This window comes from Schistocerca nitens, chromosome 8, assembly GCF_023898315.1.
Source record: "Schistocerca nitens isolate TAMUIC-IGC-003100 chromosome 8, iqSchNite1.1, whole genome shotgun sequence".
NCBI classification, from domain to species: Eukaryota; Metazoa; Arthropoda; class Insecta; order Orthoptera; family Acrididae; genus Schistocerca; species Schistocerca nitens.
In genome coordinates, this window is record NC_064621.1 from 574,627,902 (window position 1) to 574,688,849 (window position 60,948).

The following is a 60,948-nucleotide window of genomic DNA, read 5'->3' on the forward strand; positions in this document are numbered from 1 at the left end:
TACCTCTGCAAACTCTTCAAAATCTCGTGCAATGGTTTACTGCATTTAATGCTGCACAATAACTGCGTTGAACATCGAAACAAAATTAAGTCATTTATGGGGGGAAGGTACCAGTCAAGAAGATGTGTAAAAATCAAATTTTTGGGCCAAATAGTTTTTGTGAAATCGAATGATAAGTGTGTCAAGGCAGTCGGAACACCATGTGTCTGCACAGGCGAGCAGTGCAGTGATGACAAAATCGCGCACAGTGCTCAATGCGGGGAGCACGTCTCTGTAGCAGCGAAAGGGTTAACGCGCCTTGTGCAACTGGCAACGCCGCAATCTCCCGCGTCTGGGGGGGAATGCGCGAGCCGCCAAGATAAAGGAATTGAACTATAGTCCATAAGGTGGCTCTGTTGTATTGTCCCATGACAGAACGTGCTATGAATCAAATATCGACCCATTTATTACTGAGTGCTCTTCTGAGACTTATGGTACAATACGGTGGAGCAGTACCGGTACAGCTTCGCAGAACTCAGTGACCTGCACCTTGTGTATGAGGAAGTACTCTGCCATGCTCTAGCCGCTGAAAGGCTATACAGGGAACGATTTCCTAAGAGGCGTCATCCGTCACGACGAGTGTTTATTTCTCTTGATCGACGAATGCGGGACACTGGCTCATTGGAAAGAACCAACGAGGGACCTGGCAACATCAGGACCATTCGCACACCCGGTTTGGAAGAGGAGGTGCTGGAATTTGTTGCAGCGGACACCACTACAGGCACTCGTATTGGGCGTGAAATGGGCGCTGCACATCCTAGAGTGTGGCGAGTACTCCACGAACAACAGTCACACCCATATCACCCGTAACGAATGCGTGCACTGCTTGTGACCGACTCTTCAGCAAGGGCCGCACTGTGCCAGTGGTTGCTCCGAAAATCGACTGATCGACCAGATTTCCTCCCGATTGTGCTGTTTCCTGTCGAGGCCTCTAAATCCTCAGGCTGTAGAGAATCAGCCGGCCGCGGTGGTCTAGCGGTTCTAGGCGCTCAGTCCGGAACCGCTCGACTGCTACGGTCGCAGGTTCGAATCCTGCCTCGGGCATGGATGTGTGTGATGTCCTTAGGTTTAAGTAGTTCTAAGTTCTAGGGGACTGATGACCACAGTAGCTAAGTCCCATAGTGCTCAGAGCCATTTGAACCATTTTTGTAGAGAATCACACCACCAGCAATCTCACTGGGCCATGCCTTCTACCTGGCCGTCTAAATGGCCACCTCTACTTATGTTGGTGCACAGAGTTCTACCTGAGTTGTTGGAGAACGTATCCTTGGCTGTTCCTGAGGGGATATGGATACAACATAACGACGCACCACCTCACGTCGTTGTGGATGTCAAAAATCATCCCGGTGCTGCATTTTCTTGTCACTGGACTGGAAAAGGAGGTCCTAATCCATGGCGTGCCAGGTCACCTGACTGAATTCCCATAATTATTTCCTATCAGGATATCTAAAGTCACTTATGTCAGACACCCCAGTGGATACAAAGATGGAATTAGTTGCCAGAATTGTAGCTGCCTGTGATGTTTTTCGAAAGAGACCAGGGATACACGTCAGGGTGCGTCAGAATATTGTTCGTCGATGTCCTGCTTGAATTGTGGTTGATGACCGTTGGTTTCAGCACATTTTGTACGATAAATTTCAAATCGCACGTTCATTGTATCAATGGTGGCATTTGCAGTTAACTGTAACTAATGTAAATAAAAAGGTACACAATAATATGACTTAATTCCTAATATCTCCTTAAGATGGCTTCCCGGACCCCGGGTTCACTATCCTAAATTGTTCAGTGGAGCTCACTCTATGCCCTGGAAAAGTTTTTCACTCTCTTACGGAAACACCTGTAAATGGGAGTCGCATACAGGGGCAAGCAGTAAATTTGAAAACGTATGTGTCATTTCTGAGTCTGTAACGAGCCATCAAATTGGGCATGTCTTAGATTGCGTAATACCAAGCCCGATGGTCAGTTGTTGTGTACTTCTTACGTTTAGTATTTGCCTTTAATTACTGTCGTCATCCGTCACTCATGAGGCGAACTTACTTACCTTCTAGGTTGGCCGTGAAAACCGCAGTTTGTCTTTGGCCTAGCCAATCGGCCACCACTTCATCTTCGGTCCACGTATTCGTATCCCATCTGCTCACAACGAGCCATCTCAGCCGTGGTCTTCGACTCTGGATGTTACGTCTGATGTCTTCTTACACCAACTGCTTGGTGATGTGCCCTTCTCGACTCATTCCGTACCTATACCAGTTCTGTCTCCTCTCATTAATCGCAGACATGATGTCCTACCATTTGTACAGTTCTTGTAATTCACGGGTTTTCCTTTTTCTCCACTCATCTCAGTCCTTCACTACTCCAAAAACCTGTCTCATAAAAGCGCGAGCCAACTTTGACCCGTTTCCTGCCTGGATTCTTGCCGTTATTTCCTGGTCTATATCGTTCCTTTCACTGAGTGCTGCACTAAGTTATATGAACTGTTTTACCCCTTTAATGATTTTTGCCAGCCATATACTCATATAATGCTCTGTCATCCTCCTCCCTATTCAGTACAAGTGCGGCGGCACGGTTCCTCTCTGGGATTAAAGCAGCACCTACCTGTGACCTCGTCGCAGCAGATCGCCGGCAGGAAAGCCGAGCAGAGACTTACCGTACTGTGACTCGCACCAAGCTGTATAAAACGTAATTATTCTAAAAATCCGGAAGAGATCTTAAATTTGAATGAAAGCTGGAAATACTGGCAAACTGCTGATTTATTCTGAAGCTGAGAATTACAAGTTCACTGCCAAGCCCTTGCTGATTCTAACACAGTCATGCACAAACCCTTTCATTCACGTTAGCAAGTTACGGTAACGTATTTCCGTAATCTGAACAGCTACTGAGCACAGATTGTTCATAAACGAAAACGCTCGTTACACTATTAAGTTTATCGGTGTCTAATTCACTCAAGTTTTTGGTCACTGATCTGCTCAATAAGCCACGTGGAATTACTGTCTTTTCTCATCCATAAAATTACTTATAAAATCCGTACTTTCTAAGAAACGCACCGGAATATATATGCCTTCACCTTAAAGCACATTTGAAGCATGTAGCACAACTAAAGCCGGCAAACTATAGGTTCCTTATGGGCTCATACTACACACTATCGTACCATTGAAAGACTAGGATCCACCTACTTCAGACTGCTGTAAGCATTCTGTATCTCCAAGAGAAAAGATGCGCGAAGAATACTCCGTTCTAATTGGTCAGTTTTTCTTAAGGCCAGTAGAAGAAATATGATTCTTCCGCGTTAGTCCGCGCTTTTCATGATTAACCAATCAACAAATAACACGCGTTCGAACTGTACTTTTTCCCGAAATAAATATTTAACATTCAGATATATTATTTGTACTTTACGTTATTAGCTATTTTAAATAGCACTGGAATTAACTTTACTTTTACCATAAACTTACTTTACATATTATGATACAAAATTCCCCGTCGTCTGAATTAACACTGTCGTAAAAATTTCTCACGCTAGTTCGTACAGCGTTTGTCAGTATAACAATGATCTTCATATATACTTTAGACCACATTCACGCATCATTCACACGACCAAAAACATACACAAAACTGTACAAACATAAAGAAACAGAAAAACCTTCAGCAAATAAACTGAACAGTTCACAAAAAACATTCTCTTTAGTGTTTCTTGAATGTCTCTGTCCGCTACTGTACTCTGGTGGCTGAAAATTAGAACTATGTACTCGACTGAACCTGTGTCAGACCTTCTGTCACTGTGCATGCATGATTCATTCTCCTGATACACAGGCCCCAGACAGGAGCGAAGATTATGAAGTTTTTTCCAAAAATTTCAGAATTATACAAAATTATCGATCCTGGCTTCAAATTTTAAATCTTTCTAAAACTCTCATTACAAATTCCTTACTCCAGACTTTGCAGTCTACGACTAATCTAACCTAACTTTTTAATTTATTTATGGAAAATAATTTCTTACTTGACAAAATTGATAAAAATTTTCAAAAGAAATTTAGAGGATTTTAATAACTTTTTCGTGAGAGTCTTTTGAAGTTACCTTTTTTTCGCTTTTTTATTCAAAGGCACTGCGATTTGTGTCCTTCCATTTAATAACGATATTTTACCTACCTTAGCACAAGCACATCACAATATTCGTCACTCACATTTCCCAGGTTTTCGACTATGGCACCTTTGCACTGTAGCATCCATAACATTTCTCCATTCTCCCCACATCTGTCCTTCCATGGTTCACATGCAACTTTGTCCCTGAAACCTTACTTCTGTCCAAGAATGCTTTCTTTACATACATCATAATACACTATCATTTATTATTGCAAGAAATTACTTACAAATTTTATATTTCATTTAACCTGATTTCAAATGAAAGTGCATTAACAGAGTATTGCTTTGTTTAATTATCAAGACCTAATAAGGTTTTTTAACTGGTTGCTATTCAAGGCACATCTTAAACACTTTGTTTCCTTTAACTCAACTGGAGAAAATTTGATTGTGAAAAACACATTTCACACAAAACAATTATTTAGAAACATTTTATAACAGAAAGTTACCACTTTTATGCAGTGTCTCTTTGCATCACTTCTTCTCCATATTTTTTTACCACTAATGAACAGAACTAAAAAAATTTATTTACAGTAATAATAATAATAATAATAATAATAATAATAATAATAATAATACAATAATAATTTTGTAACACCCCACCCATCACTTACCTGGTTTTGGCGTGTGTTCACCCCAGCTAATTGACTAACAGATCAACAGAGAGTGCAAAACTGCCGCAATATCGGATAACGCAAAGAAAGTAATAAGGCCCTGTGAATCCTGATTGAACTGCGGTGGCAGTGTTGACATTAATGGATTCAGAATTGATCCCTTTTAATTAAAAAGGGGTGCACATTGATGTTATATGCAGCTATTGAACACCAGATGCAAATGTTGAACATAAAATTAATTAAAAAAGTGACTTCGGATTTCAACTACTTGATTGAAAACAGATGCAGTCGATTATCACAAATTTATTTTAACTCACGACCTTCAATCATCACATTACATGACTCTCCTACCAGGCAGTGGTAATAAATTGCGTTTGCGTGGAGTAAAGCTCGATAACTCAAAAGTAATTCCTATCGACTGACCCAGGCGTAATGCGAAGTGCGGTGAAGAATTCTACAGTACACGGTCCATGAAACCCTCGTGGAAACTTTGCTGACGTGATACAACAAATTAATCAGTGGCCGGAGCGGGCGCAATATCACCGAATACAGCGTGGCGGAGCGGCGTCGTTGTGTGAAGTCGGCCAACCTCGTGGTGCTGCAAGGATGCGCTCGTCTATTCACTGCTAGCTATCTTGCTCAGTACATAGCTGCACCAAAACTTTCTATATCCAAGCTCAATCGTTCAATTTGCTAAGTCCAAAACTGCAGAGATGCTCACTCTTTCTCAGGCAAGCTGAGTAAAGAACGCCACGTCCGCACTCTAGGCAAGCTGGGAACGGAAGACCTATACTGAGACTTCTGTCAGTCCGCTCTTCGCCTCGCTTTCCCCTCCAGCAAAATCACTTACGCCAATTGCAACGCAAGTCGCGTTAAATACGCGTCGCTTCCCAGCGCCGACCAATGCCTGCTCGGGGAAGTGAACAAATTCCCACCAAATATCCCTTCCTCTCAACTTCTTCTATTTAGCTCCCCCCAGACCACCCATTAAGGTTAGCGTCTGCACAAACACCAAGTTTTCCGGAATTCTGACTCCCATGACAGTACTTCAAATTCCTTGGTCCTACGTTCCCATCGGAAGCTGGCGTATTTCATGCTGTCGCTCTTCATCTGATTTACTTCAGGCTCTGCGGACCGTGAATTCAGCGTGAAGTTGCTATAGTCACGAACACGCATATTTTGACCTCTGTTGACCGCTCCACCATAGGTTTGCGTGGCTTTGTTGCATGTTTCACAGAAAACGGGATGACGGACATTTATCAACAGGCGCACAAGTTCTCCGTCTGTTTCCCGGTACACCAGCTTGGAGTTGGGGTCAACCCCCCCCCCCCCCTCACGGTCACTCATCGTAAGGCGGCTGGAGGCCGCGCTGCGTTACCACTTTCTCAGAGCTTGAGCCGCCCTAAGCTGCCTATTGTCGCTTTACTTCGCAGTTCCCCAGCCGGCCACGGTCACTCTAAATGCTTCCCTGGGGTAAACTAACGTCCAGTAAATCGACTCGTTTTCACAAAGTTTTCATGTCGTGTGAATTACTTTAAAACCATCACCCGACATTAATTATTCCAATACGTCCATGCTATACCCTCTACAAGATGCATTGTGCCTTGTGAGTCATTTTTTTCAGACCTACTGTTCGCTCAACGTGAGTTAGGTGATCTTTAATGACTTCATGTAAGGGGCATAGTTCTTGCCATCTTACAATTTACTATAATGTCCACATTCATTCACATTACTTTCTTCTTCTTCTTTCTTCGTTTGGGTCATCTAAGGACCACGCACTAATTTGAGTGCTTCCTTCCTTGTTGTTCTTTTTTCTTCTCCCAGTATTCTTTCATCTATTCACTGTGTCCTTTTTCTCTCCTTGGACCATTTTGACGCTGTCTTCTTCCCCCTCTTGCCTTGAAATCCTTCCATTTTTACACTTTCCTCTAGAACATCTGTCTTTCTGTTGCATTATTTTTACTTACATTGGTTCTTTCCAATTCTTTCCTAACGTCTTAAATCCAGGTTATTGCTGAATCCATGTCCAAAGATATTTTAAAATCCATTTGGTTAACCTGTTGCTGTTCATTCTGTGTAAGTGTTCTAAAAGTAGCAGTCGGCTCTTTTGTAGCGTTTCATTTATGTTTTCTATGTTGTGAAAAAAACGTATTCATTACTGTTTAATTTCCATACCTCTGTATTTTTTGTGGCCCTATTATTTTACGAATGATTTTTTCTTTCTTTTGTGTAATTTGTATTTTTGTCGTGGCGTATCTGCAAATTTTTAGACAGACACCTTTTGTTGCAGACATTCGTAGTTATTCCATAATCTCTCTCCATTTTATGTACTCATTCTTCTACAGAGAATTTTTCTAAGCCTTTTCTTGGACAATTTTTCCCAAATATTTAAATTTATTTACCCTCTTTATATATCAATATCTGTTGCTAAGGAGGCTGGAGCATTTTTTAAATATTTGTCATATTTTTTTTTCTACAGATATTCTTAAACCTGCTTTGTTGTTTATTTCTCCTGAGAGATTGATTTGTATTTCAGCACTTGTTAGGTTTTCAGAAACACTGCCAAAATCATTCGCAAATGCTAACAGTGTATTTAATACCTTTGTTTTTAGTTCCCAGTCTGATTGGCGACAGCTTCTGTTCTTTTAGTGTTTGTGTCCATTCCCTTACTACTTTCTCTGGCACTCACTTAAAGAGGAGTAGGGATAGGACTGGCCTTACAACTGTTTTTATGTTGAATGCCTTCGATATTTCACCCCAAAACTTTACTTTTTATTTGGTGTCTGTGAGCATTTCACGAACACGGTTTGATAATTTAGATTTGATGCCAAATTCTCTGGTCACTTTATCTAGAGTTTCCCTATCAACCGACTCAAATGCCTTTTTAAAATCTAGAAATGTTACAACATTATCTTTGGAATTTGTAAGTCTGTGACGAATTATGGGCGTTAGGTTGAAAATCTGTTCTGAGCTAGATCTGTCCTTTCTAAATCCACTCTGATATTCTTCCAAATGGCTATCAAGTGTTGCTTTTACCTTTTTTAGTAGTATCGTTGAAAATATTTTACAACCCACTGGTAACAAAGATATATCTGTGTCCTTATATATATTTTGCTGATCACATTTCTTGTGCAAGGGATGGATGAGAGCCACTTTCCAGTCTTCTGGTATCTTTTCAGATTCCCATATTTCGTCAAACATGAGCGTTTAATAAGTTCAGCTGTAATAGAGTCTTCTCCACTGGCTCTGTTGTTTTTCATGGTACTTATTACTTCAGCTGTAGGTGGTGGATCTGCTTCTGTATTTTCATGGAGATCTGGAAATTCTAGCTTACAGTTTGCTGCTTCACAGTTCAATAATTTTTCAAAGTACATTCTTAGTATTTCACAATTCTGGCTGTTGCTTAGGCGTACTTTACTATTCACACTTGTGAAGCAAATACTTGGAGCTTGGTAGCCCTTTAGATGACTTTTAAACATCTCATAGAAATTGTGGAAGTTATTTTTTACAAAGTTGTTTTGTATGTCAAGAAGTTGTGATCTCTCAAAAGATCTTTTAGCACTCTTTATTATTCTTGCTCTTTCTTTCCTTTGCACTCTAAATTCATCAAGGAGTTCAGGATTCCGAGAACATTTCCATTTCTTACTCTGTTTTGTTCTTTCTGTAACTGATTCTTCACAGATTTCATTCCACCAGACTTTCTTCTTCATTTTTGTTGTTCCAAATACAGTTTTCGCTGTCATGTTGATTTCTTTCGATAATTCTTCCCATTTTCCTGATTTAGTTACTTTAATTTCTTCCTGAAAATATTTTATTACCTCTTTGGTGATGTTGAGACTGTCTGCATTATATTTAATTAATTTTTGCTGTCGCTTTTGGTTTTTATTGGGGAGAATATTCAGTTTAAGTTTAGTCAAGTAATGATCAGAATCAAATTCCCTATATCTTGCTACTTTTAGATTTATTATTTCTTTAAAATTTCCATAAAAAATATCCACGTGATCTAACTGGAACTCCCCCAACATTGCATTCGGAGAGATCCATGTTTTTGCCTTTGTTGGTAATTTCTTGAAGAAATTTAACATTATCTCAAACTGAAATGTTCTACAAAGACTGATTAGTCTTGTGCCATTTTTGTTTGTTCTTTTATTGGTTCGATAATATCCTACTAATTTTCGGAACGATTTTTCCCTTCCTATTTGTACATTAAAATCCCCCAACTGTGTAACAACATTTGATTTTGGAATTTTTGATATTTCTTCCCCTAAAAGTTCCCAGAATGCCGTTACTTTACTCGGATTTTTCTTATTGTCGTCATTGACTGGTGCATGAAAATTAACAATGCTATACTGTTTATTTTTGCATTTAACTATGAGAAGAGACATTCTCTCTGAAGTGGATTTGAATGATGTAAATTCTTATGAACACAGAAAGCAGTACCATGTATTGTCAAGCCATTCATGATTTTTATTCCTGGTTTACCCTTAATAATTCTGTGGTTTTTGTTTTCTGTAACGTTTTCATCCAAAACTCTTGTTTCTTGAACTGCTAAAATTTGCATTTCATGCTTATCTAAGAATTTCAAGTTCTTTTGTTTACCAATTTTTAGTAATGAGATTACTTTCAAGGTGCCTGCAAAGACTTTCTTTTCAAAGTTGAGTATGGAAGGAAACCAAGGATGCTCCAACTCATCCTCAATGCAGATGTTGCGACTCCCCAGAACTCTAGGTCCTGATGCATTGCATAAAGCAATGGTGTATTCCTTTCTCGAGTTATCAACTTGGTTAGTGTTTTCTTCTGGCAGACTTTCCATTCTGCAATGGAAATGGTACACTGTACATGATAGGAAATAAATTCCAAAGTAAGATCGGATTGTTAGTCCGAAATGATTATTTTTCATGATTTTCTCCATTAGGTTCCTCCTATCTCTCTGCCATTGGGAGTTATGATTCTTCTTCCACCTTTGAGACTGTTTACCAGGCTTCAAAAAATGGTTCAAATGGCTCTGAGCACTATGGGACTTAACATCTATGGTCATCAGTCCCCTAGAACTTAGAACTACTTAAACCTAACTAACCTAAGGACATCACACAACACCCAGCCATCACGAGGCAGAGAAAATCCCTGACCCCGCCGGGAATCGAACCCGGGAACCTGGGCGTGGGAAGCGAGAACGCTACCGCACGACCACGAGATGCGGGCTACCAGGCTTCACCTTTAACACTAGACAGGGGTCCTCACAGGGTACTATCATCCAAAGCCAGATCAACACAGTTTTTTTATGAGGTCTTACTCCCCCCCCCCCCCCCCCCCCCCTCGCCTCCTCCTTCCTCATCACTTGGGAGGTGAGGCACTGGTCTTGGTACCAGGAGTGGTGGAGTTCATATTCCTTTCATAATAAATGTTTTTCAGCTTTATCCAAGTATATTTTTCGTCACATTTGTCAGATTTTCTTTATCTATGTGACTACTGTATATCAGTTTTCTTCTTTGCAACACGTCTTTTCCTTACCAGTACACTTTAGGGTTCATCATGAAAATTTCCTTTATTATCTGCACTTGTCTCATCCAGTTGCTTTCATTTCCCTATATTAACATAATTATGTTGTAGCTTCATTCCATTACAATTTGACCCCTATTTCTCCCACCATAAAACTTAATTCCTCATAAGACACTATAAAGCCGTCTGAAGCTCTCAAACACTTTACCTTCATGGGTAGAGAAGAGAATTAAAGATGATAGTATCGGCTCATAATGACAGAAGAGGAAGATTAACAATACGAAAAGAAACTGAAGTAGCACTGTCAGTAACTCGAGCACCTGGTGTTCGTCAAACACCTAGCATTACATAGGTAGCAATGATCTCTGAAGCCTCGAAGTTTAGCTCATATCTAACACTTGACTAATTTATCTTTTCAAGCAGATAACATTTCTTAAGCCCAATTGTTTCATCTCCTCAGTGTCCAACCCCACATCAGCCCCATACTAATTGTAGCCCTCTAAATCCTCCATCCTTCTACAATATCTATGTGGTATACTGGCTACTTCTTCTTTGGTCAAATTATTTTCCCAAAAAAATGTTACCACTACATGTTTCCCATTTATTACAAAAATTAATATATTTCCATCAAAATTAAATCTCCCTTTGAATTGTTTAAAGAAATATACGGCCATTAGCATATTTATACATATATCAGAAATTATAAGGAAGTCATGAGGTACTTGCATACCAATTATTTTTACTGGCAACAGAACATAATGTTTAATAGGTTTTCTAAAACGGTTCAATGGCTCTAAGCACTATGGGACTTAAGAGCTGTGTTCATCAGTCCCCTAAACTTAGAACTACTTAAACCTAACTAACCTAAGGACATCACACAAATCCATGCCCGAGGCAGGATTCGAACCGGCGACCGTAGCAGCCGCGTAGTTCTGGACTGAAGCGTCTAGAACTGTGGCCGTCATAGGTTTTTTAACTTCTCCTGTAGCTACAATTGTCTGCACCCCCCATTACTGGCATTATTACAAGTTCATTTCTATTGGCAACGATTCTAACCAACTTTTATTCACAGCATATAAATCACTGCCACCATCTGTCTAAACATTGTACTTTTTTGTTACACACTTGCAGACTAATTGCTGTCTGACTCATCAACTTCCTATCAGAACCCTCCTGCAACAAATCGTTCTCAACCTCTCTTCTATCGAAACCTTCCTTGTTTCCAGAAATTACATAGATATTTGCAGAATTACCCACAACACTTTTCTCCCACCTACTAACTATTCTGTCCACATACGACAGCTCAAAAAATTTTTCCGGCGTTTCGCCATTCTCCCTTTCCTCTCTCTCTCCTCCTTTTTTCCACAATTAGTTGGCTCACCCACATTTTGGTCACCATTTTCCTGCCTCTTCCATAGAACGTCACAAACGTCATCATTTATAGACTCTAGAATTTCTTGTACACTACATCACTATTCTCCTGTAATCCTGCAACTTCTGTACTTTCTCCTTCCCCAGAACATGACTCGACTTCAACTTGGTTGCTAAAGACTTCCTGGCAATCAGATTGTGCCACATATTCCGGTAATTTATCACCCATGTCGTCTGCAATTGTTTTTTTGTTTATGTGTGTCCAAAAAAAAAAGTCCCCAAAACCTCCGTTAAATGTACAGATTTTTATGTAGCTCGTTCCGTCTGTTGTTACTACCTTCTTCTGCTCCTCACTTATAATCCCTGTCTGTTTAGTTCTAGGCGGCCGGAGTGGCCGTGCGGTTCTAGGCGCTACAGTCTGGAGCCGAGCGACCGCTACGGTCGCAAGTTCGAGTCATGCCTCGGGCATGGATGTGTGTGATGTCCTTAGGTTAGTTAGGTGGAATTAGTTCTAAGTTCTAGGCGACTGATGACCTCAGAAGTTAAGTCGCATAGTGCTCAGAGCCATCGGAACCATTTGTTTAGTTCCAGCATGTACAAAGGGTTTTGCTAGCGGGTTCAAACTTCTACTTCCTGTCTTGTAAACGCTAATCCTTTCACAGACGGCATTTAGTTTCATGGATTCTGTGATTCTGTACCATTTATCACGTTTACCCCCATTTGCTGTCGCCTTGGCACAACATCATCCTCTCGTACCGTAGAATACGATCGATAATTGTGCACCTTCTCCCCATTATTTCGCCTATTATTTGCTGGATAGCGCCACCTCCTGGTACACGCTAAATCTGTTATCGTTTACATTCTGTCGCGGTTCTGCATCATTCGCTGGTCTAACATTACGATTCGCATGCTCCTCATGCAACAACTTCTCAACTCTCTCCAAATAACTTATAACTGCCATCTGGTTTCTGTACAAATTGTAAGTAGCCTTTCGTTCCCTGTATTTGACCCCTGACACCTTCAGAAATTCAAAGAGAGTATTCCAGACAACATTGTCAAAAGCTTTCTCTAGGCCTACAAATGCTAGAAATGTAGGTTTGCCTTTTTTTACTCCATCTTCTTAGATAAGTCGTAGGGTCAGTATTGCCTCACGTGTTCCAACATTTCTAAGGAATCCAAACTGTTCTTCCCGGAGGTTGGCTTCTACCAGTTTTTCCATTCGTCTGTAAAGTATTCATATTAGTATTTTGCAGTCGTAACTTACTAAAATAATAGTTCGGTAATTTTCACACCTGTCAATGCCTGCTTTCTTTGGGATTGAAATTATTATCTTAAAGTCTGAGGGTATTTTGCCTGTCTCATACATCTTACTCACCAGATGGTACAGTTTTGTCAGGGTTGGCTCTCCCAAGACTGTCAGTAGTTCTAATGGAATATTGTCCATTCCCGCGGCCTTGTTTCGACGTAGGTATTTCAGTGATTTGTCGAACTCTTCACGCATTATCGTATCTCCCATTTCATCTTCATGTACGTCTTGCTCCATTTGCATAATATTGCCCTCAAGTACATCGCCCTCTGTATACTCCTTCGACCTTTCTGCGTTCCCTTCTTTGTTTAAAACTGGTTTTCCATCTGAGCTCTTGATATTCATACAAGTGATTCTCTTTTCTCCAAAGGTCTCTTTAATTTTGCTGTAGGCAGTATCTATTTCACCCTAGTGATATATGCGTCTTCATCGTTACCTTTGTCCTCTAGCCACCCCTGCTTAGCCATTTAGAACTTCCTGTCGATCAATTTCGAAATGATATTAAAAGAAGCTACTAATTAGCTCTTTCCGTCTAATAGAGCTCATTACTTGCTCATTTTACAATCCATTCCAAACTGTCGAAAATCCTTTCTTAAACTACTTTTGTTGAGTAATAAACAGATGTACCGACCATCTCCCATTAAACTTTCTACTAAAGTATAGTTTACTGATACTTATGACATGATTATAGCTCAAGCAACGAAGTAAATCCACAATCAGCGCTAGTCTCATACTAAACTGAGCATTATTCTGATATTTCCTTCCCTGCTTCCAGTTTTGGATCTTCATTTAATTAAATTATCTTGAAAAAATTGCCATTCAATTTTGAATTGACTGCAAAATTTAAAATAATTCGTACTATTTAATAGCTATACTATTTTCAGTAATTTGTACACTTTCTGCCGTATAATTACTAAATTCAGCTGTTACATTCAATAACAAAACAACAAAATATAATTCCTTAATTATAAAAATATTTCTCTAGATACTGCCTTTTCTACTGGTCAAGTTAGACAATCGTGCGACGGAGCGTACGTTTGATTGGTGCTCAGTGCTTTTAAAATATCCACAGTACGGACGTAGCTGCTTCATGTACTCCAAAGACGTAGTTAACAAGTCTCGTGTAAACACTGCGACTTCAGCTGCACCTGACTCCACAGTGCATAGGTGTGATTTGCAAGTGTTTACTTAATTGTCTATACGACACGTCGGATCTTCGGCCTGCGCTATATAAAGTGAGGCACTGTCGGTGAAAGGCACATTTACTGATCCATCAGCCGTAAGTATCTCAATATATCAATGTACAGGCGACCATTAACCAATTACCTCTGTAGAAAATCATTATGGGCTGAGTTGTGTACAAACTGCCATGCACCTACTTCTTTAAGTCTCATGTAACTTAAACCCTCGTAATAACTATCTGATTAAAAGCTTCCGGACATCTGTCAGCGGTCATCAATATAGGGTGTGTCTGCCCTTCGCCTTGACGGCTTGTCTCTCCTGGGGACCCTTTCAATGACATATCTGAGTGAAACTTCCTCGCAGGTTTAAACTGTGCCCCAGTCTGAGACTCTGACTTGCGACCTTTGCCTTTCGTTTATACTGACCAATCCAAACACTACTCACGACTCGTCCTCACAGTTCCAATTTTGAAAGTATGTCACCTCCTACGTCCCGAACTTGACAGATGTTCTCCTATGCACCTTACGGGACCAGCACTACTTCCAGAAAGGATCTTGTGGAGACACGGTTTACCCGCAACCTCGGTGATTGTTTCTAGAATGAATGTAAGAATGTAGGAGATGAAGTACTGGGGGACGAGGAACTGGTATGACAAATTATGAATCGCACTTGTATATCTCAGTCGGTAGAGCACATGCCAGCGGAAGGCAAACGTGCAAGTGCGAGTCCCTTTCACGTACATAGTTTTAATCTGGCAGGAAGATTCATATCAGCACGCACTCAGCTGCAGAGTGAAAGCTGATTCACGTGGCTGAACGTCTGTGAAGCAACGCCACCACATTGTTCCTCGACAGCCGAACTAGGGAAGATAGTGATGGTGTATGCTGGAGTTTGGAGGAATGTCGACGCGCTGTAACTCATCCCAAAGGTGTTCCTTTGGGTTGACGTTGGGAGACTGGGCAAATCAGTTCATTTCAGGAATGATATTGTACACAAACAGTTGCCTCCCACTGTTTGTTTTATGACAGGTTGTGTTCCTCTACTGTATGCAGTAGAAGAAGACTGTAGTTTGTTAAACGCTATGACTGGATCACGCACTAAGCGCGGAAAACATCTCTACACCGTAACACAACATACTCCGTACTTCACTGTTGGCAGTATACCTGACGGCAGATACCGTGGTACCATTCTTCAAGCACTCGCCAAACTGAAATACATCCATCGGCTATCCACAGGGTATAGTGTGATTCAGCACTCCAAACCACGTTTTGTTTCCAGTCATCCAATTCAGTGCATCAGTCTTCACGCCATCACAAGTGTCGCTTAGAACTGACTACAGATATATGCTGCTTCATTGAAGCTGTTCGACTATTATGCCCTATTCTTTTTAACTCCATTCGCACAGCCATCTTGCTGGCTGCGTTGCAGGCAGCATTCTTGAACTCAGAATTCCTTTACAACCACCTTTTGTAATGCTTGGGGTTCATGTCCATTTATAAGTGAAGTCTGCCTTTTTGTGCTTTAACTGTGGTTGTTCATCTTGGACAGCTTTACAAGGGCTGAAACGCTCTTGATGGATTTGTTACTCGGGTGATATTCAATGACTGGTACATCTGAAGGCCACTGAGCCCTCTCGACCGACCCGTTCTGCTCTTGTTGTCTCTATAGTGTCAAACCAATACTCCCCGCCTACTTTCACACTCGTGAGTCCTTCTCTCATGACAACTAGTGGTACATTCTGCGTTACATAATGGCGTCCAGACACTATTGATCAGGTAGAGTAGATTCGGCTCTCGTAGCGGAACAACCATTTGAAATACACTACTGGCCATTAAAATTGCTACACCAGGAAGAAATGCAGATGATAAACGGGTATTCATTGGACAAATATATTAAACTAGAACTGACATATGATTACATTTTCACGCAATTTCGGTGCATAGATCCTGAGAAATCAGTACTCAGAACAACCACCTCTGGCCGTAATAACGGCCTTGATACGCCTGGGCATAGAGTCAAACAGAGCTTGGATGGCGTGTACAGGTACAGCTGCCCATGTAGTTTCAACACAATACCACAGTTCATCAAGAGTAGTGACTGGCGCATTATGACGAGCCAGTTGCACGGCCACCATTGACCAGACGTTTTCAGTTGGTGAGAGATCTGGAGAACGTGCTGGCCAGGGCAGCAGTCGAACATTTTCTGTATCCAGAAAGGCCCGTACAGGACCTGCAACATGCGGTCGTGCATTATCCTGCGGAAATGTATGGTTTCGCAGGGATCCAATGAAGGGTAGATCCACGGGTCGTAACGCATCTGAAATGTAACATCCACTGTTCAAAGTGCCGTCAATGCGAACAATAGGTTACCGAGACGTATAACCAATAGCATCCCATACCATCACGCCGGGTGATACGGCAGTATGGTGATGACGAATACACGCTTGCAATGTGCGTTCACTGCGATGTCGCCAAACACGGATGCGACCATCATGATGCTGTAAACAGAAACTGGATTCGTCCGAAAAAATGACGTTTTGCCAGTCGTGCACCCAGGTTCGTCGTTGAGTACACGATCGCAGGCGCTCCTGTCTGTGATGCAGCGTCGAGGGTAACCATGGCCATGGTCTACGAGCTGATAGTCCATGCTGCTGCAAACGTCGTCGAACTGTTCATGCAGATGGTTGTTGTCTTGCAGACGTCTCCATCTGTTGACTCAGGGATAGAGACGTGGCTGCACGATCCGTTACAGCCATGCGGATAAGATGCCTGACATCTCGACTGCTAGTGATACGAGGCCGTTGGGATCCAGCACGGCGTTCGGTATTACCCTCCTGAACCCACCGATTCCATATTCTGCTAACAGTCATTGGATCTCTACCAACGCGAGCAGCAATGTCGCGATACGATAAACCACCACCGCGATAGGCTACAGTCCGGCCTTTATCAAAGTCGGAAACGTGATGGTACGCATTTCTCCTCCTTACAAGAGGCATCACAACAACGTTTCAGCAGGCAACGCCGGTCAACTGTTGTTTGTGTCTGAGAGTCCGCAGCTCGTGGTCTTGCGGTAGCGTTCTCGCTTCTCGCGCACGGGGTCCGGGGTTCGATTCCCGGCGGGGTCAGGGATTTTTCTCTGCCTCGTGATGACTGGGTGTTGTGCGTTCATCATCGTTTCATCATCATTGACTCGCAAGTCGCCGAAGTGGCGTCAACTAAAAGGGACTTGCAATACGGCGGCCGAACTTCCCCGCATGGGGCCTCCCGGCCAACAATGCCATACGATCATTTTTTTTGTGTCTGAGAAATCGGTTGGAAACTTTCCTCACGTCAGCACGTTGTAGGTGTCGCCACCAGCGCCAGCCTTGTGTGAATGCTCTGAAAAGCTAATCATATGCACATCACAGCATCTGATTCCTGTCGGTTAAATTTCGCGTGTGTAGCACGTCATCTTCGTGGTGTAGCATTTGTAATGGCCAGTAGTGTACTTAGATGTGTATGGTACCAGAACAACAGGTTCGCAGTTCACCCATCCTCTGTTGCTAGCAAAGCGCTTCTCACTTACTTTCCTGGTCGCTGGACAGAGGGGGAATTGTTCGAGATTTCCTCCGCTCCGGGACTGGTCGTTGTGTTATTCTTACGTTCATATTATGTCATAATTGACATTAAACCAGCAAGGTATCTCAATGGGTACGGTCTGTAAGGCCGAAAGTCAATAAAAGATAAGAGAATGCGTTATCAGAAGCTCTGCAGTTTCGACTGACTTGTCACCAGTGCCGTAAGGTCATCGTGTCAGAGGTGTAGGCTGTACCCGAGTTCCATGACTCAAGTGGATGTAAACGATTGCGCTGTGGCAGCGAGTGCAACGATCTTGATGAAGCGTATTCGGTCTGTCTAGAGGTCCACAAATACGGAAAAAAGCGACCTGACGCAATGTCAAGAATAGAGACCTACATCCCGGCGAACGGTTGTAGAATGTCCTTTCGGCCATGCACATTTAGGTTTCCGTCATTTTACAAACTCACTTAACGTGAATATCCATATGTTTCCTCTGAAAGGCCACGGTGGATACCTTTCCCCAGTCCTAATCCACTTGTCCTTCATGAGACGTATTATTTTCTTTTCATTCTTCAATGTAAATAGTCTATGTAGTTCGGCGGTGTTGGTTTTGAGCATTTGATGACGTAAATGCAGAGAATATTGTTACTAAATTTGTACACGCAACTTCCGTATCAGAGGAGACATTGGACAAACTGTTGTTCCTATACCTTTCTTAATGTCATTCGAGAGTCTTGAAAAGAGGAGTTGAGTGATGAAACGCTCATTAATGTTGTTGTTGAAATGTATTGTGAAAATATCTGGAAACTGTAGTGAAGTTGAGAAGGTGGATAGCGTGATTATAATTTACCGGCATAAACACAGCCTTTTTCAGACGGGCTAAAACACTATATACGAGGCCAAAAAATTACAGAAGTCAAGTCAAACTACACGGGACCCAGCAAAATGCTTCCAGTCTTTCACCGACTATGCTGATGGTATAAATACCGGACTTCCACCCTAACGATGAGAAAGATCACGAAGCTTATGTAATAAACCGTATCTTAAGCACTCAGTCTAACACAAATGCTTCTTCATTTTGTAAGCACGTTGACAGCGGTGGTGAAAAAACATATCAGGTTAAAAATTCAGTTATACACAAAGCTAGAGAGGAAAAGGTCAATAAACCCGCACACTTGCAAGTTAGTACCACTTAAGGAGTCCATATTGCTGCTTGTTCCAAATGTCGAAAATATTGCCCACGAGGAGGACGCGGTAGGTGAAATAACCAGATATCCCAGAAACTTCGCTCAGTGGAACACGGGTCAGAATAAGTGAATACGTTTCTCGGCTTGTCCGTAGATGTTCGACTATTTCTGGGAACGCGACGGCCAAAGTTTTCGAGTTAACGTACGTGCCTTTTAGGGAGGTAATAGTCCAGCCAGTACGGTGGCCCATTAACTACGGTCGCGACGTCACATTTCTCGCTCCGATTTCGGAACCCTATTATTATTTTCATTTTTATATTTGTTATTTTGTTATCTACCAATGTCCGTGGAATAATATTATATGAATATTTTTCAAAGTATACTGAAATAAGGATTTCCTTGGTTGTCTTTTAAATGTATGTCTGATTAAGGAATTCTAAATTGCATGAATAACTTTGATGGTAGGTTTTTGAGAATCGGTCTAGTATCTATAGATAGGTACAGACCGTGTTCGCTTACTTTGGCTCCTCTTCCACCAAGTGAAGTATCTGGAAAACCGGGCTGTGGCGTTTCCGTGTTTTCCTCGTCAGCGTAGACAGTCGTTACAACTAACGGATGACGTATTTCCTATTATGACAGAAGCTGAAGAAATGATTTAAAATTTGTGCCATGGCTGGGACACGAATCCATTGTTCCTGGTACTAGTCCGATTTGCTATCCATAACTCGACCATAGCAATTTGCCTAATACAACTGCATGTAATATCCTATACGAATGCCCTTCCTAACACAAACTTCAATTCATACATTCCATCCGTTTTCCCCTTCTTAAAACATCCGTATTGCCAAGGTTCTCTGGTGTTGGAATAGCACCCCAGCCATATAGGGAGCACATTAGAATAGTATAATCCATTCAGTTGTTTTAGCCGTACTGGTACCGTTGGTGTAATGGATAGCAAATCTGCGTAGGAACCAAGATCCCTGAGTTCAAGTCCTGCAATCGCACAAATTTTAATTCAGTTCTTCAGTAAGCAGGATCCCTGGGTTCAAGTCTTCGCCATAACACAAATTTTAATTAAGTTCTTCAGCTTCTATCTTTGTCGAAGATGAGACTCACACCTCTCAAGGTAAATTTAATTCCATCAGCCCAGTCGAAGATGCATTATTTTTGTAAATACGGGAATGAAGTTTTAGGGCTCTGGCCTACAAAATCAAGTACCAATAATCTCATCTGATAGGTCCAAGGACGAACTTGTTACACACGCCATTGATGTTTAACTGTGATTTGGCGACGAACATCCTCAGCAGGTGGGACTCTCTCCTTGCAGATGCTGCTGTGGTCGCTTCTCGTCGTGCTGCCAGCATTCTCGGAGGCCTCGCAAGTGTTTGGATGCTCCCTGCCGCCTCCCTCCACACAAAAATTCAACGCGACAACAGTAAGTTGATGGAACGTGCATGCCTTGAGTGACACATACAAATTACGTCTACAGCTCGGATCAACCAGTCACGTACGAAATATCACATTACCTTTATTAATTATCAAACACTTAAGATCTCGTCTTCAGGTGAGGCCTACTGAAGCTAGCATGGTGATTCTTAGAGCAGCACCTGGACGCAAGAGGTGTCAACATAGGCACCATCGGTGCCATAATATCACTGACAGTTTCAATTTCGTAAACCTTCAATTTCAATAAGTAATAAATCGCCTTTTTCCGTCACAGTTGGGATTTGTATGAAATTCGTGTTGCACAGTATAACTGCATCTGCAAATGAATAAAATAAATTACAGAAATCTGTAAAACTTAAGGGAAATGTTACCTGGTAACTCTTGGTAGAAACACTTGCTCTATTCAGCAACTGAAATGCTCGGATCTTGTGCTCACCGTAAAATTATAATTCATCATCGATGTAAAAGCCATGTTAGTTTCACATATTTCATCCGACGTTATCTACGTATATACACTGGGAAATGAAGTTAAAAAGTCACTCATTTGAAACCCCGTCATCTTTCCCCATTGTGAGACATAAGATTGATATTTAGCTCAAAAATGCCTAGAATATTCTTCTGCAATCGAGTAAACTTGTGGCGCCCTGCAGTACCACTCTCGCCTTCAGGGTGTTTCAAATTGGAAAACGTCAGAATATACGAAAAAAAGGACAGAGCTCAGAAGTTCACGTGGGGTGGAAGATGGATTAATGGTGTCACATTAGCACCAAGTTTTACTTTATGCCCAAAGCGACCGTGGACGTGTCACACGACGGAAACTTCCTCCAACCTCCTGTTGTGTCTTCTCACCCCTCTGCGACGAAGGTCAGACCGCGATGCCCAGTGTTGAATTTCCGCGATTTTCTAATATGTGACCGAGAAAAACATTTCACACACACCGCCTCATAGTTTCGACCATGAACAATAGTGGCCTAAATGGAGTTAAAGACCCCCCCCCCCCCTTTAGTTAGGGCGTTCATTTACACATATTTTGTGTTCTAGAATGGCAATTTGCAGTGCGATGTGCAAAAGGGGACATTCCTTACAACCTGTGACACTGCTGACACAGTCCAAACGAGTCAATGCTTCTCTAAGCACATCGTGGGACTACAGCCTCATTTAACGTGATATTAATCCTTTGGATCGTGGTGCTCCTACAATTTTTTCTCTGCTGTACAGTGTGGAACCACTAAGGACAATTCAGAATCAAGCGGCGAAAATTAAATTTGCTCCAAAGGAGAAAAGGGTAGTTAGCCTTTCTCATCCTCTTGGTTTGCAGCCTCCTCTGCCGTGAACACATGTGGCTCACATTGAAACGTGTGTGAATAATACGTCAAAGGATCCCGCTAACGCCCCGCACTTCGACGACACCGTGAGTGCTACTTCTGCACCTTTGTTGAATGCTTCAAAAACGTACCACCCTGAGACATCCCTTAACCGATACCTAGGCGCCTGCACGCAAGCCAACCTTCGATACAACTCAGATTCCGCATACCTGCAAGCAGGTGCTAGAGTGGCAGGATCGTCTCACTCAGCTGAAGAGTGTCGAGGGGTTGCGAGTCTGCGGGACTTAGTTGGTCAAGGGATGTCTCCGTACAGGCATATTTTTAAAGTGCTCAATAAAGGTTGAAAGGAGTACACTGGGGCACACTTGTATGTGGCCACAGAATAAGATAAGAATATTAATAAATTAAAATTAAACTAGTATACTATAAACGATGAACGTTTCTGATGGACTCGATAATGCGGATCGCCGACTGCGCGAACGCAGAGCCAAAGAAACTGCTTTCTTGGAATCAGAGAGCGCTGGGCGCACATTTGTAGGTAGCTGTCTGTGAGGGAAAGACGATGGAGTAGGCTGTCTTTGGGGTGTGCTGTGTGAAGCCGCCAATTTTTTCTTTCTTTATTGAGTTTCGATTCCCCCAGAAGCGGGCAGGCTGGCAGCAGCTTAGTACGCCGCTCTTCAGACCTACAGAAACCACGGCGACAGTCTGGTTTCTGTTAGCAAGAGATATAAAATTCACACCGAGCGACAGCATGGTTTCTGTTCCTAACACTTTGGAAAGACGAACAACATTGAACATTCACTTGAACACTGCACTAAAAAATTGGCACAAATATGACATATCACAGCCGAGGGCAGACGGGGGCAACCTGGACTGATGGGGGGAAAGGAAAGGGGAGGAAGCAGAGGAAAAAACGAAGTGGGGGGAGGGGAAAAAAGAGCCGGTGGAGGACGAGGACCCATAAAAGGGGGAGCGGGGGCGGGCGGATGCTGGTAGACGCGACAGGGAGTGGGGAAAGGCAGAGGAGGGGTATACAAAAGGACCCGGGGGGGGGGGAAGGGGAGGCAGAGAGAGGTTAGGTGGTGTTACTCAATAATTACAAATTACGAGACAGCTCATGTACAGGGTGGTCCATTTATCGTGACCGGGCCAAATATCTCACGAAATAAGCGTCAAACAAAGAAACTACAAAGAACGAAACTTGTCTAGCTTGAAGGGGGAAACCAGATGGCGCTATGGTTGGCCCGCTAGATAGTGCTGCCATAGGTAAAAAGGATATCAACTGCGTTTTTTTAAATAGGAACCGCCATTTTTTATTACATATTCGTGTAGTACGTAAAGAAATATGAATGTTTTAGTTGGACCACTTTTTTCGCTTTGTGATAGATTGCGTTGAAATAGTCACAAACATATGGCTCACAATTTTAGACGAACAGTTGGTAACAGGTAGGTTTTTTAAATTAACATACAGAACCTAGGTACGTTTGAACATTTTATTTCGGTTGTTCCAATGTGATACATGTACCTTTGTGAACTTATCATTTCTGAAAACGCATGCTGTTACTGCGTGATTACCTGTAAATACCTCATTAATGCAATAAATGCTCAAAATGATGTCCGTCAACCTCAATGCATTTGACAATACGTGTAACGAACGACATTCCTCTCAACAGCGAGTATCTCACTTTCCGTAATGTTCGCACATGCACTGACAATGCGCTGACGCATGTTATCAGGCGTTGTCGGTGGATCACGATAGCAAATGTCCTTCAGCTTTCCCCACAGAAAGAAATCCGGGGACGTCAGACCCGGTGAACGTCCGGGCCATGGTATGGTGCTTCGACGACGAATCCACTTGTAATGAAATATGCTGTTCAATACTGCTTCAACCGCACGCGAGCTATGTGCCGGACATCCATGGTGTTGGAAGTACATCGCCATTCTGTCATGCAGCGAAACATCGTGTAGTAACATCGGTAGAACATTACGTAGGAAATCAGCATACATTGCACCATTTAGAGTGTCACCGATAAAATGGGGGCCAATTATCCTTCCTTCCATAATGCCGCACCATACATTAACCCGCAAAGGTCGCTGATGTTCCACTTGTGGCAGCCATCGTGGATTTTCCCTTGCCAAATAGTGCATATTATGCCGGTTTACGTTACCGCTGTTGGTTCAAAATCAAAATGTTCTAATCTGTATGAAATCTTATGGGACTTAACTGCTAAGGTCATCAATCCCTAAGCTTACACACTACCTAACCTAAATTATCCTAAGGACAAACACACACACGCATGCCCGAGGGAGGACTCGAACCTCCACCGGGACCAGCCGCACAGTCCATGACTGCAGCGCCTAAGACCGCTCGGCTAATCCCGCGCGGCCCGCTGTTGCTGAATGACGCTTCGTCGCTAAATACAACGCGTGCAAAAAATCTGTCATCGTTCCGTAATTTCTCTTGTGCCCAGTTGCAGAACTGTACACGACGTTCAAAGTCGTCGCCATGCAGATCCTGGTGCATAGAAATATGGTACGAGTGCAATCGATGTTGATGTAGTATTCTCAACACCGACGTTTTTGAGATTCCCGATTCTCGCGCAAATTGTGTGCAATTGATGTGCGGATCAGCCGCGACAGCAGCTAAAACACCTACTTGGGCATCATCATTTGTTGGAAGTCGTGGCTGTCGTTCCAATGTGGCTGAACACTTCCTGTTCCCTTAAATAACGTAAATATTCGGCGAAAGATCCAGACACTTGGATTATGTCGTCCAGGATACCGAGCAGCATTCATATACAAGCCCGTTGGCATTTTGATCACAACAGCCATACATCAACACGATATCGACCTTTACCGTAATTTTTTAAACGGTCCATTTTAACACGGGTAATGTATCACGAAGCAAGTACCGTCCGCACGTCCTTATACGTTTGTGACTATTTCAGCGCCATCTATCACAAAGCGAAAAAAGTGGTCCAACTAAAACATTCGTGTTTCTTTACGTACTTCACGAATATGTAATAAAAATGGGGTTCCTATTTAAAAACACACAGTTGATATCCGTTTGACCTATGGCAGCGCCATCTAGCGGGCCAACCATAGCTCCATCCGGTTTCCCCCTTCAAGCTAGACGATTTTCATTCTTTATAGTTTTTTCGTTTGATGCTTGTTTCGTGAGATATTTGGCCCAGTCAGTATCAATTGACCACCCTGAAGATGAGCTGCCTCGTAATTTGTAATTATTGAGTTACACCAGAATGTAAGTGAACCGTTTTGATAAAAAAGCTAGTTAGATATTTCATTTTGTAATGTTTCTAAAATTTGTTAACAGAGCTATATTTAATTTGATGATTTGCATCTATGTTGGATTAATGAAGTTAGAACATACTTGATATTTAAATATCATTGTTTGTGAATCAATTGTGAGTAATGTAACTTCAATTGTTAGATGTTTTTGAAAAGACAAACTTAACTTGCAATATAATTTTGGAAAAATCTCAGTGCTATTAATTCACCACAGACAGTACCGCCTCCCTCTACAGGTCACATTTTTTTCAAAAAATTTGGTTTTTCATTTAGCAGCCAGAACAATTTTATCTTCATTTCAAAGTATGAGAGCCAGAATTGCACATCGATGAGCCTGTAGCTAGCATATTTATATTTTCTGTGAGAGACCAGAATATATCGCGTTACTTCGTTGCTGATTTAGAGGTGAGACAATTTATTTGTTATGTGCACAGGGACCCAAGTTATCAGTTTTGAACAGCTCCAGGTGATTCAGTTCCTAATGTTCAAATGTAATTTGCAGTGACTGTATTTCTTTGTTGGTATTGGGAGTTGCATTGCCCAATCAATTCGTGTAAAGCTTTTCTAACAATAACGCAGAGTAGGTACACCACTTGCACTTACAACACGCACCATGACAATTCGATTTCAGTACTCATTTCACAGATCAAACATTCATTCAACGTAATCGTCAAGAAATAATCTTTTTTAAAGATAGTTACAAGGTACGTAGGTAGCACGGAGGAGGGAGTTATTGGAAAGTTTTGCAGGAACCCTTTTCCGTTTTAATTTATGCTCATTCAATGTGCCCTTACTCTCCCATGATCAAGCTGAAGGAGGGCACGAGGCCGGATTAATTAAAGTGCATATAACTCCCTCGCTGTTTCACTTCACTTCACAATCATCTTAGAATGGTTCTAAACGATTCCTACTGGTTCCACACTGTATACCAGAGCAAAAAGTACTGTAACGCTTCATTAACTGGGGTTTCAGTACCACGGTGTCTTTAGAGTAGGCCCGAGTAGCCCAGTGGGTGGTATCAGATTGACAAGTATGTCCTACCGTTGTTCATCGCAGTGTAAACTGTCGCTTTTTACTGTGAAATGTGTGTAAACGAACGCCCCAAGGAAAGAGGTGGTTACACTGACGCCCTTTGCGCTAGCTTTTGAGGCTTTTCCGTATCCATTCTGGACGGAGGTGTGTCTGAAATGTTTTCCTCAGCCACCGTTAGGAAAACCCTGAAATTTCAAGACTGGAAAGCACGGTTCTTACCTCCACCGCAGTGGCATCAAGAAAAGGTGTTACATATACGAGGACTATTCGGAAAGTGAGGATCGGTCGCGAAAAGGAAACAACTGGGAAAATCCGACGAGGCTTTTCACAGACGTTTTGGGCAGTGTCTCTAGTATGCCCTTCGATCGCATCAAGACATTCTTTTCAGTCGCGAGCGCACTGCCAGCGAGTAAAGGTGCCTAGAACAACAATGTCTCCCACCAAGTGGGAGTGTCCTCTGAGAGCCTTCGCCTTAATTAATGCAGCCCACCTAACACAACTGCCACGCACTTTCTTCTTCATGGCAATCTCAGCCGCACTCTGCAGGGCAGTGAAGACGCTCCTGGAGCCTTTCCGATGGGAAGTGTTCGATCACCCACAACACAGCCCTAACTGACTCATCCTGAGTATAACGCTCCGACAAATGTCTAAGTCGGAGCGGCGACTATGTAGAGAAGTACCTGGAAGGTGTAGCTAAATGTGCAAAGAAAACAGTTTTGATTTTCACTGTGGTTTCCATTTCGCGACCGATCGTTCCTTACTTTCCTAACAACCCTCGTATTTCTAAGGGAGAGTTTGACGACCTTTACGTCGCGTGACAGATCCACGGTGGAAATGGGGAGAAATGTGGTCAAACGTGTTCCCAATGTGACCTTACACCTCACATACACTTATGAGCTCTGGCCTTTTTTTCCATGTTTCAAAACTTTGCTGTTTGAAGTTTCACCGAGCGTGAGGGTTGATCGATAGAAGGGACAGAAAGAAGGTTGTAGGCACCTTTGAGCCAAATATCTGAATTCTGCGTCGAATTGAGGGTTTAATTATGAGGTTTCAAAAAAGTGACCCTTTAAAACATTTGCGCAGTGTATTTATGTACATGGACAACCTATAGATTGGTAGTCAGCTTGTCTGAACGCCATGAAGAGGACCTGCCTTCTGCTCCCACAAGTGCCAGTGACCTCTACTCATTGGCAGGTCTACAATTGGGTACACTCAACTTAGTGGTACTGATTAACTACGTGAGTGAGAAGCAGTCTCCCCAAAATCTCAGAAGAAAAAAGACCTTACGCTCAGAACACCTCTAGCTCTGCTAGGGAGAGGTTTGTGTGGAGAGGGAGAAGAAATTTCGGGCGAAAGTAGTACATACAAGGCATACCTCATGTGAACGACAAAGATATGGCCCTCAAATGTTGGGTTTGTGCCTGAAGACTGAGACTAAAAAACTAAATGTACTGATGTCGAATACAGAACTTTCGGTATCGATGGACTGACTGGTGGCGTTAATCGCAGAGGAGTGAGAAACGGTTAGCAAAGGGTGAAGTTTAAAGTGTGGGACACTTGCAGCGTTTAGAGCCAGACTTGGCACACGTATGAAAAAAGGAACTGACGCGCACTGATCAGCACTTCATGGCATACCATGAAGCCTAATGTGCAAACCTCCCTTGTTGCTGCAAGAAAGTGCGATCGTAAATGTCTTCTTATTCCATCGAGTTCACTAGAGAAACTGTAGGTGTACTTACACTCCTGGAAATGGAAAAAAGAACACATTGACACCGGTGTGTCAGACCCACCATACTTGCTCCGGACACTGCTAGAGGGCTGTACAAGCAATGATCAGGAGCTCCATCGCAGTTTTTAACACTGGTAGCATGCCGCGACAGCGTGGACGTGAACCGTATGTGCAGTTGACGGACTTTGAGCGAGGGCGTATAGTGGGCATGCGGGAAGCCGGGTGGACGTACCGCCGAATTGCTCAACACGTGGGGCGTGAGGTCTCCACAGTACATCGATGTTGTCGCCAGTGGTCGGCGGAAGGTGCACGTGCCCGTCGACCTGGGACCGGACCGCAGCGACGCACGGATGCACGCCAAGACCGTAGGATCCTACGCAGTGCCGTAGGGGACCGCACCGCCACTTCCCAGCAAATTAGGGACACTGTTGCTCCTGGGGTATCGGCGAGGACCATTCGCAACCGTCTCCATGAAGCTGGGCTACGGTCCCGCACACCGTTAGGCCGTCTTCCGCTCACGCCCCAACATCGTGCAGCCCGCCTCCAGTGGTGTCGCGACAGGCGTGAATGGAGGGACGAATGGAGACGTGTCGTCTTCAGCGATGAGAGTCGCTTCTGCCTTGGTGCCAATGATGGTCGTATGCGTGTTTGGCGCCGTGCAGGTGAGCGCCACAATCAGGACTGCATACGACCGAGGCACACAGGGCCAACACCCGGCACCATGGTGTGGGGAGCGATCTCCTACACTGGCCGTACACCACTGGTGATCGTCGAGGGGACACTGAATAGTGCACGGTACATCCAAACCGTCATCGAACCCATCGTTCTACCATTCCTAGACCGGCAAGGGAACTTGCTGTTCCAACAGGACACTGCACGTCCGCATGTATCCCGTGCCACCCAACGTGCTCTAGAAGGTGTAAGTCAACTACCCTGGCCAGCAAGATCTCCGGATCTGTCCCCCATTGAGCATGTTTGGGACTGGATGAAGCGTCGTATCACGCGGTCTGCACGTCCAGCACGAACGCTGGTCCAACTGAGGTGCCAGGTGGAAATGGCATGGCAAGCCGTTTCACAGGACTACATCCAGCATCTCTACGATCGTCTCCATGGGAGAATAGCAGCCTGCATTGCTGCGAAAGGTGGATATACACTGTACTAGTGCCGACATTGTGCATGCTCTGTTGCCTGTGTCTATGTGCCTGTGGTTCTGTCAGTGTGATCATGTGATGTATCTGACCCCAGGAATGTGTCAATAAAGTTTCCCCTTCCTGGGACAATGAATTCACGGTGTTCTTATTTCAATTTCCAGGAGTGTACTTGGATTATCCGTAAGGATGCCGAGTGTTTAATCACAAATTATTACAGCAATGAGTAAAGTAAGGAATAGCATTGTAACATCTGGTTAGTCGCCTCTGAGTTGTGACTTTACTTTGGCAATCGTACCTCGGTACCAGTCGACAAAGTTAGACATCCACGCTGTCTACACACCATCCCAGAATGCCGTCAGCTTTCCTGCTCCGTGCTACTTCTCAGTGAATCGAAAATACTACTGTACTAATGCCGTTCACGTAATAATTTATTGCACTGTATCTGTAGTGAGAACATTTGAATAGTTTTGCCAATTTATTTTTTTCCCAGTTACACAATTTTTTAAAAATCGTGTACAACCGGCATCTTATTTGTTTGTGCAGGCGGAGAAAACTTGGTACCAGCAATACCAGTACCAGGTTCCCATCCTGTCATGGATCGGTTGCATTACATACGAGCAGTCGCCTGGTGACAGCGACACCGAGATGTACCTGAATGGCAACTTCAGCAAGTTACCTATGTAAGTCTAGCCGGGTAACCGCTCTGTCCCTATCTCCTTCATGAGAACTGACTGCCAGGGTTGCTCATAGAATAAAAAATTACAGTATTTAAGGTAAGAATGTTCAACTGTTCTGTGGGAAACTTCATAAGATACTGATACAGAGAAAACCGTAAGAAAATACAAACTTAAAATTTAAAAAAAATCAATTACATTTAAACTGCTGGCGATTGAGAGACGAGGCAGCAATACACGCTAATAACATACAATGTGCTAGAATTCAAGGTATAAACCAACAAAATACAACACAGGAAATAAAACTCGAGATATCATTCGAAAAGACACAGATGAAGCTAACAGATCCACTGGTAATGAACCATATAAAAGTGAAGAACAGGAAATTTAAATTAATTTAATGTATGTGTATCTATGAGAAATTACAACATGCATGAATGTAGGAAATTTGTGCTCAAAAAAGGACTTTTTGTTTCAAGATATTATTCGCTAAACATAAAGATCCCAATGATACTCCTGGTAAACCACGTAACTTCTATTTTATGCACTAGTTAATACGTATTTCCTCTGTGTAATGAAAAATAAAATAATCGAAACCTCAAGATACGGGTTGGGATAAGAAAAGTGCCATACGGAGGGACGGGTCCGCAATTCTTACATCATTTGTCATTTGAATGACCGAGTTCACAGTGCACATGATAGCACGAAATAAAATACTATAAGCACCATATATTTCTGAACATAAGAAGTTGTTAAACGAAAATAAGCAATTTAAAATTTTAACCATAGATCGACATAGTCAAACTTTCAATTCTTGAACCCCGAGGAATCAGTGCCAACAAGAAATTTAAAAAAAAAGAAAAATCGTAGCAAACCTCTCTCAAACAATAAACACGTAAACGATAGCTCTTCTACAGTCTTCTTAAACAGTCACCGTCACTAATTTAAGAAATGGTAATTCAGAATAAACATCCTTCCATGGAAGATCTGACAAATTTTCTTACCACCATAGAACGGATGCACTGGCAAATTAAGCTCAAGCAAAGAATAGGGAGCTATAATTAAAAATAGGAATCTATGGAGATGGCAATTAGAACTAAAATTATATTAAAACTTTTCTCAGTACACCATGTAAATACCCGAATACATGGACAGGCAAACGAACTAACTCAGAATTTAATTGCCACATCGCTTACATAAAGGCCTTTTGGCAGAATATTTATAAGGTAAAGGAAATACATCAGATCCTTAAGAAATGAAAAGTGAAGCTTAACTTAAAGGAAGCAAGCAGCCAAGGTGAACGGATCCACTGTAGAAATAGCGGACACATGTCGAACACAGCTGGAAGGCACGTGCAGGAGCGCTACAGTAACAGAACCTCGTGGCTGGCAGCCGCAGAGATGTCGTGTTCGTGCTTCACAAGGCTAGGAAGCGCTGCTAACAAACACCACAAAGGTGGGATACAGGCCACAGAAATACGAAGTAGATGAACAACATTCGCTACCTTCTTAAGCGATCACGAGTACAAGCTCAAAAAAATCCATCATAAAATAAGGTAGTGAATATCACTCCCAAAAAACTGCATAAAGCAAACGTGTCTTAGGTCAGTGGTAAGGGACTATAAAAATATGATTACTAACGTCTCCCCAAACAGTTTACGTAAACTTAAGAGCAAAATTACACGGTCAGGTGCCTACTTGAATCAAGCAGAGAGGACAAATGAATGATCAAGCTTACCCCTCCAAGGAAATACTTAATGTCTAGGCATTCCAAACAGTATTTCTTTGAATCGGTCCTCAGGCCTGACAGCCATCTAGAACATAGTTTCAAAACACAAGTACCAGGTCTACAACTTAGCTTCTGCCGTTTTTTCTCCAAGTTCGGGGCATTATTGTGAAAAACTTCAGAAAGAAAATGATTCATAGTATTACCCATCGCTGGCCATTACATTCTCCCATCTTTCGGATAGCATACGTATAGCGTGGCGGAAGAACTGGGCGTCTTTTGTGGAGATCCATGAATCTATTCAATTTTGCACTTGTTCATATGATCGGAAGTGCTGGTCAGTCAGACTGTATGCCACTGCTCGAAAAAGGTGGTAGGCAGAGAGCAACGTATGGGGAATACGGCGGGAGGGATAGGACTTCTCATTTCAACGTTTCCATGTATATATTGACGGGTTTTGCGACATGGGGTCGAGCACTGACCTGCTGCAAAATTACCTTTACGTGTCTATCGCAGTACTGTAGCCGTTTGTGTTTCAGTGCTGAGCTCGAACACATCAATTGCTTTCGAGAATGATGTCCTGTGATTGACTTCATCTGTTTCAGTAGCTACGAAAACGTTCTATCTTCCACCGCCATGCCGGTCTTCGACATCAAAATCATCGTTCTTAAGGCGTTAAAAACATTTTCTTCTACTAATAGTTCCATTACCATTGGTCTTACCCAGCATTTTAAGAGCCACAGCCACAGATTTCTTCATATTAAAGCAGAAAATTAAAACTTCCTGCTAATGGCGAGAAATGGGTACTGGCGCGTAATTTGACGTACTTAATCGAGAATAACCTTATGGTGCGATCACAAATCGACTAAAATTTTTATGGAATTATGTTTACAGATGCATAAGCTTATTGTATAACACCAATGACCAACCATCCGCACCCCACTTGCAACTACTGGCGTCTATTGCAAAACGGCGGAAGAAAAGTTGGAGACCTAATATAAAAAGAGGAAGTTCCCCTTCAAATAATTAAAAGATAAAATTATTAACCTTACAAAACACAAAAAAGTCTCAAATTCTGTGAACAGGAATAAAACCACACCGTTCAGGACCAAGTTAATAAAACTGAGTAAATAACTTCATTAAACACTACCAGCAAACTGTCATACACACGAGACGAAAGTTAAGTTTCACTAGTAAACCACTGAATTTGAATGTGCCACACCGCTTACAGCAAGTAATGCTCTCATTGGTACCATATACCACCAAGGCACGGACAGCCACGAACTTTCACCTAAAATTTCCGCCAATAAAAGAAACGCAAATGTACAAGACGGTTGAAAGTCTCTTCGGGTTTGCTGCCGGATCCTAAAATCAACTTGACTCGATATTTCGGCGATCCAACTGGTCGCCATGTTCAAGAGAATGCTGCTTCTGCTGATGAGTCCCGCTGAGCACTACACAACCCACTGCCGGCCTATTCCAAACTATGTGAGGCAGCATTCATCTGTGAAAGCTGCAAGCTAAATTCCTGGCGCCTGTCAGAGCCACAGTGGAAGAAGGAACTGGGAAGACAGAGGTAAAATTAACTGGAGCCCCCACGGCTGAATAATATCTAACACTAACTGATATAATAAAGGATGAGTAAACACATCCGATCATAAATAACGTAATATTGGATGCTTGAATGTAGTGAGCACTACACTGAGCCCAGAGGAATAACACTTTCATGGAAGCTATGTATATTTAGCTAATTATGTTAAAGGTATTATTTTCAATGTTTATCTTTTGGATAGATAATTTCTATTATATGTTCCTTAAGCCCCTAAGAATTAGCCAAACGACTGCCTCTTTTCACAGTCCTTGAAAAACAGATTAAGTAAAGGCAGTGCAGGAAGGAGGTTAAGTAGAGTGTACACCTGATCAGAGAGTTCTACACACGGTTAGTTACTCCACAGCAAGCACAATGGAACGGATAACTGTGCGAAGAATGACGTATGGCTTTAACTAGGCAGCTAGGGAGGTAGGCAGTGTGGTAACAAATGTTGCGTTCTGTACTAGCATTAGCCTTGTAACCTCCCCCCCAGTTTCGCACCGAACTATATTATTCGCATACGCTGTAGGTGAAGTTGTATTTTAATTATTTTAGCATAATACTTTCCTCCTTCTCATGAGACTCATTGTGGTCCACTTCCGTTATTGTGAAAACTACTAAATGATAACATCTACTTTCTTAAATGCTGGAATTTATTAATTAAATCACTCAATTTATAAACATTTATGAACATAAAACACTGTTTGCCATTCTGTCACTCATCTCTGGCCTAGCTACCAAGCAACCTCTCTCTCTCTCTACCCTCTCACACCCGACTTCCACCAAAGGACTCCAACACTCGACTACTGCTTACCCACTTGCACATTGTTGACTGCACTGCAGTCTTTGCTTAAACCATGTATGATCTCTGCATAGTGCATAATCGATACTACGTAAGGGTACTGTACCCTTACATATCCCCACCATAATAATACTTTAAGATGAAAAAATGTAACAGTGATATTAGATTTGAATATTAAAATAGAAAAATATATAGAAAGACAAAAAAGAAAAAAGTGTAAAATTACATTATTTAGTCAAAACTATTTGTTTATTAATGGAGAACCTCAAGTCATTAAGAATAATTCTCACTTGTGTAAGGAAAATGGTGTTTAAGAAATTCAAGTATTACTTAATCACAGTACATTAATCAAATTATATTATTAAAGCACTCACTAATTAGCAACAAGATAAGTCATGTTAATCGCAAATGCTTGTGCACACTGCGTAATGTCATTGAATTAACATAGCAACATGAAACACAACGCTGTAACGTCCCAAATAAATAGTATGGCTAACTGTGATACACGAATAACAAGTGTCTATTAGCTTGTTCAGGAATGTTTTTTTTGTAATGAATTAAATACTAATGATCAGATAGTCACAGTATTCAATGAATAGAAACATAGGCCTAACTGAATGAATGTGATAAAAAAATAAACAAAATAATAAACAGACAACTCTAACTACTACACAACATTCACAGGAAAATATTCTATTACTACCCCACATAAATTAATGGAAAGATTTTATTAATGATGAAAGTATTTGGCACATTGCAATTTCGTCTTTCAGGCCCGCGTCCAACCCGACTGAACATCAAATGCGTGAACTCGGACGCTTTATATCACTATTCCGTGCACATTGTGGGAAGAAACATAAAAGATTGATAGAACGATTGACAGATTTTGAAACAGTAATTAATAGTTTGTCGCATGATTCAACGGGATTGCCGCCATGTACAGTTCTCTTTGGCAAGAAACCTGACAGTATCTTTCATGAATACATTTCCTTTCCGCAAAAAAGGAAATTACGCGAGAGGAGCGCTTTAAAATCGCGTTGGAGACGATGAAGAAACGAGCAGCATATTTTGAAAATGCGATACTGTTGTATTTATGGCACACAGTTTACAGGGTTAGTAATACAAGAAATTTGACAAAAGACACATACCTTGGAAGTAATCCATAAACAAATAATCATCTTGGAAAACACTTTTTATTACGTAGCACTTCATATCTAATTACTCTGCTTTACGTCCTTGCCTATATGTTGAGTCGTAAATTACACGTAACCATGCTGGTTCACTACGGTCTGGGCTGTGGCATCGATGCCGCCGGGGATATATCACCACAATAACAATAACAGTTTCACTGTTTACTCTGCTTTTTCACTTCCCTATATGATGCGATGCAAAACACACGTATTCGTAGCTTTCGATGAATTATAGGGCTGTGGCATCGAAGGCGCCGGGGACTGTAGACTCGTTGTCTCTGCAAATTGGTGGAATTTTAGTAACAGCGTCATAACAGCTTCACGTCGGTGGCTCCACATCGGCTCGCCAACATACAAACACAAAACGGAATTACGTCAGTGGGGAAACAAAATACACTGCGCGTGCACGTCAATCAGTCTGTAGTAACCACAACACTCGCGCCACGCGTTCCTATTATTGCTTATAGACGTGTCGCTGAGTCAAGCTTAAAACTGATTGCATCTGGCTTACAATAGACACCTACTACTGTCCACTATAACTAACTCACAATAGCTACCGACTATTGTCCATTTATTTCCACACAGGGAAAATGATATCTACACAAATAACACAATGTTCATTTTTTTACAGAGCATCTCTTGTCTTGCAACACTTCTTATAGATGATATGGTTTAATGTTTTCTACATGTTGTAGGCTATGATACTGACCAGACTGCACCATTTCAATTTCAACCGTATTAGGGTGAACAAGTTTCCTAATTTTAAATGGTCCTCTGTAGTAGTGATGAAACTTTTTTATTTCTTCATTTGCACTTGATGATTTCGTATGAGTTAGAATAAGTACTAAATTACCGAATTTGTACGTAATGGGCTTCACTATCTTGTCATGTGCCAGCTCGTGTTCTTCTGCTCGTTTCTTCATCGTCTCCAACGCGATTTTAGAGCGCTCCTCTCACGTAATTTCCTTTTCTTGCGGAAAGGAAATGTACTCATGAAAGATACTGTCAGGTTTCTTGCCAAAGAGAACTGTACCTGGCGGCAATCCCGTCGAATCATGCGACAAACTATTAATTACTGTTTCAAAATCTGTCAATCGTTCTATCCATCTTTTATGTTTCTTCCCACAATGTGCACGGAATAAACGTCCGAGTTCACGCATTTGATGTTCAGTCGGGTTGGACGCGGGTCTGAAAGACGAAATTGCAATGTGCCAAATACTCATAAGTGTGACCATTATCCGATAAAATGCACTCTTGCTTGACAGTATTTACGAAGTATTCTTCGCTGAGTTTCTTGATTATGATATTACTGTTGGCTTTCCTGAGTGGGTAAAAGCGTACAAATTTCGCAAAGTCATCCATCACAACCAAAATTTGATTAAAATTCCCTTTTGATCTGGGTAGCGGTCCACAGAGATCGAGATCTGAAATTTCACCAGGATTTTGAGGTATAATTCTATGCATGAAACCTTTATGCTGAGTAGTAGACACTTTAGTTTTTTGACAGAGATCGCAAGATTTTAGAATTGATCGTACTTTTCGTGCTATGTTATCGAAGATGACGTTCTCTTGCAATTTTAGTATACATTTAGGTGGCCGAAAATGAGCATAGCTCACGTGAACGTATATTACTAATTCATCCACTACATGTTTTTGTATACATAGCCTCCAATGATCAGAATTCAAGTTGCTTCGCAGGTAAAGGATACCATCTTGTTTTAAATAATATTGACGTATCTTGCCACTACTCTCGGCATTCGGATCATCATATTTTTCTTTAACCATCCTCAATATTTCGTCTGCGTCCTGTTCCTGTTTGATGTTCCGCAGAATCTAGCGTATATGACGCTCGCCTTCGACACATCGCATAAAATGAATCCTTATATCTTTCTGGAGTGAATGCGCAACATTAACTGAATCTTGTCTTTCTGAGAGCCTTGACAGCGCATCCGGTAGGACGTTCTGCTTTCGTGGTATGTGCTGAATCTCAAAACTGTATTGCTGAAGCATTAACCACCACAGGGTTAACCTATTGTGCATCAATTTGCAATTCATCAAGAATGATAATGCTTTGTGATCTGTCACTACGACAGTATGCCTTCCAAATAGATAAAAGCGAAGCTTTTCGAAGCTCCAAACGATGGAAAGTGCTTCTCTTTCCGTGACAGTATATTTTCGCTCCCAGCTTGTGAGTGCGCGGCTCGCAAATGCGATAGTATGATGTTCAATAACTCCATCGACTTCAATTAATTGATATAATTCTTCGCCAAGCGCATAATCACTTGAATCGGTGCCAAGGTAAAAGTTTTCAGTGAAATCAGGGTGGTGAAGGATAGATGCTTCACACAGTTGGTTTTTTATTGAATGAAATACTTCCTGATGTTCGTGAGTCCATTTTCATATAGCATCCTTTTTCAGCAAGTCCATTAAGACAGGAGAAGGTAGGTAGCATCCAGAAAGAAAACGACGATAAAAATTACAGAAACCAAAACACGACTTAAGTTGCTTACGGCACTTAGGTGACGGAAAATTTCTTACTGCGTCCATTTCTTTGGATCCGGTTCAATCCCTCGCGACGAAATAATATGCCCAAAGAATTTAATTTGCGACTTGGCGAATTCCGATTTTTCCAGGTTAACAGTCACTCCAGCTTTCATAAATGCTTCAAGTATCCGATAAATAATTTCCAAATGTTCTTCCCATGAAGCTGTGCTAATCGAGATATCGTCAACATAAAGCGTTACACGTTTCAACGAATCTTCGCCTAAAACCTTATCCAGTGCTCTCATAAAAGCCGCTGAAGAAATCGAGAGACCAAAAAGGCATTCTCTGAAATTGGTAACTTCTACCATAATAAAGAAATGCTGTATACTTTCTACTATTCTCTTCTAGCATTAACTGCCAGTAACTACTAGTCAAATCAAGGCTACTTAGGTATTTGACTCCTTTGAATCTTTGTAACAAAAACTCCAGGTTTTCTGGCTGATCATGCTGTGGTAAAATTATGCGATTCATTGCACGGGCGTCAAGAACAATGCGAACTGTGCCATCCTTCTTTGCTACATCATGTATTGGATTTGAATGTTAGCTATCTGAGCGCTCAATTGTTTGATTATTCAACATCCTCTTGTAACCTCCCCCTCACTTATCGACCTTAATGACAGTGAAAAATTAAACCGCGTGTACCTAATGGAAATTTGGAAAAAAGCAATCGTCACCGAAGTTAATCTGTCGGTAAAGAGGGAGGAAAGGGTTACATCTCTATTAAAGGAAAAATGCCAATGAAACTGGTGGAAATTAATTTTGAAAAGGGGTAAAGTTAATAAAGAAAGTAAATGTGCGGCCGTTACGTTAACAATTAACTAGCGGTAATTAGATATTTGAGATTTGGGGGAAATTACGGTCGCCAGTCCTATGGAGAATTACCATAGTAACTGAAAAAGAAAGGTTATTACACATATAATTAGCACTAGAGGCGTGGCAACTGAATGTTGACACGTGTAGTGTGAAAACTGAAAGTTTGTCAGAAGTAATAAATTTCGCTGCACTCTGACTTAATTTAGCAAAAGAATTAACAAAACCGGAAAATCGAAAGTTAATTTAGTGACTGAAGTTAATAGTGAATTTTCTTTCTGAAGCACATCGAAATTAAGTAAAATACGGTTAGTCTTGGACTACCTAAACATTCATTTCAAAAGCAACTTCAATCTACGCAATTTAGAAATATGAGATTTAACTTTGAACTTGAATTAAATGATTCTGAACAATTAACAATAGTAAAATTTAGTACGTACCAAGCTGAGCTGCAGTCACAGGTAAGCTAAAATACGGTAACAAAACTCGCACTCTTAATTTGTGCTTGTGTAATCTAAATATTGTAGCCAGCTATGAATACTTAAACTGAACTTTGAAATTAAAGCAGTGAAATGGAATGATTGTACTTTAATGCTGGCGTCTGAATTTTAACGACACTCGGGTCCATTTCGGAAAAGGAAGGGACCCTGCTTGGTAATGCAATTGGGACAATGAGCAACAAAGGTTCATGCTAAGTTGCTGTAATTTTGCGAGGCAAATGGAACAGTTTGAAAAGCTGAGGTCTGCCATACAGTTCTGAAACTTTACGTGCTTTTAGTCTTCCTTGTTGGTTGATTGAAGGTTTGAAGTCGTCGATCGAGGAGGTGGCGACAGTCACTCATTGTCGGCCGTCGCTGTTGCAGAAGCTGGATGTTGGCGCACCTTCTTCTCGACACGGTCACCAGGCGAAACGGGCTCTTGATGTGCGCCAGCTAATGCTTCCCGTCCGCGACACCGTGTCAGAAACTATCATAGCAAGTCGAGCGCAATTACATGCTGCCAAACCCCGAAAGCGCGGCAACTCGCGGGAGCGTCACACAACACACCTGCTCCACCGCACTGCTCCAGCCAGACTCTCCTCTGTCCAGCCCGCGCTCCACGCGGCAGAGTTAACCCTCCCAAAGATCCTAAACACTTAGGTTCTCCACACGACCTATCGATTTATTCGTTCGATAGCATAGTTTTCCCTAGGCAAGACCCAGCGTAAAATACAAATAATATTTACAAAACAAACCAATTATACATCGACATAAATGCATAAATATATATATATATATATATATATATATATATATATATATATATACAAATAGTAAAACAATTACAATATATAAAGACACAGAAATGTCATATCTTGAGGTAACAAAACAAGGAAAATATTATAGTACAATAGATGGAAATATGAGGATATGCATTTCCGGCGTTACACTCTGTATTTCCTTGTTAACAGCTCCCCTTTTTGCCAATGGTATTTCGTATGACTTACTGTGAAATGGTTCATGGTCCTTTGCTTTCATTTTAATAACATATCCTTTAATTAATCCTGGTATCTTTGAAAATATATCGATGTAGCATCTCAGTAGGTCCCTCAGTTCTTCTCGTTCTGCTTCAGTCAAGTCAACTAACGCTCGAATTTTGGTTTGAATACAATTTAGAGTATCCTCCTCGTTCCTCTCTTGCAGCTTAGCGCAGTTCTCTGAATTGTTTAAAGTGACAGCTTCATATTCTCCTCTATAACGCATCATCCATATTTTCACGCCCACAGCGCCCTTATTATCCGTAATAAACCCTTTGAATACAATTCTTATTTCTTTATTATCTCTCCACGTCCGCAGACAATTCTCCTCAAAATTAATACAGCATCTCATCTCTGACAACCAATCAACTCCGAGAACTAGCCCAACATTGAGAGAACCAACGATTAACACACTCTGCTCATATTCGTCCTCCTGAATACGAAATCTTAATAATGCTTGTCCTTTAATTGGTTTGCTTCGGTTTCCAGCTGCACTGACAATACTTACGCCGTTAACAGGAAATGTGGGAATAGCGACAAGATTGTTTAATTGCGAAAATAGATTTTCAGAAGTAGCACTTGCCTCGCTAGCTGAATCAATTAATGCATCCATAACAATACCACATACTTCGACTTCCACAAATGGCATCAGAATTTCTTCGTTGACATCATTTACATGTTCACACTTTATGGCATTTATCATAATATCCGACCCTTGTCCCTGTGACAGAGTTCCGGAGCGGGTCGTCTCCGAAACTTTGCTTAGTTTAACTGTTCAGAATCTGTCCTCTGTCTCTGTCATTGTGTGGCCGGTTCGGCGGATAATTTGACCTGAATCCGGCTTGTACATTGTATTCATTTCTCCTGTGTCTGTCATCGTCTCGGCGATCAAATACTTTCGGTCGTTCGTAACTTGGGATCCCTCCCCTCGCTGGGCCGTTATGACGATTCGGGTAATAGTTATTACTGAGTCGCTCACGTTGATAGCGTTCGGCATTGAGTAATTCCATTCCGTCAATTAGCAAACACACTTGCTCCATTGTTAACTGTGGTGTGAGTGCTAACTTCTCACGCAACAAAAATGGTAATTTCTGGATTAATATAAGCATTAGCTCTTCTTCTTTTACCGGATCGTCCAAGTACGCATTGTCGTTCCAGTACCTTTGCATAATCTCACACATTGTACCGTGATGTCTTGCATAATTTGGCGGTGTGAGAATTTTTGATTTTACGTCCCACTGTTTTTCTTTCGACCAAATTTTTTTAAAAAATGCTGTTTCAAATTCTTCATACTTGGTGTAATTGTCGGATACACTTATTCCCCAAATATGTGCCTGACCCTTCATGTGACTGAAGCAAGTATCAATTTTAGCACGTTCCGTATAATGCCTCGGAAACGCATGTTTGAATTGTCTAATGAACGCAACTGCGTGGATGCCTTGTTTCGGTTCATATTCATGAAATTTTCGACCGCTCAGTCCATTTTCAACAATTATTTTCGGCAAACCAACAATATTGTTATCTGGTTCACGTAATACTGCAATAATTTCATCGCGCAAAATTTCTTTATTAATTCCATTTGACATTGTGTCGTTGTTCATTACCTTTGTACGTATCTCATGTACCTCATCACTTAATTCATCACATCGCGTTTGTACGCCGTTAACCATCTTAATTATCGACTCTTTGTTGGCTTTACAAGGACTTTTAATTATGACGATTTCGTCATCTTGAGCCTTACCTTTGTCATTAACTTTTCAAATAAAATCTTCCGTTTGCCTACACCGTCCGTTAACTTGAATTTTAAGATCTGTAATTTCACTGCCAATGGCCTCATGTTTGTCTTGACATTTTTTTCGGAGCTCATCATGCTTTTGTTCAAATGAGCTGGTGCTTTCCGTTCGCAAATTGCTAATCGCATTAGTTAGTGTCTGATAATCATTTTTGATTTCTTGATGGAACTTTCTTGTTTCCTCATAAAATTTTGTTATTTCCTCACGCACCTTTTTATTTTCCTCATGAAACGCTCTTGTTTCTACACACGCCTGTCTATTTTCTTCGTCAAAAGCTTTTATTTCTACACGCACCTGTCTATTTTCTTCATGAAAGCCTTTTATTTCTACACGCGCCTGAATATTTTCCTCATGAACATTTTTGATTGCTTCTAACAATTGAGATATACAATCTTTACTGACAATAGCAGTTTCTGTTTGCTGGATAACCATCGGTGCTGAACTTCTGTTAGGCAAATGAAAACTAAGAATACCACTGTCCTCTGTCGAATTAACTGTAGTGTATTCAATCAAATTTATTTGTTCAGCGTCAACCACGTTATTAAATTGTTCTCCCTCGTCTTTAGTAACACTACCGTTTTGTTCTGAATTAGCCATATTAACACTGTTCACAACAATCACTGTTCGTTGTAACTTATGCTTGCTCTAAATTTAAAAGTTCACCCGCAACTTAGAAGTCAGTAAGACTATTGATTATTCCTATTCCTGTTCATTCCTACACAACGTTGAGTTCACTTAATTTCGAAGCGCTGGTGTGCTGAAATGCTGCGGACGCACCGTTTGCTGTGTTGTCTTCTCCGTCGTTTCCGAAGATTGCTCTGGAATCGAAGTCCGATACACGCGTCGCCATATGTAACCACCCCCAGTTTCGCACAGAAGTATATTATTCGCATACGCTGTAGGTGAAGTTATATTTTAATTATTTTAGCATAATATATATCCTTCTCATGAGACTCATTGTTGTCCACTTCGGTTATTGTGAAAACTACTAAATGATAACATCTCCTTTCTTAAATGCTGGAATTTATTAATTAAATCACGCCATTTATAAACATTTATGAACATCAAACACTGTGTGCCATTCTGCCACTCATCTCCGGCCTCGCTACCGAGCAACCTCCCTCTCTAGCCTCTCACACCCGACTGCGACCCACGGACTCCAACACTCGACTACTGCTTACCCACTCGCACATTGTTGATTGCACTGCAGTCTTTGCTTAAACCATGTATGATCTCTGCATAGTGCATAATCGATACTACATAAGGATACCTTACCCTCGCATAAGTAGGCAGCGTGGTAACATCTGTTGCGTTCTGTAGTAGCATTAACCTGTGAAGAATTTTTGCAGGCTAAGACAAAAAATTGTGGTCACAATGAAGGAACCGTCTTGGTATTAGTCTTGATGCTATGAACTAAGTCATTTTTTTAAGAAATTCATTTTTATATGCGAATTTTATTGATGCGAAGTACTATGCCACTGTTCAGACAGCTATACCAGTTCCGTCTATCGGATTAATGAACCCTCAGGGTACGTTTGAACGAATACTTGTATTGAAAGTTGCTTGTGTGGTTAGTCTGGAAAGCATGAACCTCAAAACGTTTAAAAATTACAGATATTTTCAATCTAACATCCTTCGTTTTCTTTCAGTTTCCCCTTGTCGGCTAAAGCCACTTTCAACGGGAACCGATTGGACAAAGTCTACAAAGGCATATGTGAGTATAAAAGTGAACATATTTATTGGTTAATGCATTCCGTATGCTGATATGTGTGTTAAAAATTGTATTTCAAATTTTCCGTATTCCTTTTTATGGTTCTCGGAAAGGATAAAGTTAATAACGAGTCTGTTTACCCCGCTTGCCAGGTACTGTTGCGTCAGAGTCAGGAATCGGTATTTGTTTCAGGGTATCCATTCCTGAGTGGACCGTACAATGTCGTGTACACAGATGCGGATCTCTTCATCGATCATTACTGCTTCTTAGGCAATGGTGAGTATCTTGCTCCAACTAGCACATTCGATTAGAACCATCTTGCTTGCGCTGCTCAAGAATACTTTTGCTTCCTGCAACAAGTTTCTTGTGTAGTAAACATTTTTTGCTAAACAGAGCTAGACTTATGGAAAACCACAACTCTATAACTGAATAACGGCAGTGAGGATATTTAACTGACCACCTTTCATTCTCGAAATCTGCATGCTACACTCTTGTTTCAAACAAAATTTGTTGGGATTTTGACTACGTGAAACGACGAATTCAAGCCCATGTTATGAGCAAGGCTGTTAGCTATCTTCTTGTATGCAATGAAAAGGAGCGATGCATCACAGCACGTTATCTACCAGTAAGTAAAGTTCGAAAGGAATTTCAGCTTCACTTCAGAATAGAACTGCAGCAGTGATTGCGTCTAAAGTTGAAGCTGATGTTGTTTCAGCAGTATGTCGGTAATAATATCATAAATTTCAATGAAAGACTAAGCTATCATTCTTCAGTTTCGCATTTGTTTCGGACACAGCTGCAAAACTGGCAGTATTCTTTCAGACGATGACCCGTTCTGTTTGTATGATTTTCGAGGTAACTGACTTTCATCTTTCGTACAACTCACGAATTTTATTCTTTATGGCTCGTATTCAGTGTATATGTCAGTCTTCTAAAAGCAATATTTTACTACTGGCTGTATTTTAGATAATTTTTTCTCTGACATCCGTGTTAAAGATGCAAAGGCACAAAAATGTTACTAGACATTATCAAATTAAATTGAAACAATTGTTTATATGTAATTTGTGGCAACTCACCATCACTTGGTATGTGTTAGTAGGTTACCAAATAAATTACAGCTCGGTTGTGAAAATACAGATGCATTAAGCTCAATTAAGGTTTTACCTTAATTTAGAACTAAATTTAATAAATGTAATCAGGCCTGATATTGGTATTACCTGGTTAGAAATTCATAAATGGAGTAAAATGACATATGAGACACAAATTGCTGAGATTATTTTTTTTAAATTTTCATTACGCGTCACGACCCTTCACTTGCAAGGGTTTTGATTAAATTTTTTTGTCAGCATAATTTGTTTTTTGATGCCTAAGAGGATGGTTACGTAGAGTCATTTTTATTCTCAATTTGTAACTCATTCTTCAAGACAAATATATCAGCAGGATGAAACTACTGAGAGGTAAGGGTTACCATACCTTGCTTATTGTCTAAACAAGGCAATAAGGCTCGAAGATGACCATCAGACATTGAAGTTAGAGTTCATTTCAGTACAATGAATACTTGTGTGGAAGTGTCACAAAAAATTATTCCTTACGAAGTTAAGGAATGGAGGTATACAAATAAGCCAGTATTTGAAATTGAGCTATAGGAAAAGTTCCTAAACTCAAGTTTTTCTGAAGATATGTAACACATGATTTCGGGTAAAAATTCTGATCAGTGTGCAGACCCTGGAATTTTGAACTTTAGCGTTTACACATTTCCTTTCCCTCAGGCTCTGTTGTAACTGTCCTCTAATGTAACTGATTGAAGTGTCTTTATATGCAATCGCATGTAAGTATCTTTGTGTCGAAAGTAAATATTAGATCACTTCTTAGAAACCAATTAATTACCTTTCTGAATATTGAGTTTATTGTTACATCTCTTGTTACATCGATCTGCAGTTAATTATGATGCCTACATGAACTGCAAAAGGCAGTATTTCCGTTTTGTCAGTGTGAAATGGTACGCACGAATGTCACTGTTGACGCCAATAGAATATCGCTAGTAATTTTTCGCCATTCAGAAGAACATTAATCATGAATTGCATAGTCTATAACATGATCCTTTGTTTGCACTCAGGTAAACGACAAGGGAACCGTTTACTTACTGTAGCTAGAAAACCATGTCCTGCAAGTAAATAGCGAAGTCTCCAACAATTACAGAAGTTTGATATCACATATGCCATATTTCCCCTCTCTTTATGCGTTTGATTAACGAACTCTCGGTCTCAGTTTTGTACCACATAGGCTTGAATCTCACGTTTGTACTCTCACAACAGTGATTGTAATTTGAAAGCTACGGTCTTCATAGCGTGACTGATAGTCAGTAGTTTCACGTATCCAGATTTCCTATAGATTTCATTCGAGAACTGAATTCATTATTTTGGTCGAAATGCAGAAAATTATCTATAACGCACGCTACGGTTCCACACACTCTTCTTTACATAGAATATACGGATACACTGCAAGCAACAGATCATATATCCAACCCGCGCGAAGTCGGCGCAAATTTTAGTATACACTAAGACAATAATCCCTGCAGTGCAGGGTCAACCTCATCAGTCAGTAAACCGTAGAACAGAAGTCCAAAGCTCAATCCAGGAAACAGCTTAGTCACGAAAGTATCGTATAAGAAAGGTAGAGACTTTACCACAGCATGGTAAGAAGTGCCTCACAGTGGTAAAATGGACAGGTTTCATCTCCGGCTTGACTCAGTGGTCAGGCCAATGCGACGAATCTCGCAATGGGAGTTTAGAAAACAGTGGGCTGAATGAAGTTAACTGTCCAAAAAATGTAGTGGACCCCATGCACATCTGAAAACACTTGTTAGTGTAGATTTAAAGAGATCGGATAATGAAAGAATAAATTGTATGGAGCCTTACACGTAACTTTGCTGTGAAACAAAAGCCAATGAAACGCCAAAGTAAATACGGTCTGATCGGAAGTGCTCATTGAAATGAAACATACGTTCTGAGTAACGTTAAATACCATTTGCTCCATCCCATGCAATCTAACAACCATGGATACTCCCCGGTACGCTCTTGACGAGGAGTTCAAGACGCTGCTGCTTAAACAGTTCACCAGAGGTCATCCACGGTGTGAGGAGGGTTCCTGCTGCAAAACATTACAAGTTCTGACCTGTCCCGAGCATTCCCAGCCGTTTTCTTGCCAGGCGACCCCATTTCATTCAGTTGATTCCTGGAGAAATACAGGAAAGCTATCACTACAGCAATAAGCAACGAACTTGTTGTGATGCAAATGAGAATTATATGCAGCAGTAAGTTTTAAAACGAATGGTTTCCGAGATAGAATACATTTAATATCACTTTCGTGCGTTTTTCTTTAACAATTCGAAAACCGCACACTCCAACGAAAACGTGTCTCAGAACACAATTAAACTAAATTAAATTTACTACAAAAAAGTTCTATTTATTTTTTCTCTAGGACTAACATTTCGCGCTCAGAAATCGCGGGAACATTGAGAATCTCTCGGGACAAGCGTGCGCTGTAGCTTAGGTACTTTTTGTAGGCCAGTTTGGGGTAGTTTTCCGACTTGGTAGACCACAAGGGTCGTGTAACAGAATGTTCGTCTCAACTTCCTCTATTTTACTGTGGTACGTTGTGAGCAATGACAGGTGAATAACAAAGAATATAAATAGAAATGTACGTTAAAAGTGCTCTACCCCGGAAACCATTCGGAATAGGGCATATGTCCACATCAAGATTTTGTTCAGAATCACTAATGCTATCACCCGTCAAAACACTTACCTTTCCTCCTGACTCAACCCATAAAACATACTAGCTAAATGCGTGGTTTTCATCATTCTGTTGTAGATGTCGTTCAAGTCTTTACCAATGAGAAGAATCCCAGTGCCGAAGTGCTGGAGCGAATGTGGAAAGTCGTTGCTGAGAGTCCAGAGGTGAACGAGTCTAAACTGAGGAGAGTCGCCTGTTGATTATGTATAGTGCCAAATAAACTCTGATTTCAGAACACGAGATTTTTACATTTTTAGGACTTCCCAGTTGTTGCAATAAAACCATCTCACCTGCAGGAAACACCAAAATCTACTGTTGCACGTCAACAAGAGTCTTCTTTATGAATATTAATGCAGCAGATTGTGTACCAGGTTATTACATGGCTGTGTCTGAGTTATGTATCAGAAAAAATGCTTAAATCACCAACACTGCTTTGGAAGAGGAAGATCGTACAACTGCTGTATTTAGTATGAAGCAATTAAGTGAAAATATAAATAAATCAACAGACCTATTTTTATGGTCATTACGGATTATATGAATGTTTGGTCTAGTTTGCATCCATACACTATTAAAAATAATGGAAAGAGTTGAGGTCTCAACCCATTTGGGTGTTAGAATTTTTTATCGAGAAACAGACTCTGGAGCCGGCCGCTTTGGCCGAGCGGTTCTAGGCGCTTCGGTCTGCAACCGCGCTGCTGCTACGGTCGGAGGTTCGAATCCTGCCTCGGGCACGGATGAGTGTGATGTCCTTAGGTTAGTTAGGTCTAAGCAGTTCTAAGTCTAGGGAACTGATGACCTCCGATGTTGAGTCCCATAGTGCTCAGAGTCATTTGAACCATTTGAACAGGCTTTGGATTGGAGGTAAACGGACAAAGAAAAGGGAGTATGTCACTGTAAACAAATTTGTAACTTATCACTTGCATTATTTAACTTTGATGCGATTGACATTGTTCATAACAGGAAAAATACTTAGCTATGAAATACAATATAAAGCCACTAAACACGACCTTATTTTTTACAAATGGGGAAGTAGTTACAGAATTATAAGATGCCTTGCTGTGCTCTGCCCACGATCAAAACAGAAGTTTGTATACTTGTAACATGGTCAGGTTGATTTCTATAATGAAGTTAATAGCTGTGCTGGGGTCAGACACAAAACACTATATCGTACGACTATGGGAGGATATGAAATAACGAACCCTAATCGACAACGCACATAGCTCTTTGTTACAGCAGGCGGCAGTTAAGGGGTTGCGGGGTACTATGTTGGTACTGAACTGCCTACCAGTACTTCGTGCTTGCTGGCCAGCAGCTCCCCAACCACATATCAAACTTATCTGTCCTTACAGCCAATGCAGTTACCAGTACGCTGCGCTTCGAAAACACGAATTCTGCCTATTGGTGCCTAATTAAGTTTTCAACACAGCCAAGTTTTCAATTTGGGGAATTTGAATGTAACTACGAATGAAGAGAGACTCATTCTGCTAGAACAGAACTGTATGATGGGGAACCAGTGTCCTGAAAATAAGTGACTGCTCATTCGTAATTAGAATGAAACAAAATGAAAGATAGCGCTTTTCAGAATTCTCATAGCTGGCTCAGATGCGGGTGTGCCGACGCCAGAGGTAGAAAGACTACACACGGAACTTCACTCATGCAACAGTTATGTTTTATTTAGCTAATCAACCGGGTGACCTAAAAGTCCATTAACATTTGAAAAATGCACTAGCCCACAAATAATGTAGGTAGAGAGATAAAACTTGACACATGTGTGTAAAGTGGCATGGGGTTTTATTGAAACAGAAAACAACTGGAATAACGGCCAGCAGATGGCACTGGACACGAAGGTTTGTTATGTCGCATGAGAATCGTCAACGTTGATAACCACATACTGGATGGTAGAACGTTTGTGCGGATGATGCTCCGCTTCATATTGCTTGCTGCACATGTCAAAGATCTTGCACTCATTGTTTGGTGAGGATGACGTACTGAACCGCCACTTCCGTCATCGTTCGTCTGCCAGGTCCGTAGACCCCAATCCGTGTCATTACTGGTTGTGGTGCTACCTGAAGTAGCAGGTCTACCGCGATCGACCGGCCTCATTACGTATGCTAAAAGACAACATCCGACGGCAATTTCTCAGCGTACCTATTCTGGTACGCAGTACACTACTGCTCACAACCTGGTTCTTCGACTACAGGTACCGTTAATGAATGACGGCCGACATGTTGAACTTTTGTTACAAGGTACATCGTCTTTGATAAAAATCAGTTATTACGTTTATTATTGCTTTTGTATTGTATGAAGCTTCACCTTTCGTCCCCTGGTTTTGGTTTCAGTAAACCCCTACCTCATTTCAATCATGTGTGTCAATTAATTTCCAAATACTAATAGGGTTTTGGGTTACATCGTATGTTGGGGAGATACTGTTACTGTCCTTTGGCACATGCAACTTCTCACAACTCGCCAGAGTAATTTGGAAAGTCAAAATGATTAATGAGATATTCTACAAAGCAACAAATTACGTAACTTATGAACGCGACCAAAAGGCCATCAACAATAACAATATTACTACAAGGGGCAGGTAACAGTTTGCTAGTACGCCGCACACCATGAAGCTTTGCAGCCTCGTGTCTCGCACAAGTCATAAGCGTTGCTCATTAAGTGCCTGCCACTGAGTCTCGGCAGTTGGTCATCAGCAGAGACATACTTAAAACACCGCCATAAAGTTCACGGCATGCAAGACTTAAAAACACTTGATGTTTTTCGATTACAGCGCCATCTAGTACAATGTAAAACAATACTTTTTGGAAGTAGAATTCGAATATGTAATAAAAATGCAGCGATGGGGGAGGGGGGGAGGGGGGAGGGAGGAGGGGGAGGGGGTGGGAGGAGGGGGGAGGGCTACATTTGACAACACAAACATAATTCCCCCCACGCAGGACGGGTAGTTATTGGAGGCCAGTCGTGGAACACACAAATGTCCCTTTTACTCATATGAAATTTTTACCGCGTACATTTTTTGTACAACGCATTGTGTTCGAAGTATTCAGTTGCCTCAAGTTAAAACAAACAAACTGTGTGAACTCCAACTGTCAAGCTGTTTTCACCATTTTAGTGCAATAAAGTACTGCTGCGATTAACAACATTTCCAGGTAAGTATGTTCAAATGTGTGTCAAATCTTATGGGACTTAACTGCTAAGGTCATCAATCCGTAAGCTTACACACTACTTAACCCCATGCCCGAAGGAGGACTCGAACCTCCGCCGGGACCAGCCGCACAGTCCATGACTGCAGCACCCTAGACCGCTTGGCTAATGCCGCGCGGCTGCAGGTAAGTACTTTAGTTAGTTATGCTTAATGTTTAATGAGTTTAATTATTAACTTGAGCGTTTTGAGTGCTGTGACAGCACTGTGTCACGTATATAAAAAAAAACCTTCGATTGAAAAACCAGTGCTGAGAAAGTGACGAAGTTTTATACAACCATGGCACTTCCTACACTCCCTATGGTTAAGAGTTCTGTATCCAGACATGAAATTCTAGATGTAGAATCCAGGCGGCGGAAATGAGGTTCCTGCGCTCTGATTTATGATCCACTTAAAGTAGTAAAGGAGTTTTGCTATTTGGGGAGAAAAATAATTGATGATGGTCGAAGTAGAAAAAAATGGCTCTGAGCACTATGGAACTCAACTGCTGTGGTCATTAGCCCCTAGAACTTAGAACTACTTAAACCTAACTAACCTAAGGACATCACACACATCCATGCCCGATGCAGGATTCGAACCTGCGACCGTAGCAGTCGCGCGGTTCCGGAATGCGCGCCTAGAACCGCGAGACCACCGCGGCCGGCGGTCGAAGTAGAGAGGATATAAAATGTAGACTGGCAATGGCAAGGAAAGCGTTTCTGAAGAAGAGAAATTTGTTAACATCGAATATAGATTTAAGTGTCAGGAAGTCATTTCTGAAAGTATTTGTATGGAGTGTAGCCATGTATGGAAGTGAAACATGGACGGTAAATAGTTTGGACAAGAAGAGTATAGAAGCTTTCGAAATGTGGTGCTACAGAAGAATGCTGAAGATTAGATGGGTAGATCATATAACTAATGAGGAGGTACTGAATAGGATTGGGGAGAAGAGGTGTTTGTGGCACAACTTGACCAGAAGAAGGGATCGGTTGGTAGGACATGTTCTGAGGCATCAAGGGATCACCAATTTAGTATTGGAGGGCAGCGTGGAGGGTAAAAATCGTAGGGGGAGACCAAGAGATGAATACACTAAGCAGATGCAGAAGGATGTAGGTTGCATTAGGTACTGGGAGATGAAGAATCTTGCACAGGATAGAGTAGCATGGAGAGCTGCATCAAACCAGTCTCAGGACTGAAGACCACAACAACAACAAAGAAATAATCGCATCCGAAATGGACTTACAGCATTCAGACTGTACTGGAGGGCACTGCAGGACGTCAGACGAATAGGAAAAATCTTGTAGAAACACCGGCGAATCATTGAGCTAATTGTTGCCTTTAATCTTCCTTTATTTTGTTGTGGCAAAGATCACAAACTATTCTAAAATTCCATAACGACTTTCTACCAGCTGAAGGGTATCCTCAGACAGTTCGTAGAAAGAGTAGAGAAGACAAAAGTAATACAATAATCTTTCCATTAAAGCCAACATATACGTCTTGAGACATTCAGCAACTATATTGATGTGAACGATAATTCTCATTTATGGCTTCGCCTCATTTGCACATTTTTCATTAGGTTCACATTTCTATAACTCAGGATCATCTTCAGATCTTGGTAGTTGCATCAGCAACCCGTCTTGTATACTCAAAACCACATGTCAGAGAACTGATCAGTACTTTGACAAATGTTTCTGACTAGACCAGAACGGTTGCTGACGCAACTACTAGTTTTTGAAACACGTAATCTAATTAAAAATGTGTAGCTGAGACGGAGCTATAAATGAGTATTGTCGTAAAGATTCGTTTCCTTCTTTCTTCTTTCATTAATCTTCTGTCTGATGTTATGTGGGCTGCCCACGAATTCCTCTCCTGTGCTAACCTCTTCATATCAGACTAGCACTTGCATCCTTAGCCCTCATTTATTTGCTGTAGGTATTCAAATCTCTGTCATACATTTTTCACCCTCTATAACTCCCTGTAGTACCATGGAGGTTAATGCCCTGACGTCTTAACACATCCCCTACAATCCAACTTGTTCTTCTTGTCAGTGTTTTCCGTCTGTTTCTTTCTCCCGTTTATTTTATCAGTTCACCTAATTTTCAACACTCTTCTGTAGCATCACATCTCAGACGCTTCGATTCTCCTCTGTTCCGCTTTTTCCACTGTCCATTATACACTACCATACAATACTGAACTCCCAATGTACATTCTCAGAAATCTCTACGCCTAATTTAAGTCCTATATTTGATTCTAGTAAACTTCTGCTGGACAGGAATACACTGTTTGCCTCTGCTGGTGCGCTCTTTACGTACTCATTGCTTTGTCCGTCACGGATAATTTTGCTTCCAAGATAGCAGAATTCCTTAACTTGGCCTACTTCGTGATCACCTTTTTTATGTTAAGCCTCTCGATATTCTGATTGCTGCTACTTCTCATAAGTTTTGTCATTTTGGGGTTCATTCTGAATCCAAATTCTGTACTCACTAGACTGTTCATGCCATTCAACCAACTCTGTAATTATATTTGAGGATGGCACTTCTTCATTCATATCCATACACACTGAATTCTAATCCCAAACCTTACTTTCATTTCTGTCCTTGATTCTTCTATGTCTGGATTGAACAGTAGTGATGAAAGACTGGATCCCTCCCTCAGACCCTTTACAGCCCGAGCATTTCGTTGTTGGTCATCCAATCTTATTGTTCCCTCTTCGTTCTCATGTATATTGGATTCTACCCGTATATCCATGTAGTTTATTTTATTTTTCCCAGAATTTAGAACATCTTCCACTATTTCACACTGCGAATGTATTTTCTATGACGACATATCCAGTGGCCGTTTCTTGATTTTTGTTCAGTACCCGTGGTCTAGGGGTAGCGTCTTTGATTCATAATCAAAACGTCTTAGGTCCCGGGTTCGATCCCCGCCACTGCCTAAATTCTGATAGATAATCAGCATTGGCGGCCGAAGACTTCCGGCATAAGAAGTCAGCCTCATTCTGCCAACGGCCTTGTCAAAGAGGGCGGAGGAGCGGAGGAGCGGATAGAGGTTCTGGGCAGTCTCTTGTCCTAGGGGTGGGAAATTGCCCCTAAAGGCAGAAGAATCAGCAATGATCAACGACATGAGGATGCAGAAGGCAATGGAAACCACTGCATTAAAGACACGTAACGTGTATCCACAGGACATGTGGCCTGTAATTGAAGAAATGTCATGATGATCTCTCCATTGGCAAGAGATTCCGGGATAGCCCCCATTCGGATCTCCGGGAGGGGACTGCCAAGGGAGAGGTTACCACGACAAAAAGATTGAATAATCAACGAAAGGATAACGTTCTACGAGTCGGAGCGTGGAATGTCAGAAGCTTGAACATGGTAGGGAAACTAGAAAATCTGAAAAGGGAAATGCAAAGGCTCAATCTAGATACAGTAGGGATCAGTGAAGCTAAGTGGAAGGAAGACAAGGATTTCTGGTCAGATGAGTGTCGGGTAATAACAACAGCAGCAGAAAATGGTATAACAGGTGTAGGATTCGTTATGAATAGTAGGTAGGGCAGAGGGTGTGTTATTGTGAACAGTTCAGTGACCGGGTTGTTCTAAACAGAATCGACAGCAGACCGACACCGACAACGATAGTTCAGGTATACATGCCGACGACGCAAGCTGAAGATGAACAGATAGAGAAAGTGTATGAGGATATTGAAAGGGTAATGCAGTATGTAAAGGGGGACGAAAATCTAATAGTCATGGGCGACTTGAATGCAGTTGCAGGGGAAGGAGTAGAAGAAAAGGTTACAGGAGAATATGGGCTTGGGACAAGGAATGAAAGAGGAGAAAGACTAATTGAGTTCTGTAACATGTTTCAGCTAGTAATAGCGAATACCCAGTTGAAGAATCACAAGAGGAGGAGATATACTTGGAAAAGGCCGGGAGATACGGGAAGATTTCAATTAGATTACATCATGGTCAGACTGTAAGGCGTACCCAGGAGCAGATATAGACTCAGATCACAATATAGTAGTGATGAAGAGTAGGCTGAAGTTCAAGACATTAGTCGGGAAGAATCAATACGCAAAGAAGTGGGATACGGAAGTACTAAGGAATGACGAGATACGTTTGAAGTTCTCTAACGCTATAGATACAGCAATAAGGAATAGCGCAGTAGGCAGTACAGTTGAAGAGGAATGGACATCTCTAAAAAGGGCCATCACAGAAGTTGGGAAGGAAAACATAGGTACAAAGAAGGTAGCTGCGAAGAAACCATGGGTAACAGAAGAAATACTTCAGTTGATTGATGAAAGGAGGAAGTACAAACATGTTCCGGGAAAATCAGGAATACAGAAATACAAGTCGCTGAGGAATGAAATAAATAGGAAGTGCAGAGAAGCTAAAACGAAATGGCTGCAGGAAAAATGTGAAGACATCGAAAAAGATATGATTGTTGGAAGGACAGACTCAGCATACAGGAAAGTCAAAACAACCTTTGGTGACATTAAAAGCAACGGTGGTAACATTAAGAGTGCAACGGGAATTCCACTGTTAAATGCAGAGGAGAGAGCAGATAGGTGGAAAGAATACATTGAAAGCCTCTATGAGGGTGAAGATTTGTCTGATGTGATAGAAGAAGTAACAGGAGTCGATTTAGAAGAGATAGGGGATCCAGTATTAGAATCGGAATTTAAAAGAGCTTTGGAGGACTTACAGTCAAATAAGGCAGAAGGGATAGATAACATTCCATCAGAATTTCTAAAATCGTTGGGGGAAGTGGCAACAAAACGACTATTCACGTTGGTGTGTAGAATATATGAGTCTGGCGACATACCATCTGACTTTCGGAAGAGCATACACACAATTCCGAAGACGGCAAGAGCTGACAAGTGCGAGAATTATCGCACAATCAGCTTAACAGCTCATGCATCGAAGCTGCTTACAAGAATAATACACAGAAGAATGGAAAAGAAAATTGAGAATGCGCTAGGTCACGATCAGTTTGGCTTTAGGAAAAGTAAAGAGATGAGAGAGGCAATTCTGACGTTATGGCTAATAATGGAAGCAAGGCTAAAGAAAAATCAAGACACTTTCATAGGATTTGTCGACCTGGAAAAAGCGTTCGACAATATAAAATGGTGCAAACTGTTCGAGATTCTGAAAAAAGTAGGGGTAAGCTATAGGGAGAGACGGGTCATATACAATATGTACAACAACCAAGAGGGAATAATAAGAGTGGACGATCAAAAACGAAGTGCTCGTATTAAGAAGGGTGTAAGACAAGGCTGTAGCCTTTCGCCCCTACTCTTCAATCTGTACATCGAGTAAGCAATGATGGAAATAAAAGAAAGGTTCAGGAGTGGAATTAAAATACAAGGTGAAAGGATATCAATGATACGATTCGCTGATGACATTGCTATCCTGAGTGAAAGTGAAGAAGAATTAAATGATCTGCTGAACGGAATGAACAGTCTAATGAGTACACAGCATGGTTTGAGAGTAAATCGGAGAAAGACGAAGGTAATGAGAAGTAGTAGAAATGAGAACAGCGAGAAAATTAACATCAGGATTGATGGTCACGAAGTCAATGAAGTTAAGGAATTCTGCTACCTAGGCAGTAAAAAATAACCAATGACGGACGGAGCAAGGAGGACATCAAAAGCAGACTCGCTATGGCAAAAAGGCATTTCTGGCCAAGAGAAGTCTACTAATATCAAATACCGGCCTTAATTTGAGGAAGACATTTCTGAGGAGGTACGTCTGGAGTACAGCATTGTATGGTAGTGAAACATGGGCTGTGGGAAAACCGGAACAGAAGAGAATCGAAGCATTTGAGATGTGGTGCTATAGACGAATGTTGAAAATTGGCTGGACTGATAAGGTAAGGAATGAGGAGGTTCTTCGCAGAATCGGAGAGGAAAGGAATATGTGGAAAACACTGATCAGGAGAAGGGACAGGATGATAGGACATCTGATAAGACATGAGGGAATGACCTCCATGGTACTAGAGGGAGCTGTAGAGGGCAAAAACTGTAGAGGAAGACAGAGATTGGAATACGTCAAGCAAATAATTGAGGACGTGGGTTGCAAGTGCTACTCTGAGATGAAGAGGTTAGCACAGGAAAGGAATTCGTGGCGGGCCGCATCAAACCAGTCAGTAGACTAATGACCAAAAAAAAAATGCTCCCATACGCGACGTCCGAAACTCCTGTTTGGTGCCTTTACCATTCCTAAGGCAATTTGATCGCCATTTAACATATCCACTGGACGTTTCTTGATTTTCCTGTAGTATTTGTCACATGCCGCAACTTTCGAATATCCCGTTTGGTGCCTTTACGTTTCCTGAAGCAATTTGATCGCCATTTAACAGATCCTCAATTTTTTTCATTGTCCTGTGTATTATCTTTTTCAGTAGCTTGGAACTGTGAAGTACACTATATTTGTCTTATCAGAAATCCGGAAGTCGTTACCGTCTTTCGAATTGACTTCACTGACTAACGTTATGTATAGAGTGAGTTTTGCGCTTGTCTTTTCTAGATTTTGTAGCTTTTGTGTTACGTTCAGACTTCTGACATTTCAACCTCTGACTCGTAGAAAATTTCTTAGAATATTAATTTATTTTTCTCATGGTCAACTCTCCCTTAGCAGTCTCCTCCAGGAGATACGAATTGCGGCATAATGGGGAGACCGTCATGAAACTTGGTCAATTACAGGGCACATGTACGGTGGATATACGTCATGTCTCTTTCATGGAATGGTTTCCATTACCTTCCACAGATCTATGCCACTGATCATTACTGATTCTTCCACCCTTTAGGGGCAATTTCTCACCCAAAGGCAAGAGAGTGCTCTGATCCTCCGTCCGCTCCTCCACCCTCTTCCACAAGGGCGTCCACAAGACGAGGGTGATCTCTTATGCCGAAGTTTCGGCCCCAATTGCTGATGACTGTTATTCAGAACTTAAATAATGGTTGGGTTCGAACCTTGGAGGTGCTACGACACACAAATTACGTCCACGTTCGCGCAGCCATCGGCCGTACTATGACATCCAGAAAGGCACACATTAAGTTACATATCACAATGGTGAATCTTAAGCGCAAATGACTAACAAAATTTCAACAGCCAAAAAATCGGCTAATACAATAAAATCTATAATGTGATAATTACACCTATAAAAGTAAACAGCAGAGCTTAAAACTGCATAATAAAAAGAATGAAATAGTAATCTGCTGTTTGAAATGCTCCAAGATCGTTTTGAAAGTCGTAAGATAGTTTGATCTAAACACTTAATAATTGGCTAGCAAAGATCCTCGGAATTCAGAAGTTTAATAATAACTTCTTAATGTCTTGGGTAGGGATCCAACACGCTTGGTCACAAGAACTGACAATATACACTACTGGCCATTAAAATTGCTACACCACGATGACGTGCTACAGACGCGAAATTTAACTGACAGGAGGAAGATGCTGTGATATGCAAATGATTATCTTTTCAGAGCATTCACACAAGTTCGCGCCGGTGGCGACACCTACAACGTGCTCTCATGAGGAAAGTTTCCAACCGATTTCTCATACACAAACAGCATTTGACAGGCGTTGCCTGGTGAAACGTTGTTGTGATGCCTCGTGTAAGGAGGGGAAATGCATACCATCACGTTTCCGACTTTGATAAAGGTCGGTTTGTAGCCTGTCGCGATTGCAGTTTATCGTATCGCGACAATGTTTCTCGCATTGGTCGAGATCCAATGACTGTTAGCAGAATATGGAATCGGTGGTTTCAGGAGTGTAATACTGAACGCCGTACTGGATACCAACGGCCTCGTATCACTAGCAGTCGAGATGACAGGCCTCTTATCCGCATGGCTGTAACGGATCGTGCAGCCACGTCTCGATCCCTGAGTCAACAGATGGGGACGTTTGTAAGACAACAACCATCTGCACGAACAGTTCGACGACGTTTGCAGCAGCATGGACTATCAACTCGGAGAACATAACTGCGGTTACGCTTGACGCTGCATCACAGGCAGGAGCGCCTGCGATGGTGTGCTCAACGACGAACCTGGTTGCACGAATGGCAAAACGTCATTTTTTCTGATGAATCCAGGTTCTGTTTACAGCATCATGATGGTCACATCCGTATTTGGCGACATCGCGGTGAACGCACGTTGGAAGCGTGTATTCGTCATCGTCGTACTGGCCTATCACCCGGCGTGATGGTTTGGGTTGCCAATGGTTACACGTCTCGGTAACCTCTTGTTCGCATTGACTGCACTTTGAACAGTGGACGTTACGTTTCAGAAGTGTTACGTCCCGTGGCTCTACCCTTCATTCGATCCCATCCAATCCCTACATATCATCAGAATAATGCACGACCGCATGTTGCAGGTCCTGCACGGGCCTTTCTGGATACAGAAAATGTTCGACTGCTGCCCTGGCCAGCACATTCTCCAGATCTCTCACCAAATGGAAATGTCTGGTCATTTGTGGCCGAGCAACTGGATCGTCACAATACGCCAGTCACTACTCTTGACGAACTGTGGTATCGTGTGAAGCTGCATGGGCAGCTGTACCTGTACACTCTATCCAAGCTCTGTCTGACTCAATGTCCAGGCGTATCAGGGTCGATATTACGGCCAGAGGTGGTTGTTCTGGGTATTGATTTCTCAGGATCTATGCACCCAAATTGCGTGAAAATGTAATCACATGTCAGTTCTAGTATAATGTATTTGTCCAGTGAATACACGTTTATTATCTGCATTTCTTCTTGGTGTAGCAATTTTAATGGCCAGTAGTGTAACATTGAATAACTTAAATGGAAACTTTGAACTTCAGTTCTCATATTTGTAATGCATCGATCCTCATCTAAATTTGCTAAAACAGGGAGGCCAGGAAACACGCGCAGCCGAAGCCGTGCTTCCCTAAACACACAAACGTCGTGGGTAATACCAATACTCATCAAATTCCTTCTTATATCGGTCAGGGTTAAACGAGGGGCGAGGGGGGGGGGGGGGGGGCACTGCACGGTCTGCACCGTTCCACAGCCAGAGCACCAGTGTGGCGAATGGCGGCTGGCGACTGATCGTGCCTCTCAGCCCATTGCACGTTAAAATCGAAAAGCCTCAAGCCGACACGCTTACTTCCTCTTGTAGTTCGGCACTGCCACAGTGCGGGGCACACTTCCAGCTCTCATCCAGGGTTGACTCTTCCAAACCGCTCCAATGCGAGACCGAAAACTAACCCAGTCGAACCGGCAATGCAAGCACGTTCAACTCACTGGAGACTCTCCACAACCTGTTGCTGGGCAACCAGCATACATAACTTATTTAGAAAGACTATCGATATGACAGGCAGGGCTGACTCACTTTGGTTGTCGCTCTGGTAACGCAGTATCTATCACTAGGCCATAGTACCCATATTTACAATTCGGTAGCTAAGCAGCAAAAACAAACTTCGAGTATGTTCCTCCAGAAGATAAATAGTATTACCTTTCGGCACTGGTAATCCTAAAGATACATATTTTGAAAATATTCCTTTTAATTGAAATAGAAATCGTTACTGCAATTTGCCTTTAATGACTTCGGCAATTCTTTTAGTAACTAGGAAGGAAGACGTTCGCTTTCGCAATCAAATTGACGACTTTTTGTTGTTAAAAAATTGAAGTTACCCATCATATCTTATTAGCTTTTCTTTAAGTTTGAGGAACTAAGTAAGTCAAAATAACAAATGAGTTTTGCAATGCCACTTCCGACAGTTGCACATCAACAATTATGTATTAAAATCCTTATGCTAACAGACGTACCTTCTTTAGTTTATACACTACATCTTAAAAGGATTTAGAGAAACAGATGTGAGGTAGGGGAGAGTGTCACAAATAGAATATAGTGTACAGAGGAACATATGATGTTTCCTAGTCTGTATTCCAATCTACCGACCGGTTTTGACATTACTTGAAGAACTGTGCTCTAGAGAATTCTATAAGCTTATTCCAACAGTTCACACTTTTTTGTGTTATGAGACATAAAGTTGTGTTCAGGGCCACGTCTTCAATCATTTTGAGTTCTGCATATTATCCATAATTTCTTCGATGTTTATCTGTAATTGATACTTTATGGGCTCATTATCTTTACATCATAACGAGCTCGTTTCAGCAATTTTTATCATTTTGAAGTGATGTGGTGATGGTACAATTTTTTCTAACGTTATGCGATGAACTAAAATTCGTAAATCTAGGTTGGAAGTTGTTTGTTCTGCTACATAGTCTACGATATATTATTGTGCTGCAAGGGAATAAGGTTTATGTCGATATTAAAGCTTTTATTGTTTGTGTTTCACTACGGAGTAATACAAAAGTGTATGCCTTACATATGAAGGGCTCGGAGAGATATAGTCATAAGCCACAACTTTCACGAAATTGAGTTTTTCATGTTGCGGCATTCTTAACAATGTCTTCTTCACAATGTGTTGAAAAAGTTCCATTTTACTGCTACAGATGGCAGGCTATGATGGAGTGCAGTTCTATGCTGTGCCACCTGGTAGTAGTTTCAGAAGATACATAGTCACAAGCCACGGCAAGATGGCAGGTGGGTCAGGAACGTCTGAAGCGTCTTCGGGTCTTCAACGCATATTTGACAGAGACAGTAGTGGAAGTGAAGAGCTTTACCCTTTGGATCCTCTCAGTGATGAATCTTGGCATCCATCGACCAGCAGTTCCAGCTCAGATGATGTTTCGGTAAGTATATAAAACGGTTTAT

At 41.6% G+C, this 60,948-nt stretch overlaps 1 protein-coding gene across 1 annotated transcript; it reads left to right on the forward strand.

Moving 5' to 3' along the window:
• The first annotated feature begins 20,213 nt into the window (after nt 1–20,213).
• On the forward strand, nt 20,214–47,240 carry LOC126199684 (uncharacterized). The gene is made up of 5 exons (XM_049936611.1): nt 20,214–20,321; nt 29,422–29,558; nt 43,173–43,237; nt 43,427–43,510; nt 47,105–47,240. The coding sequence occupies exons 1-5, from the start codon at nt 20,214–20,216 to the stop codon at nt 47,224–47,226; spliced, it is 516 nt and encodes a 171-aa protein (XP_049792568.1). The 3' UTR covers nt 47,227–47,240.
• Nucleotides 47,241–60,948: the final 13,708 nt, after the last annotated feature.

Excerpts from the sequence above, each read along its gene's own strand:
- LOC126199684 (XM_049936611.1), top strand. The coding sequence starts at position 20,214 with ATGCTGCTGTGGTCGCTTCTCGTCGTGCTGCCAGCATTCTCGGAGGCC. Across the intron at positions 29,559-43,172 it reads AACTTCAGCAAGTTACCTAT|TTTCCCCTTGTCGGCTAAAG; the intron begins GTAAGTCTAGCC and ends GTTTTCTTTCAG. Across the intron at positions 43,238-43,426 it reads CAAAGTCTACAAAGGCATAT|GGTATCCATTCCTGAGTGGA; the intron begins GTGAGTATAAAA and ends TATTTGTTTCAG.